The 72,089-nt window shown below is 42.2% G+C and overlaps 2 protein-coding genes across 4 annotated transcripts in view; both read left to right on the forward strand.

Moving 5' to 3' along the window:
• The first annotated feature begins 16,443 nt into the window (after window positions 1-16,443).
• On the forward strand, window positions 16,444-47,074 carry flvcr1 (FLVCR choline and heme transporter 1). Of its 3 annotated transcripts, XM_061746587.1 has the most exons (12): window positions 16,444-16,519; window positions 16,595-16,859; window positions 19,567-20,057; window positions 26,441-26,585; window positions 28,332-28,472; window positions 31,116-31,183; window positions 34,975-35,078; window positions 35,928-36,038; window positions 38,406-38,511; window positions 40,636-40,747; window positions 40,858-40,925; window positions 44,445-47,074. In XM_061746587.1, exons 2-12 carry the CDS (start codon window positions 16,664-16,666, stop codon window positions 44,541-44,543), a joined length of 1,641 nt encoding a protein of 546 aa, XP_061602571.1. In that variant the 5' UTR covers window positions 16,444-16,519; window positions 16,595-16,663; the 3' UTR covers window positions 44,544-47,074. The 3 variants fall into 3 exon arrangements, with proteins under 3 accessions (XP_061602571.1, XP_061602572.1, XP_061602573.1); XM_061746588.1 differs by having other exon boundaries at window positions 16,470-16,859; window positions 19,570-20,057; XM_061746589.1 differs by having other exon boundaries at window positions 16,470-16,859; window positions 19,576-20,057.
• Window positions 47,075-67,550: 20,476 nt separating this feature from the next.
• LOC133464689 (uncharacterized) overlaps window positions 67,551-72,089 on the forward strand; it is a 9,915-nt gene continuing 5,376 nt past the window's right edge. The window contains exons 1-6 of the mRNA XM_061746815.1: window positions 67,551-67,860; window positions 68,430-68,750; window positions 68,916-69,209; window positions 69,374-69,511; window positions 69,909-69,934; window positions 70,078-70,149. Of these exons, the coding sequence (XP_061602799.1) occupies window positions 67,812-67,860; window positions 68,430-68,750; window positions 68,916-69,209; window positions 69,374-69,511; window positions 69,909-69,934; window positions 70,078-70,149 (900 nt within the window). The 5' untranslated portion in view covers window positions 67,551-67,811. The remainder of the gene's footprint in view (window positions 67,861-68,429; window positions 68,751-68,915; window positions 69,210-69,373; window positions 69,512-69,908; window positions 69,935-70,077; window positions 70,150-72,089) is intronic.

Raw genomic sequence — 72,089 nt, forward strand, 5'->3', positions numbered from 1 at the left:
GTGATCAACTAAGGTTGCGTGCGCAATTGATAACAGGTGCAAACAGCAGTATTTAAATGAGGTGTTGCGCGTCTTACGGTTTGCGGCGCAAACTTTGCGCCATGGAGAGTCTGGATGGAAAGCAGGATATAGTCGCAAGCGCAAAATGAAATTTGACGAGTTGGAGTTATAGAGATATTAGTGGAAGAGGCAAATTGTTGTGCCGTATTCAGCACCCCTGCCGTGAAAAGCACCCCCTCGTATATTCAATGATAAGTAGACCAAGAAAAAAAACAATACACTGACACTTCAATATATTTATATATACACACTCACACAAACACATACTTAGGAGTTTATATTATATATATTTACAAATATTATGGAAGACAACACAGTAAGCAGGCTATTAATTAATGACATCAATAACCATTTACCAGATTTTTGTTATCTGTGACTGTGATTGTGGGAAAGTATGACTATTGTGGAATCCATGAGCGCATTTAAACATGAATCATTAACACAAAACCGGACGCTAAACAGAACATGAAACGGAATGAGAATATCATTTTTGTCAGACGAGGGGGTGCTTTTCACGGCAGGGGTGCTGAATACGGCACAACACCGGGGTATGACAACTGCAGAACAAGTATAGGCGCACAATAAGAAACACTTTTTTCTCCATGAAAACACGTGATTTATTTATTATCACAAATAAAAAAATGAATGTGCCTCCTGTGGCAACCTTTTGCTGAATAATACTCGATTTAATATTCAAATTAAATATTTCTCCTTTTGCATGTGGAGATTAGCACCTTCCTTTCGAACGTATTAAATACAGACGCAATCACAATCCCCGCAAAAACTTTCAGGCTTGGTAAATCTCATTGCACGTAGTAAATGGACATATTTGCATTTTCCCCTCCCAGTATTTAGCGATTTCTGGCGGGTACGCCCCATATTGATTATTCATCAGGGCAAAAGTACTAAATGAATAGCGTGTGCTATTTTGCTCATTTGAGAGACGCAGTCCTCTTTGCACGCTGTTAGTAGATCAGCTCGCACATTGGTTTGCGGGTGCTGTCAGGTTTGCACACGTTTTTACGCACACAAACCTTTAGTAAATCAGGCCCATAGTTGTATTGTGTTCATTATGTCTTCAGATAGATATACTAAGGTTTCTTTTTTCCAGACAAAGTTCCGACTTCTTACCTTCAATCTGACAGTTTCGGCGGATCTCCCGCCTTCCTCAAGGTGTCCTACCTAGACTGTACTCATAGATTTAGCGAGAAATCGGAGTTATCGTTTTACAGACTGCCAAAAAATAAGCCTAAAGCCTGAATTATGGTTCTGCGTCAAACCAACGCAGAGCACACGCCGTCACCGTGACGCCATCGTGAACCTTCGGACTTCTCCGTCTCTCCATTTCGTCGCACATACATGCAAAAAATCACACAAAAAATGTTCGAACACGGCCAATGAAGATGATTCTGATTTGATCTGATCTGTTTGTTATGCAAAAAATCACACATACATGAAGAAAAGAGCACTGAAAGTTCACGACTGCTTCAAACCGGAAACCGGAAATGCGTTGCTACCAAGCGAACCAATCACAGCCCTCTCGTCTGCGTTTGGTCTGCGTCGCCTCGACGCGTAGTTACAATTTTCGGGAGGTGACGTCAGTGACGGCGTGTGGTCTGCCTCAACGCGTACCACACGCCGTAGGCACGGCGCCGTTTTGACGCAGAACCATAACTCAAGCTTAAGGCTGCGTCCAAAATTCCATCCTTCCACCCTAATGAGTTGCAAAAACAGTATGTGAGATTTTCTAGTGCGTCTGAAACATTAGTACGTACTCAATACATAGTATGTACTATTCATAGTCATTCCGGAGAAATGCATTAGTGTGGATTGATGGACACTAGCTAAGCAGAAACTTCCCACAATGCAATGCAGCGGTGTTTGGTTAGTAAGTGCTGCGTAGATACGTATATGTCATAAGTACAATAATATTATTATATAATATTAATATTATAATATTCGTATATAATAGTATAATATAATGTCATCTTGTTTCGGCAGGTGTTGTTACCATGGTAACAACTCCCCCTCCCAACGGCAGGAAGTACCGTGTGCGGTCTGAGTAGTACGTCCGAATTAATGCACACTACTGATATTTACTCAAAAGTGTGCCGAACTTAAGTATACTTTTTTTTTTTTAACTTTGTTTTTATTAGGCAACTTCATATAGAATACAATATCCACGTATTACAACTGTATTACAACTGTTTCCTTTTTTTTTATACACATACTCAGCTGTTCCATACATAAAAAAATAAAAAAAATAAAAAAATACAGTATTTCCCTACACACATCTCCATACACATTAGTATCCACAGTAGCAGCATAAAGGCAGCGTCCGACAATACAAACAAAAACACGTACAACAAGACGTCGACAGAAACTACATTAAGGGACAAAGAAAACCCAAACCCGCCAGGAGGTCTGTTGGGAAGTGTAGGACAGCAAATCTAGAAATGACCAAATTATAATGATTTGAGTCTACTGGCTCATTAATAGGGGCATTGCAGGCCTCCATTTCTTACAAAATATATGTAATTGCAGTCTCAAAGAATAAGTAATTCGCTCCATTTGGTAGATGTCCCTTACTTTCTCCACCCACAAATTGTACGTGGCTGTTTTTTTTTTTGGTTTTATAGTAATTCATTTTATAGCCGCTGTAAGTAATATATGCAATAGATATGTTTTGGTTCTGCCAAAGATCCTCTATACATGAAGATAGTGCATTACCGTTACTGCCAATGGTATGAAACGGTATCTACTTCCTGTCTCCTAAGTGGGCGTGGCCGTCCCTCTCCCCACATCGTTTTGGAACATACAACACTAAATACAGTACAACTTTCTTCCAAAAAGACTTAAATAATAACAATAACAGTATCATTAAGCAAAGAAGCAAGTTTTATTTTAGTTTTAAACTTCGTTTTGGCAGTTCTGCAGTGACCGACGACTCTGAGCAGAGCTATGTATTATTATTATATTATATTATATTATTAGCTATGACAGCCAAATCTGGCGAGACTAGAGTGTGTTGCTCAGACAGAGACAGGTCTCAAACAAAGTTCATTTTCTCCTAATCTGTCGGTCTGAAAATTGCCATTTTGGTGTCAGAATGTTCAGAAGGTTTGTGGCTTTTGAAAAATGGGTCCCATATTTACTTAGGTTACTATGGGGAGAAGGAATTGGTAATAATCTGTGCTCACGTTCACTTTTCCCATAGGACTCAGTAGACTCAGGACCTGCTGCTAGTCTCCTAAAGGGGCGGGGCAGTCACGTGACACAGATACAGGAAACACAACCGGAGTGGGCTGTCTCGTTTATAGAACGTCTCTGGTTCTGCCCACCAAACCCTCCGGTATAGCTCCCAGCAGCATCACCACAGGGTCAACTGTGACAGGCTGATCGAAAACTCGTTTCAAAGCTTCAGATACGAAGGTTTTTAATTTGGTACAGGTCCAGAATCTATGAGAGTGGTTCCCGATGTGTGCCCCACATTCCCTCCAAAATACATTTGAATAATTTTGACCCATTTTGGCCACTATTTGAGGTGTCTTAAAGAATCTGGACATTACTTTCCACTTAAATTCCCTCCAGGTATTGGAGTTGGTTACCAGGTGTGCTTCACTACAAATATCCACCCACGAGTCCGGTGCTACTTCTATGCCTAACTCAGCCTCCCATTTTTCTTTTATATATATAGTGTTATTTTGGCTTAGATCCAAGAAGACTTTGTAAAATTCTTTGATTACCTTGCCCTCCCCATGGCTCTCTTCCAATCTCTATGTTTTGTTAGAAAATCTCTCAGCTGCAGATATCTGTAAAAATTTGTTTTTGGGAGCCCGTATTCTGTCTGCAGTTGCTCGAATGATTTAAAGTGGAAATGAAACGTGCATGTTTTGGCACTGGTAGTGGTCAAATATATTTAAAAAACGACTTTGTCTAAAATCTGATTTTTTTAAATTGTGAAACCCATAGAAATAACATTATTTTCGTAGTTTCTACCTAGTTCTCTGGCTAGCGAGCCGCTATCTTGAAGTGACGTCGGTGCTTACGTCACGGGGTTGGTTGGTGCTTTGAACGCTCTATTGGCAAGACAGGACAGCAAGTGGTTTTTGCGAAAGATCATGGATAAGGACGAGATTGAGAGGACTGTGGAGGTCAGCAACCCTATGGCTTATGCTTTTGAGCCTATTAGACGAGGGAACCGAGCGGTGGTGATGGTTAGGGAGGAAGAAGTCGTGGAGGAGCCGGGTGTTTTGGGTGAGGAGCGGGTCGGCAACACTACCTGCTGTAGGTGTGGTTTATGCACGGTGATGCCCACCGTGCCGGAGTGTATCTGCTGTCAATGATGTCAACGCATCAGAAACAGATGCAAACACAACTAAATATTAAAGGTGACGGCGCACCCAGAAACCGATGAAAACACAGCTAAACAGGTGGCGGCGCAACAGAAACCCAGATGAAAATGCAGCTAAAAACATTAAGGTGACGGCGCACCTACAAAAAAGTAAAAAAAAAAAAAAAAAAAAAAAATACAGCACCATAAAGCATGAACTATAAAAACACCATAAAACTCAGACAGACTAACAGACCACACGTTTCAACTAGCAGATAGCCGATGCTACAATAAAAACCCCAGCCAGATCTGGCGTCATTAAATTAAATAAAGATGTTCTTGCCTATTTGAGTCTGCGCCTCCCGTTTCGTCAAAGTCCCGGGCCAGTCCCCTCAGCCTCTGGTCTGTCATCAAACGGTGGACCCAGCACGTACCAAAAATAAATCCTTCAAAAAAAGGGAATGCACAGTGCGTACGGGATTCCGGCTGGCTGCACCGCTGCATTATATACAGTTTAATGCACTGGTAATATGCGCACGACTTTGATCTTTTTTTTTTTTTTTTTTTACTTTTTTGTAGGTGCGCCGTCACCTTAATGTTTTTAGCTGCATTTTCATCTGGGTTTCTGTTGCGCCGCCACCTGTTTAGCTGTGTTTTCATCTGTTTCTGATGCGTTGACACCTTAATGTTTATGTTTGCATCTGTGTGGAGGTGCGCATAATAATGTCACCATATCTGGAGTGCGCCGTGCGCACGTTATCCAATTTGTCACTGCAAAGTTTTGTTTGAGGAAAAAAGATTTTTGAAATACTTATTGGTAGTGGCAGTTTATGGAAATGGACTGCTTTGTCCCTGCCCTTAACCCGGTAAAATTCATTATTACACCCAGGAGCAATGCAATAATGACCTCCGACTTGTCTTCTTCTGTCCTGTCGTGGCTCTTCCTCAGTCTCCATCTTGTCTGTCTGTGAAAACTGTCTCCGTCTTTGACTGTCTGTCAAATTATCTAGGCTACCTCTTTTACTCTATTGATCACTAATATAGATCACTGTCTTTATATATAACCGTCTTTATATGTCACTATCTCTACCTCTACCTCTACCTCTGTCTGTGGACTCCCGTGAAGCTAACCAACCCCGTGATGTCACGGCCAAGATGGCGGCGTCCGTGCTATGAAAGCTATAACGGGAGTTCTTTTTATTTTTTATTGTATTACGTTTTTCATGTTTATTACATAATTGGTGAATAGAGTGGATATCCATTTAGCAAATAATGTATACTTGACTGACTGCTTCATTTCCACTTTAAGTCCATCTTTCCCAACCAATTGGTGTATACTGGTTAAACCGTAATCCGTCCATTTCCTAAACCCTGAATCCAAGCGAGATGGTATGAACTCTTTCATGTATGCTATGTGCGTCAATGATGAGATTTGTTTAGGTAACCCAAAAGTAGTTCTTATCTTTCTCCAAATTTTCAGACTCTAGTCCACTCACTCATTTGGACTTCTATCAGTGGAGTATCTAAAAAGGGCATAACATGTAGGGGTGGGCTAAGTATACTTTTCGAGTATATACTGTTTAGTATGGCATTTCGGACGCACTGATTGTGGTCATATCCCGGATCCCGTATAAATACCGATGTGTGATAGCTGCTCTGTGTTTGGCTTGTCCGGCATAGCCTAGTCAAAGTAACACGTCGGAAATCCTGGTTTTGCACCTTTTAACCCAGTGGTCGCCAACACCGGTCCTCAACATCTGCTGTCCCGCATGTTTTGGATGTTTCCCGGCCTCAGCACACCTGATTCTAATGAACGGTCCTCATTAGCCTGTTATCAAGGTCTGGACAGTTGTGTTGTTGACACAGCTCCTTGTATCGCGGTGTGCTGACGGTCTGGGGATCAAGTTTGTGTATTTAGGATTTTGATTAATCAAGTCATTTTAGGAAACACTGAAGGGGTCCCACGGGTTCCAGGGGTTCCGGGTTCCGGTGGTTTTGGGTTCCGGCTGTTCTGGGTTCCGGTGGTTCCAAGTTCCGAGTTCCCAGGGGTCCCGGGGGTCCATGTTCTGCATCTATTTGCAAGACATTAAAGAAGGTATAATTTGAATTTGAATTTAAATTTTATTTCGAACATGAAACAGTAGTGAAAACAAAACAAAACAATAATAATAAATAAATGTAAATAAGAAAAAAAAAGACAAATATAGATAAAAACTTGCATCCATCATAATTAACATGCTCGAAAAAGGAGTAGGAAGAAGTAAAAACGTATTAAATCCTACCGCCATTCACTAATCATTTATTAATTATTATTAAGTATTTATAACTAACTATACTATAATTATACTCACACACTTACCTATACATTATGGAGGATTTTTTGTGCCAAAATTAAATAAATAAATACATCATTAATTAATTAAAATGGGAATGAAATATATCATTAATTAATTAAATGTCTCATTAATTAATTAAAATTAGAATTAAATATGTCATTAATTAATTAAAATACAATTCATTTTAAGTAAAAAAATATATTTATTATTTCAGCATTTAATTAATTAATGACACATTTAATTAATGATTTCGTGTTGTGTGTGAATCATGATATGTAAAACTGCATTTAATTAATTAATGACACATTTAATTAATGATTTCGTGTTAATTAATTAATTAAATGCTGAAATAATAAATATATTTTTTTACTTAAAATGAATTGTATTTTAATTAATTAGTGACATATTTAATTTTAATTGTAATTAATTAATGACACATTTAATTAATTAATGATATATTTCATTCTCATTTTAATTAATTAATTATGTATTTATTTATTTAATTTTGGCACAAAAAATCCTCCATAATACATACATACACATAGTTGAATATTTCTATATATTTGTATACACATGCCCACATACATACATACATACATACATACATACATACATATACACAAACAAACACACAGTTTAAAAGTGGTTCAAACTTTAGCAGATGCAGGTATGTGTAGTTACATTGTAGGAGTGCGGTGGATGTAGGCAGAGAAACAACGGAGATTAATTCCTCTTTGGAGAGCACTCCATTTAATTCAATGCACCAAGTCAGTAACCAAAAACCACAAACAGCAAACTCTCGCGCAGGTAAAGACGTCAGCCCCTCCGAGGTGTGTCTCTACTCTTAAAGTAGCACGTATAATTAAAGGGAAGAATATCCCTTGTAAAAGGAACAACAAGGCATTGTAACATGGGCGAGGTCGCCGTGAATTATAACTCTGAGAATTAACAATTGTCCTGTGTGTGTATATCCACCACACACGTCCCCCCAGAATTCACAAGAACAGGCCCAGTGAAACGACCAGGGGCCCGTATGACCCTCCCAAAGCTATTCCGAAGCTCCTGAACAGGCGGAGGGGGTCGAGGCGGGGGGGTGGCAGCAGGCTGCTGACGGCGAGCAGGTGCTGGGTGGCAGTGTGGGGAGGCCAAAGGGGGCGGGACCAGCTCCAAGGGAGGCCTACCCGGGGGGCGGCCGCGCCGTGGTGCCTGAGCCACTTCCACCGGGTGGCCCAAATCCAGGTGGGCCGGTTTTAGACGGTCCACTGAGACGCGATCCATCCTGCCCCCGACGTCGATGACAAAAGTCTTATCACCAGCCTCCACAACCCGATAAGGTCCATCGTAAGGCAGTTGCAGGGGTCCCCGATGGGCATCGTGGCCGACAAAAACATACTCCGCAGCACGCAGGTCGGGGGGAATGTGCACCCGAGGCAGGCAGTGGGGTGAGGTTGGAACGGGCCGGAACGCCTGAGCAGAGTCCAGCAAAGTACGGCGTTGGTCAGATGCAGACCAGGGGACCGTGGTGTGGGGAACAAAATCACCTGGGACCCTGAGGGTTTGGCCATAAACCAACTCCGCCGAGGAAGAGAGGAGGTCCTCTTTAGGCGCGGTTCTAATCCCCAGCATCACCCATGGCAGTCTATCAACCCAGCCGTCGTCCGTGAGAGAAGCCTTGAGAGCGGCCTTCATGTCCCTGTGAAAGCGTTCACACATGCCGTTGGCCTGCGGGTGGTATGCCGTAGTGCGGTGGAGAATGACACCCAACTGACGAGCAACAGAAGTCCAGAGGTCGGAGGTGAACTGAGGGCCACGATCTGAAGAGAGGTCAGAGGGGACCCCGAACCGGACGACCCAGGAACCAACAAAGGCCCTGGCTACATAAGCTGAAGTCGTCGCCGACAGCGGGACAACTTCTGGCCAACGGGTGGTCCTGTCCACCATAGTTAGCAGGTGAGTAAATCCCCTGGAGGGAGGAAGGGGTCCCACCAAGTCAACATTGACATGATCAAACCGTCTTTCAGGAACCGCAAAATGCTCCACTGGGGCTTTAACATGGCGATGGACCTTAGCGCGCTGGCATGCCACACAGGTCCTGACCCAGTCGCGAATGTCCTTTTTCAGGCCGTGCCAGACAAACTTCGCAGCTACAAGACGTTGAGACGGCTTACTGCCTGGGTGCGAGAGGCCATGTATGGTGTCGAAAACTTGTCGTCTCCAAATATGTGGCACCACAGGACGGGGGAGGGCCAGAGAGATGTCACAGAGCAGCGTTGCATCCTCACCGAACGGGACGTCCGCCAGCCGGAGGCCAGTGACTGCTGTCCTATACGACTGAACGTTGGGGTCGGAAGCCTGGTCCACAGCCATGCGGGCATAGTCTATTCCCAGGTGGACAGCGCCAATGAGCACCCGGGAGAGGCAGTCGGCCACAACATTGTCCTTGCCTGACACGTGTTGGATGTCCGTGGTGAATTCTGAGATGAAAGCCAGGTGGCGCTGCTGCCTGGCAGACCATGGTTCCGACACCTTGGCCATGGCAAAAATCAAAGGCTTGTGGTCCACAAAGGCAGTGAACGGGCGAGCTTCCAGCAGGAAACGGAAATGCCTGATGGCCAGATAAAGCGCGAGGAGTTCTTTGTCAAAAGTGCTGTAATTCTGCTCGCTGGAACGCAGTTGGCGGCTGAAAAAAGCAAGTGGTTGCCAAACACTATGAACAAACTGCTGGAGAACCGCACCGACAGCATAATCCGAGGCGTCCGTGGTCAGGGCAACTGGAGCGCCAGGCACGGGGTGAGACAGCATGGTTGCACCAGCGAGGGCATCCTTTGTGGCAGAGAAAGCCTCCAACATTTCCGTTGACCAAGAAATGTCATGCTTTGGCGATTTTTTCCCTTTGAGAGCACCGTACAGGGGGCGCATGAGGTTGGCAGCCCGAGGCACGAAATGGTGGTAAAAATTGACCATGCCACAGAACTCTTGCAGAGCCTGGACAGTGGGAGGCCGCGGGAGCTTCAGGACTGCTTCCACCTTCGACGCCAGTGGAACCGCCCCAGCAATGGTGATGTGGTGGCCCAGGAAATCCAGTGATGGCAGTCCAAACTGGCATTTCGCTGGGTTGATGATCAAGTCGTGCTGCTGAAGGCAATTGAAGAGCAGACGCAGGTGTGACAAATGTTCGGCCTTGGACCTGCTGGCTACGAGGATGTCGTCCAGGTAGACAAAAACGAATGACAAGTCACGCAACACAGTGTCCATCAAACGCTGAAAGGTCTGAGCGGCATTTTTCAGGCCAAACGGCATCCTCAGAAACTCAAAAAGCCCGAATGGGGTGATCACGGCCGTCTAAGGAATGTCCTGAGGCTGGACGGGGACCTGGTGATAACCCCGGACAAGGTCCACCTTAGAAAAAAAGGACGCACCTGCCAGGTGGGCTGAGAAGTCGTGGATGTGAGGAATAGGGTAGCGGTCCGGCGTGGTGACTGCGTTAAGGCGCCGGTAGTCGCCACACGGGCGCCAACCACCATTGGACTTAGCCACCAAGTGCAGAGGAGAGGCCCAGGGGCTGTTGGACCGGCGGATGATGCCAAGCTGCTCCATGGAGTCAAACTCCGCCTTAGCTATAGCGAGCTTGTGTGCGTCCAGACGGCGGGACTTTGCGTGCACAGGCGGGCCATCAATGGAGATGTAATGCAGCACGCCGTGTTTCGTGGAGGCGGATGAGAAAGTAGGTGTGGTGATCTCCGGGAACTCCTCGAGGAGGTGCGAGAAGACATCAACCGGTGAGAGGGCACTGGACAGCCTTGTAGGGGCGGTGTCACTGTGTTCGCAGGGCAGGGAGCTGAAAGTCTCAGCGTGGACGAGGCGGCGGTTGCTCACATCTACCAAAAGTTTATTGGCCAAAAAGAAATCAGCACCCAAGAGGGGGGTGGACACCTTTGCTGACACAAAATCCCAGGTGAAACGCTGACCTGCCAAACACACCGTCACAGTGCGTGTGCCAAAGGTATGAATCGTTCTGCCGTTGGCGGGCACCAGGGGGGTACCGTGTGGCCCTGCGCTAATGTCCGTGGCAGATGCTGGCAGTGCACTAATGTGGGCGCCCGTGTCACAGAGAAAACGACGACCAGAGAGAGAGTCAGTGACAAACAGCAAGCCGCTGGTATGGCCGACACCCATGGCTGCTAAAAGGTGGCGGCCGGGGCGTTTCCCGATGCAGTGAAAGTAAAGGGGGCCAGGCACTTTCTGGCTTTGTTGCCAAACTTGGCATGGTAAAAACACAATCCATCACGTCGGGGTGCACATCGGGGCACAGCTGTAGTTGCAGAGATGGAGAAAGGCTGCTGCATATTGGCATCACTGGCGGCACCCGAGGTAGAAGGGGGCGTGGCCGCAAAACACTTTTTCCCAGCGGAGAAAAATGTATCAGTCTCCCTGGCCAACTGGCGAAAATCAGTAATAGAAGAGTTAGCCAGAGCCAAACGAACCTGGTCAGGCAGCTGCTGCAGGAATATCTCCTGGAAAATGAAACAGGGCTGGTGGTCTCCCAGCAGAGCCAGCATGTGATCCATCCGCTCAGAAGGCTTGCTGTCGCCGAGAGCGGGGAGAGAGAGGAGCTGGCGCGCACGCTCGGATTCGGAGAGTCCAAAAGTGTCCAGTAAATGTGCCTTCAGAGTGGTGTATTTGTTCCGCGTCGGAGGACGTTCTAGCAGACTCACCACTCTCCCTGCAGTCGCACTGGTGAGTGATGCCACGACATGATAAAACTTTATGTCATCCGCTGTAATGTCCTTAATGGCGAATTGAGCCTCAGCCTGCGCAAACCATGCGCTCGCGTTTTGTTCCCAAAAGTCGGGCAACTTCAGTGAAGCAGACATGTTCAGTAATCCCTGGAAACGTCCGAGAGAAAAACGGGGTCACCAATGTAGGAGTGCGGTGGATGTAGGCAGAGAAACGACGGAGATTAATTCCTCTTTGGAGAGCACTCCATTTAATTCAATTCACCAAGTCAGTAACCAAAAACCACAAACAGCAAACTCTCGCGCAGGTAAAGACGTCAGCCCCTCCGAGGTGTGTCTCTACTCTTAAAGTAGCACGTATAATTAAAGGGAAGAATATCCCTTGTAAAAGGAACAACAAGGCATTGTAACATGGGCGAGGTCGCCGTGAATTATAACTCTGAGAATTAACAATTGTCCTGTGTGTGTATATCCACCACAACATAAACATTAAAAGGCTCTTACGTTTCTCTGGGAAGTGGCGCCTCTCCCGGTGCTTGGCGGGCGGCGGCGGGGCGGGCCGGCCGGGGTGGGGCGGCGGTTTCCCGGCCAGAGCGACCAGCATCGCCGCGCTGGTCCGCAGGTGGCCCCGGTAGTGTCTCCGCTCCCAGTACTGCTGGGGCTGGACGCCCAGCTGAGCCGCCATGTCCTTCCGCTGGCCGGACATCCTCGCTTTTTATCTCTTTTTAGTCGGTGGTTTTCAGATAATACAATATTCCAATAATCTGATCGGGACGCGGCAGCGTTTCCATGGCAACGAAGAAGCGGGGGCCGGACACTCCATCATCCTTATTATTATTATTATGATTTTTTATTTATCATTATTATTATTATTTAAAAAAATCATATTATTGGGCCGCTCGGTGGCGCAGTGGGTTAAGAGGCGGCTCATATACTGAGGCTACAGTCCTCCTCCTGCAGCGGTCGCGGGTTCGAATCCAGCCCGCGCACCTTTGCTGCGTGTCTTCCCCGTTCTCTCTCTCTACCCCTTTCCAGTCTGCATCTCCAATAAAGGGCCACTAGAGCCCAAAAAAATCTTAAAAAAAAAAAAAAAAATCATATTATTATTTTTTATTTATTATTATTATTATTATTATTATTATTATTATTATTATTATTATTATTATTATTATTATTATTATTATTATTATTTTATTTTTATTTTTTTTTTAAATCGTATTTTTTTTAAATAGTTTTTATTATTATTATTATTATTATTATTATTATTATTATTATTATTATTATTATTATTATTATTATTATTATTATTATTATTATATTCTCAGGTTGTCATGACCTTTTGAACCAAAACCAATAAATAATTAAAATAGCCTACACAAGCAGACAATGCTTCATATCAGTTTACAGTTTGTTTTTGAGTAGATTGAATTTTGTTATAACTGAAGGATAAAAAGTGTCTCTGAATTTCATTTATTATTTTACAAGTATAAATTCGCAGACTCTTAGCAGATTAGCTTTGTTTTTCACCCTTTGATTAATTTCCAGAAATAGGATTTAGTTTGAACTAATGATTCCGTTTTACTCACTTGCCAGTTTCAGCCACGTGGGGGCAGCAAAGCGCCGTTTAACGTGTCCACAGTTAATAATAAACGCTCCATGAAGCCGTTAAATGTCCAACATGGCCATAATTAAATAATTAAATCCACAGAGTTTAAATTTGTCTGAAATTTGTGTGTAATAAATGCTGTCTCTCTTCAGGATCAGAGTCTATGCTGCTCCTGCTGCGGTTAAAGTCCCACCGGGTCACATGATGATTAGGATTAGAGCAGATAAAAGCCGAGCATATGGACAGGTGGGGGTTAGTCAGACCTTATATATGTCAAGTTAGGAGGTAAAACTATGACCCGACCCATTAAAGAGTAGTTTCATTAGTTATCTACTTTAATTTGACATGAGCCATAAAGATATATTTGTAAAAATAACATTTGTCTTGTTTCATGATTCAAATTTAGTTAGAATATTGTGATTTTCTGTAATGCAATTACAAAAACCAAAATGTCAAACATTCTGGATTCATTACAAATCAACTGAAATATTGCAAGCCTTTTATTATTTTAATATTGCTAATCATGGCTTACAGCTTAAGAAAAATCAAATATCCTATCTAAAAAAATTTGAATATTCTGGGAATCTTAATCTTAAACTGTAAGCCATGATCAGCAATATTAAAATAATAAAAGGCTTGCAATATTTCAGTTGATTTATGAATCCAGAATGTATGACATTTTTGTTTTTTTAATTGCATTACAGAAAATAAAGAACTTTATCACAATATTCTAATTTTCTGAGACAGTAGTGTATATAGATATAGAGCAGAGTTAATATAGAGATAGTATGGGGTAAATAAGTATATTTATATAAATATTTATATAGGCATGTGTGTAAATATATAGAAATACTCAACTATGTGTGTGTATGTATGTATAGGTAAGTGTGTGAGTATAATTATAGTATAGTTAGTTATTATAAAGACATGTTAATACATGATTAGTGAATGGGGGTAGGATTAAATAAGTTATACACTTCTTCCTGTTCCTTTTTGCACATGTAAATTAAGATATAAAAGAGCATCATACTACACTGATAGGACAGATTCACAGATGAAAGTGGAGAATATTCTTATTCTATCAGAGCAACTTTTCAGTTTCTGACAACAGAAAGACCCACAAAGCAGCAGTAACCGAAGGAGGCTCCGGTGAAGGCCTGGAAATCATGGTATGTAAAATAAAGGAAGGGATACCCTCAAAATGTAAAGTCAGAGCACAGAGTATGATAACAAAAACACAACAAACAAGGAAAAAAAAGAAAAGACAATACTAATAACAAGTAGGCACTGTCACACATGACGCATGGAGATCAGAACAAATGAAGCATGGTGGTTTTTTAAATTGGTAGGCAGGAGTCAATGATTATGGGACTGCAGACAATTGGATATTATCTTTAATGTGTTTCAGGAAAAGATTCCACAATTTAGAAAAAAGGTTTTAGCAGAGCCTTTCGTGGAATGCTTTATTTTCTCTAGTTTCAAAAAATAGAGTAAATATAGTAAAGGTTTATAATGAACCTTTGACACGAATAAAAGAAAAGAAAAAAAAAATCTGTCGGTGCTTTATTTTGAAAGGGTGAACCGGGGGGTGGCGGGACAATACTGTCTTTTTTTCTCCAAACTTTATTGAAAAACTGTAGGCATACAGACATTAATTTTGTATGTAAAATAAGATATTTCTCAGTGTAGATATTTACAATTGGATAACACAAATATAAAAACATAAGAAAACATATAAATTAAAATAAAATAAGGCACAGAATATCTCCTTATTCTGGAGTTACTGAAAGTAAGCTATTAAAGACTGCTCTTCCTGTATATTTTTTTAATTTTTTTTTATTGAAATATATGCACATGAAAATGTTACAACACTGTAGGACAAAATGTAGATACACAAATATAGAATATTTAACATTTCAAATTTACATATCCATGAAAAACAATAAAGTAAAAAAACAAAAAATTAAAATAAAGAAAATAAAGAAGCTCTAGATACAAGATTTATATTAAATTGTATTTTCACACATCACACAGTCTTCTAGTTTTGCTGGCTTTAGGATTCATACTTTCTTTCAAAGATTTTAAATAGGATGAAAAAAGTGCTTTAAATACTATAAGATTCGGGCGTTGGTGTGCAAATTTGGTAAAATGAATATGAAATTTAGAAAATAGTATTAGAAGGTTGATAACATATAATTTATCTGAACTTATTTCCTCATTTTGTGACAGACCAAATAAAACATGTTGGATGTTCAGTTTACAAGAATAGTCAATTTTGTTATTTATGAAATTATTTAGATCAATCCAAAAGACATGAGAGTAGGTAATCCCAAATTAAATGACATATGGTTTCCTCCATACTGCTACAAAAGGAACAGAGTATATCAATATTAATCTTGTATTTTACAAGAAGGGTCTTGACTGGATAACATCTGTGAAGTATTTTAAATGTAACTTCTCGTACCTTATTTGTGATACAAAACTTCCTTGATAACATCCAAGTGTTCTTCCAATCTATGTCATTATAAATACTGCTCTTCCTGTATTGAATTGTATCCTGTACTGAGTATTACGTATGAAACGCGGCATTAGGGCCAAGACAAAATAAAGTCATAATATAATGAGAATAAAGTCGTAAAATTACGAGAATAAAGTCATAATGTTGCCAGAATAAAGTCGTAATAGAATAAAGTCGTAATATTATGAGAATAAAGTCGTAATATGAGAATAAAGTCATATTACGAGAATAAAGTCGTAATATTATGAGAATAAAGTCGTAATATTATGAGAATAAAGTCGTAACATTACGAGAATAAAGTCGTAACATTACAAGAATAAAGTTGTAATATTACGAGAATTAAGTCGTAATTTAGGAGAATAAAGTCGTAATATTATGAGAATATAATTCATGAGAACTCTAACAGGAAGAGCATCTTCTCCCTGTTAAAATGAGGAATATTGAGCATTTTAAGAAGTTATACTTATATATTTATAATATATTTAATATTACGACTTTATTCTCGTAATATTACGACTTTATTCTCAAAATATTACGACTTTATTCTCATATTATTATGACTTTATTATCGTAATTTCTATTATTTTTTTTGTCTTAGTTTGGCCCTAATACTCCGTCATATAAAACAAAGGAAAAATAAAAATAAAAACTATTCCGTCGGTGCTTTATTTTGAATTGCTGGGTGGATGTTTCTGTTGCGTCATCGCCGCCTTTGAGGTTCCCACGTGCTCGTCCACTACGCTCACGTGCACGAGCTGATTGCCCATTGGCTGATCGGTATCGGAAGTGCGCGTGTCATCCTGATCCGCACAGACAGGAGGACGCGCGGAGCCGCGGGGGCGCGCAGACGCGCAGACGCGCAGCAGCGGATCCAGGAAGCCGGTGGAGACAGAGCGACGAGATGCTTCATTAGACCAGGGAAACCAAACTGTTGGTATTTATCTTTATTTATAAATCATTATAGGCTACTATTTATATTATACTTATAATATTATAATTATACAGTTTAATACCGGAGGAGGAGGCGGCTCAGTCTCAGCCTGGAGGAGCGCGGCGGCGGCGGCGGCGCGCGTCATGGTGGCCGGAGAGCTCGTGCAGGAACACCTGCGCGCAGGTCCCCGCGCACCTGGTGACGTCACGGTCTGCGGGGAGAAGAGCCCCGCACCGGAGAGAGGAGGGGAGGACGAGCAGGACACGCAGCAGGACGCGCCCACGGAGCCGGAGGCGGATGAGAGGGACGTGATGCTGCCGAGCGGAGGAGAGGATGGAGGTGAGGATGGAGGAGGAGAGGATGGAGGTGAGGATGGAGGAGGAGAGGATGGAGGAGGAGGAGAGGATGGAGGAGGAGAGGATGGAGGAGGAGGAGAGGATGGAGGTGAGGATGGAGGAGGAGAGGATGGAGGAGGAGGAGAGGATGGAGGTGAGGATGGAGGAGAGGATGGAGGAGGAGGATGGAGGAGGAGGAGAGGATGGAGGTGAGGGTGGAGGAGGAGAGGATGGAGGTGAGGATGGAGGAGGAGAGGATGGAGGTGAGGATGGAGGAGGAGAGGATGGAGGTGAGGATGGAAGAGAGGATGGAAGTGAAGGAGGAGGAGGTGGAGGAGAGGATGGAGGTGAGGATGGAGGAGGAGAGGATGGAGGTGAAGGAGGAGAGGTGGAGGTGGAGGAGGAGGTGGAGGTGAAGGATCACTAACATTCAGGACAAACAGAGCCATATCAAGCTTTGTGCCTCATCCATCAGACTCATGAATATCTGATTTACCTATTTATTCTTTGCACCCACTTTTAAACATATTTTTTTAAATCATTGTATTTATTATGCACTTAATAGGAGACTTATTTTTATCTCTTTGTTCTCTCTAATCTTATCTATGCTATGGTTTACAACATCTAAGTCTAAGCAGTACTTGTGATTGATGGATGTTGCTTTACATTGATTGTGTGTTTGTTTTTGTCTTGTCCTGTTACATATGTTACTGTACACGCACGGATGCTGATGCTTTTAGAGCCGGGATATACTTGCTGTTGGTGCTTGCGTTCACGTCCGTTCACGTCCGTTCTCCTGCACCACCAACCACAACGTCGCTCGCGTAGTACGCGAGGAAAGCGCGTTGTACCGGCAGTGACCATTAGGGGGCAGTAAGCAGAGCAACAGTTGGAAAAGTGATTAAATATTTTGTAGCAGCAGTAGCAGATTAGAACAACAAACAAGTTAACATGACAACATTGGATGAATTAAAACATTTTTTTTTTTTTTTTTTTTTTTTAGTTATCCTATCCAGATTCCAGACTGAATAAGCTGCTGAATCATTTCATTTTCAAGAATGCACATTTCTTATTGTTCACTTGAAATATGACAGATATGTTTAAACTAAATAAATTTGATGGAAGTATATCTTGTTTACTTGAATTAATGAACTCATTAAATCCAGGGCTTGACCGTTTTCAGTGTTTTCCGCCAATAGAGGGCGCTCTCATGCAAGTGCAGCTTTCCCTGGTCAAAGTTAAAGGGAAAGTTTCGTTTTTTACAACCTGGACCTTATTTCTGGCATTTTTTATGGTCGTATACTCACCCAGAAAAGTTTGGTGTCATTTGGAGTCCTTCGGAAGATATTAGGAGTTTTGTGCGAGCCGCTTCTCCATATAACGGTAGTGAACGGGGCACCGCGGGACACAGACGATGCAGCGTCTAAATAACACATGATTGCAGCGAAACTCGTTCATTTCTTTTATGAATCACTAGATCTGCTTCTGCGCGTCTTCCAGGACCTGTTGTCTACATCCGGGGCTGTGTGTGTAACAAATAAATCAGTTTGTAAACAAGACCTCTGACCTGCATGACGTCATCTCTGTGCGCTTTCCCTTTAAGTAAGTCAAAGAGCAAATGTTTACATAGTCATAAAATAAATTATTTGGTGTCTTTGAAAAATACATGTCAAATGTTCAAAAAACCTTGTTATTTACTTAATGAGTGTTGTTAGAGGAACTGAGTTCATTGATTGGCTATTTATTTAAAAATGTAGCCACAGATGAAGACAAAATCAATCTTGTATGGAAAAAAGCATTAAAAATCACAATAATCAATGAATCGTGGCACCAATAATCGAATCGAATCGACAATCGTTATAATCGAAGAATCGAAGCTCCAATAATCGAAATCGAATCGAATCGTGTGGTACCCTTGTTTGCACACCCCTAGTTTACATGCAGTCAAAATTTGGATTATTGCTAATATTCCGGTTACTGAAACATTCAGAATATTCCGTTTACATGGTAATTAATCATTCAGGATATCTGGATCAAACCAGCAACGCACGGAGAACGTGATGACGCAATTCCCGTCATTTCCGCTTCTTCTTCCTGTATCCAAATTCAAAACAAATGCTGCTTCGTGCAACTTTTCGTTCACCTTCTTGTAAATCTTCTATCCCGGTACTTTCTACCGTCTACAAATGCAGAAATGTTCATATCCTTCATTACATTTATGAAGTGATTAGTCTCCTCCTGGTCTTGGTTTCTCCGTGTTTATAAGAACTTCCTGGACTCAAAAGACCAGGATTTCTTGTGAACAGAGCATGTGCAGAAAACAAATTCATGTTCCGTTTATGGGGATATTCCGTTTGGCGTTTACATGACCAAATATTTGGGTTTTAAAAGGAGTAACCCAGGGGTCATATTGGGGTTTTTAAAAACCCGAATATGAGCAAATTCGGGTTATTCAAAGGGGTTATTGGTGTTTACATGGCCGTGCAAATTCGGGTTATTGCCAATATTCGGGTTTTAAAAGGGTTATTGATGCATGGAAACGTAGTCAGTGTCTTTTTGAGAATGTGCACGTTGACGCGTCAAATGAACGCATGATACGCGTGGCGGCCATGATGCGTGCGCGTTCTGAACTGCAAGTATATCTCGGCTCTTACACAAACGAAGTTCCTAACGGATAAATAAAGTTATTTATCATTATTATTATTATTAAGGAGGAGGAGGAGGTGGAGGTTCTCCCCCCCCGGAGGACCGGGGCCGGCCCCAGACGCGCCTGTACCGGCGGCGGTTCGCGGTGCTGGCCGTGTTCAGCCTGTACTCCATGGTGAACGCCTTCCAGTGGATCCACTACAGCATCATCACCAACGTGTTCACGGGCTTCTACGGCGTGTCCAGCGACCGCGTGGACTGGCTGTCCATCGTGTACATGGCGGCCTACGTGCCGCTCATCCTGCCGGCCACCTGGCTGCTGGACCGGCGGGGGCTGCGGCTCACGGCCCTGCTGGGCGCCGGCCTCAACTGCGCGGGCGCGTGGCTCAAGTGCGCCAGCGCGCGGCCCGAGCGCTTCGGCGTGACCGTGGCGGCGCAGGTCGTGTGCTCCGTGGCGCAGGTCTTCATCCTCGGCCTGCCGTCGCGCGTGGCGTCCGTGTGGTTCGGCCCGCGGGAGGTTTCCACGGCGTGTGCCACGGCGGTGCTGGGGAACCAGGTGAGGTGGGGGGTGGTCTTGTATATATGTATATATTAATGTATATATTGTCCATATTTTGTAATTATATATATCTTTTACTTTCTTACCTTTTTACCCCCTTCCCCGCATGCGTGTGTGTGTGTGTGTGTTAAGTGTACTGCTGCTAACACGTGAGTTTCCCCATTGAGGGAGTAATAAAGGACTATCTTATCTTATCTTAATAATAACACAAAGGAAATAACACCCTCAGATACTCAGGCCACGTTTCCACAGAGCCGGATATTTACAAAAACGGATATTTCCCCCTCTACGTTTTGAAAAATACCCTCGTTTACACAAACCCGCATGAATACGGTGTTAAGGTGCTATGAGCATCCAAACCTACAGGGGGCAGTGTAACGAGAAGATAAAGTCATGCTAGCCAATCGGAATCCTGCAAAAAAACATCACCAAATGACACGTGTGAAGCCTGAATAATATGGTTCCGCGTTAAATCGACGGCGTAGCCTACGTACGGTGTGCGTCGCCGCGTACCCTACGCCGTAGGCTCTGCGTTGGTGTAACGCGGAACCATAAATCAGCCTTGACTGCCAGTTACTTCCAAGATGAACGAGAGTCTTTCGTTTGGAGTGACAGAGAAGTGGAGTTACTTTTAAGTGTGACTTTAGAATATAAAACCGGTAAAATACAAGAAAATATTGACAGTGGCCAAACAAATTGTAAAAACAGGTCGTACAAATGACGCTGGTGACGTTTCTGTTGCATAATGTGACGTTCTGAAGCCTAAATGTCCATTTCTCTCCGTTTACAAGCAAACGTGAAAACTGAGTGTAGGAGCCACATATTGATGTTTAATTTGTTTGATCTGGTTGTCACGGTGATGAAGGAAGTTTGGGTCACGTGGGTCATCACCGTAGCTTATATAAGGAATCAAATCACCTGCACTGGGGAGGAGAGAGGCGAGTTGGGTAGCCGTAATTTTTGTTGACCGCATCTTACTGATCACCCCGATTACACTTTGCAGTGTACACATTTAAAACCTATTAAGTGGATGTAATCGGGAGGCCGTTGTGGCTGAAGTTGTCATTAAACGCCATAAAAACGTATCTCGGACTCAGCGTGCTTCTATGTCAGCAGCAGCGCGTCATAAATATACAGGACCCAACAAAAACTCTCAAGCGGCTCTTTTAAGTACAGGAAAGCCGCAATATTTGTCAACAAAAAAGGCATCAAATTTGAAAGCGATCGCTTGCAGCGCAAAGGAATCAGCTGACTCAGTCAGACAGCGGTGACAAACAATCACAGTAAGACAAACGCCACATCATCTGTCATGGAGGCCAGGTAAGATTACCTGTGGATGTGTGTGTGTGGAGAAGGAACCTGGATTGCATCACGTCAAAGTGTCTCCTTAAGGAACAGTTGAATGAATGAATGCTGGTCGGATATGCGCTGTCTGGGCGTTACGTTCGCTCCGTGCGCTGAATGAAGTCTGCACTTTGCTGCAATACGTGAAGCTTTGATGTTTTCAAGGAAGAACGCTGATGCTGCCTTGTTGAAATAATCTATGATATGCTGTGTATTGTGGATGGATTCAAACTATATGGTTCAAGGAAAACTGAATGAAAAGTGATCAAAATGAGTCAAACAAATGATGCTGCCTCCTCGTGCTCTGATATGGCGTCTGTTAGACAACGGGATAGGAGACTCACTGAAAAGGGTTTGATGCATAAAATTGAAATGCTGCAAAAAGAACGCAAACGTGATGTTGATAAAATAAAAGGTTTAATACCACAGATGAAAGAGTTAATGAAACAAGAGAAAAATGTGTCGGAAGTGAAACAATGTATGGAGAACTTAAACACACTGTGTGAAAATGCTACAACTACACACAGTAGACTGTTGCCTTTACTTCCTGAAGATGAACTCATTAAACAAAAAGAATGGTTTTCAACTATCATGAATTACAGCAATGCATTTCAAAAGGGCACTCAAAGCTGGATTGTTGAAATTGAACAAAACCCCTGTCAGGAGCACCAGGATTCATCAGAAATTAATGAAGAAATACAAATTGAGGATGACATTAAACCAAGTGACAGTGTTTCAAACGTCGGAAGCCATAAAACGCTTAAGTCAGAGAGCTCTTCAACTTCTTCCATACGTCTAAAGGCAGAAGCTGAGCTAGCAGCCTTAAACATGAGGCAAAGACTATTAAAAGAAAAGCATGCTTTGGAAGAAGAGGAACAACTCCTGCGCAAAAGGAGAGAAGAACTCAAACTCAACACTGAAATTGCAGAAAAAATGGCAACGCTGGAAATTCTCAAGATTGGAAGCACAACAAATGGAAAAGTGGCATCAAAGGTTTCTGATGGGATGAAATCATACTTTGAAAAGACACAATCTAAGCAGTTATTTAATGTTGACGCAGATGAATTCGTTCCAAAACAAATCAAAGCAAATACAAACACGAACCTAAATATAACTCCACATGAACAAGACCAAGTGCAACACCTTGTGAACCCCTCATTCAACACACAGGATTCACATGAACAACCAGGATTAAATGCAATGGATCTGGAACCCAGAAATGACATTATTGGCGTAATGATGAAGCAGAACGAAATAACAACGTTGCTAGTACAACAGCAAAGCCTCTCAGCTCTACCTAAAAGAGAAATCCCAATCTATGATGGCGATCCATTGGAATATCACACGTTCATTAAAGCTTTTGAGAATGGAGTTGAGAGAAACACAACTAACAGCAGTGATCGTTTATATTTTTTGGAACAACACACAAAAGGTCATGCTAAAGAACTTGTGAGAAGCTGTCAACACATGAACTCAGAACGGGGATACATAAAAGCAAAAGCTTTATTAAAGGAGCAGTTCGGTAACGAACAAAAGGTGGCCTCTGCTTACATGGATAAAGCCCTCTCGTGGCCTCCAATCAGAGGAGAGGACGTGAAGGCTCTGCAGGACTACAGCCTCTTCCTGAGAGGCTGCTGTAACTCCATGGAGGATGTGCAGTATCTTTCAGATATGGATATGCCTTCCAACATGTTGTGTGTCATTAAAAAGCTTCCTTACAAACTGAGAGACAGATGGAGGAACCATGCCTATGAGCTGCAGGAACAACACAAGCGGAGAGCTAAGCTCACAGACATTGCTAACTTCATTGAAAAGCAAGTGAAAATTCTGACTGATCCGGTGTTTGGCAACATACAAGACTCTGAATCAATAACCATAAATCGAGGATCAAACAAACCCAAGCTGCAACTTCGTCCTGGAAACAAGGAGAGTAGCTTTGCTACCACTGTAGGACCTGTGGAGAACAATTATCAGTCTGCAACGAAAGAAAGAGAAATTAGACAAACGGGAAGGAAAGTATGCATCTGCTGTGGAGGAGGACACACATTAGATGTATGTGTACAGATGGGAATAATGCCACATCAACGGAAGATAGGCTTCTTAAAGGAAAATGGCATCTGTTTTGGCTGCTTGTGCGCAGGGCACATCAGTAAAGATTGCAGGAAAAGGATTTCCTGCTCAAAGTGCAGCTTTAAACATCCCACCATACTTCACAAGGAACCCGTCAATGATTCCGAGCAGACAGAGAGGAGCCCAGAGCACGTTGACGGTACACTCGTGTCAAGTGGTCTTACAGGGGCTGGAGACCAGGACTGCAAACTGCCCATTGTGCCGGTCCAGGTCAAATCCAACAAAGGAACCAAAACTGTCATCACTTACGCTTTCCTGGACCAGGGGAGTACCGCTGTTTTCTGCACTGAAAGCTTAATGCACAAGCTCCACCTCACAGGGAGGAAGGGACGCATTCTCCTTCGAACCATGGGCCAGGAGAAAGTCGTAAGCAGTAACATAGTGTCAGGACTGGAGGTCACAGCACTGGAGGGGGGCAGATTTTTCGAGCTACCAAGAGCTTACACACAAGAGTCCATGCCTGTACACAGAGAAAATATTCCAACTGAAAAGGATATTGAGCAATGGCCACATCTGAAACATATTCACTTACCTCAGATTGATGCAGGAATAGAGCTACTGATTGGAACCAATGTTCCTAAAGCGCTGGAACCACTGGAAGTGGTGTGTAGTGTGGATGATGGACCATATGCCATCCGAACCTTGCTGGGCTGGACTGTTAATGGTCCACTGACAGGAAACAGTGGAGAAACTGTTAGCTGGGACCATCCACAAGTAACTGTCAACAGAGTTTCGGTTGTGAACCTGGATGACCTCTGGCAGCAACAGTTTAAGAATGACTTCCCTGAAAGTAGCATTGAAGAGCAACCGGGGATGTCAAAGGAAGACGAAAGGTTCCTGGAGTTAGGCACCAACTCAGCAAAACAGGTGGAGGGGCATTATCAGATTGCTTTACCTTTAAGGAACATTGATATCAGCATGCCAAACAACAAGAGAGTGGTTGAGCAACGTTTGTGCCATTTGAAAAGAAGGTTTCAGAAGGACTCAACGTTCCACACTGAATATAACACCTTTATAAACAACCGTCTGGCTAAAGGCTATGCTGAGAAGGTGCCAGAAGAGGAGCTGGACCGTGGTGATGGAAAAGTATGGTACATACCACACCACAGAGTTTACCATCCCACCAAAAGAAAGGTCAGAGTTGTGTTTGATTGTGGAGCAAGATATGAAGGAATATCTACCTCAGCTACAGGAGCGGCAAAGATGGACAGGAGTGAAGAGGAATCTGGTTGTGGGAGACCTTATCATTATCATGGACAGCACGGCACCTCGTGGCCTGTGGGACGAGTGATACAGACCTTCCCAGACCGAAGAGGATTCGTCCGTCAGGTGCGGATTAAAACCCGGAGCAGCTGCCTGGATCGGCCAATCACAAAGGTTTGCCTGCTGCAGGAGGCTGAAGCCATCTGAGGATGCACCGGCTTCAGTTGTGACTTTTTTTGGGATTTTTTCTTCTTTCCTTTGGACTGTTTGACTTTGACCATTGAGACTGTGGACTTTGAGTCATATGATTCAAGAAGAAAGAAGATTCGTGTGTGGATTATGGGTTGGACATTTGAGCTTTAATGTTAAAATTGATGTCTAATTATGTCAGTAATTATTGAGATTAGTTCAATAATTAGGGGCTGGTGTGTAGGAGCCACATATTGATGTTTAATTTGTTTGATCTGGTTGTCACGGTGATGAAGGAAGTTTGGGTCACGTGGGTCATCACCGTAGCTTATATAAGGAATCAAATCACCTGCACTGGGGAGGAGAGAGGCGAGTTGGGTAGCCGTAATTTTTGTTGACCGCATCTTACTGATCACCCCGATTACACTTTGCAGTGTACACATTTAAAACCTATTAAGTGGATGTAATCGGGAGGCCGTTGTGGCTGAAGTTGTCATTAAACGCCATAAAAACGTATCTCGGACTCAGCGTGCTTCTATGTCAGCAGCAGCGCGTCATAAATATACAGGACCCAACAAAAACTCTCAAGCGGCTCTTTTAAGTACAGGAAAGCCGCAATACTGAGTTTTTGAAAATCTCCACTTTGCCCGGAGTTTTCAGAAATTATCGTTTTTGGTGACTTTGAGCTCCGTTTTCGTGTAAACGAACGGCCAAAACGCATGAAAACGCCACAGTTTTTGCTCCGTGTAAACGGGGCCTCAGACTCTTACGGTGCCCTTTGGTGACATTGGAAAAAAATAAAATAATGCGTGGCCACGAGTTAATATCTCGTGGCCACGAGATAATCAATGCGTGGCCACGAAATATTAACTCGTGGCCATGCATTATTTTATTTTTTTCAAATGTCATCAAAGGAGCTCCATATACAGGACTGTCTCAGAAAATTTGAATATTGTGATAAAGTTCTTTATTTTCTGTAATGCAATTAAAAAAATGAAAATGTCATACATTCTGGATTCATTACAAATCAACTGAAATATTGCAAGCCTTTTATTATTTTAATATTGCTGATTATGGTTTACAGTTTAAGATTAAGATTCCCAGAATATTCAAATTTTTTTTATATTTGAGTTTTCTTAAGCTGTAAGCCATAATCAGCAATATTAAAATAATAAAAGGCTTGCAATATTTCAGTTGATTTGTAATGAATCCAGAATGTATGACATTTTTGTTTTTGTAATTGCATTACAGAAAATCACAATATTCTAATTTTCTGAAACAGTCCTGCATTTACTTATTTCCAGCAAATAAAATAAAGTTAGATTTTAGAGTATAAAAGAAATCAGCTAAATAAAACTGGACTATTTAAAGTGATGAGATCTGAAAATCTAAAAACTCTTGATGTGTGACATCACCCCGTACCGTCTCTTGTCTCCTGTCTCTTATCTCTTATCTCTTGTCTCTTGTCTCCTGTCTCTTATCTCTTATCTCTTATCTCTTGTCTCTCGTCTCAGTTGGGGACGGCCATCGGCTTCCTGCTTCCTCCAGTTCTGGTTCCCAACACGCCGGACGACCTCGAGCTGATGGGCCACAACATCAGCGTCATGTTCTACGGCACGGCGGCCGTGTCCACGCTGCTCTTCGTCCTCGCCGTCATAGGTGCGCTCACTCAGACGCCCGATGTGGTTTCAATCAGCAAATCAAAAGAAAAAAGCACTATTTCAGTTCCTTCATCTAAGTTATTACCATGTTATTGTCACACCGCGGTGAGGTTGTCTTGGGTTTGTTTTGTGCTGTCATTTCCACAGCCATAGTAATCGCCATAGTAACCTGTATGTTCGTCGTTAAAGAGTGATTTTTGTTTGTTAACTTATATCCTGCTTAGATTCATAGTTCTTGGTTTATCTAATATCTCTGCATCTGAGTCCTGCTTTGAGTCTCGGCCTGACAGAACACTCTGGCCTACTGTCAGGCCCAGACTCAAAGCAGGACTCAGATACAGAGATATTAGATAACAAAAAGCTTTTATTGAATTCACCCGAAACCTCGACCAAGTGACAAAAAACAAATGGCTATAAACAAAACTAGACACTATACTCTTGACTATAGAGGGAATGTGCAGGATGTCACAGATGCGACTTCACAGCGGGTTTCGCCACTGAGTGTCAGAAAGACTGAGTGGCAGCGGTGAAGCGGGGTGATTGAAGTAATTGAATGAATGGGCATTTATTCACCTGTTCACCGCGGCGGCTGCATGGAGAGGGGGTGAGTAGGGAGAGTGTCATTTTCTGTTGACCGCTTGAAATATCTACAAACTGAGAGTGAATATCTTGCCTTGCTTTTGACTGTTTGTTCGGCGTTGGAGGAAAATAAATACGGACACAGTTGGATAACACGGAAATGGCTTGTTGTTTGTGCAGCGAGTCAGCAGTAACATGCTCCCTCACTTAGCCTCTCAGTGATTTGGTCAAATACCCCTTTTACACCAAACCAGTTCCAGTGCTGGTTCTGGTTCACAACTCGTTCAACTTGGGAACCAGCTGAGAACCGGTTTGTGTTTCCACAGCTCGGGTGCTAAGAGGAGCCACGTCATTATGTCGCTGTGTTTCCGTTTGCGTGAAAGTTGCAGCAACAACCGCTGGTCCCTGTAGCTCCTCCGTGGACACATCTCTAAAAGACAGGTCGTCTCCTCCTCAGACCCATGATGCTTTGCTGCATCCAGATTCATTCTTATTTGAAAATGTCTCCGTCTCTCAGTCTTGCTATTGCCGTTGGTCTTAATAACTCCACCCCCTCCGTTTACGTAAGCCGTTCTTTCTTCTAGCCCAGCAAAGAGTTGGTGCTACTTTGGAACCGGTTCTTCTGGCCCGGAGCTGGTTCTTGGTCAGTGGAAACAGAAAGCCCAGTTCCAAACTCAGCACTGGCCAAGAACCAGAGCCAGACCTGTAACCGGTTTGGTGGAAAAGGGGTTATAAAGATCCTGCAGAAGAACATTCTTCAGTTCTTCTGATCAGAATAGCTGTAAGATTTATCGAAGACGTTGGGCCGCTCGGTAGCGCAGTGGGTTAAGCAGTGGCTCATATACTGAGGCTACAGTCCTCCTCCTGCAGCGGTCGCAGGTTCGAATCCCGGCCTGCGCACCTTTGCTGCGTGTCATCCCCGTTCTCTCTCTCTACCCGTTTCCAGTCTGCATCTTTAATAAAGGGCAACTAGAGCCCAAAAAATCTTAAAAAAAAAAAAAAAAAAGATTTATCGAAGACGCCTTTCCAACTTCTTACATACATCTGTGGTCAGATGTAACGACATCGTCTGATATGTATGTTAATATTCGTTGCAGATTAGTGCAAACTAAACCTTTTAATTGAATCGAAGGTCTAACGTCCTGCCCTCCTGTCTCTTCTGCAGTGATCAGGGATCAACCCCCTCTACCCCCCAGCCAGGCCCAGGCGGTCCTACCGGGCTCCTCGTTGGAGGACTGCTCCTACAAACAGTCCATCATCAACCTGGTGAAGAACAAGGCCTTCATCCTGCTGCTCGTCAGCTACGGCAAGTTTGACCCGTCTCTCCCCGCTTCACTCGCATTCCTTTGGGTTTTATTTAACTTGGGCGGTTAGAGGTCGAGCTTTAGTGATCACGACGGTATGACCAGTGTGGTGGAAATCTGAAAATAAAAACTGACAAAATAATCAAGTCTTATATCATTTAATGAAAACCTTGCAAGTGTCTAGACTACACACACACATTTTAACAGTATACTGCAGTTAAATTCAAACCATTGTCCTTCAATCAGCTCCTTGAGTCGAGCCTTGCACTAGCCCACACTTGATGGTAGCCTGATTATATGTGCTACATAAATTTGGCGAGCCAGCCAGGAGCTGTGTGAAGGTGAATGAACATTGTTATTGATATACTGTTATGGGATTGCAAACATGGAAATTGTGATGCAAGAGTCCATCAAAGTCCCAGATGCAGTTGTGACATCTGGGTTGACTTGCACTGAAATTGATGAAGAATTAGAGGAACATCAAGCCTCTTTTGGGTCTATACACCGTACATTCACTATTGACAACCCTGAATACCCTCACCATGCCATTGTTGAGTTTAGTCATGGCCCATGCAGGCCCTTGCACCTTTACTTCAGTTCTCAGCCACAGTCAAAGTCAGCCAAGTCAGGAAAGTCCAAGGCAGGCTTGAGGCTAATTGAGCTCTTGAACAAGGGCTCAAATCCTTTCTGCAAGTATTCCAGGTTCAGGGTTGGCTTGCCATCCGGTTAGATCAGTTCAAAGAAATTCAAAGCTTCCAATAAAGCATGACCTGTTAAATAAAACAGGCAGAAGGCAGATGTAAGATTCTGATACATTATTTGATTCAACATATCCATTTGGCTTAGATCAGAATGCTCACCAATGCAGAATGAAGCACCATACACCACAGCAATAATCTTCAATGACTACGTTTACATGCAGTCAAAATTCGGGTTATTCCTAATATTCCAGTTACTAAAACATTCGGAATATTCCGTTTCCATGTGTGAGCAAACAGGGTTATCCCCGTTTACATGGTAATTAATCATTTGATATGTCTGGATCAAACCAGCGACGCACGGAGAACGTGATGATGCAATTCCCGTCATTTCCGCTTCTTCTTCCTGTATCCAAATTCAAAACAAATGCTGCTTCATGCAACTTTTCGCTTTTACCTTCTTGTAAATCTCGCTATCCTGGTACTTTCTACCGTCTAAAATGTTCATATCCTTCATTACATTTATGAAGTGATTAGTCTCCTCCTCACTCCAAAAGTGTGCCGTGGTTTGATTTGATTTGATTTTATTAGGGATCCCCATTAGCTGGCGCCGTAGCGACCAGCTAGTCTTCCTGGGGTCCACATAAAAGACATACAAAATAGATTTACAAATACAACATTAATTAATATCAGTATTCAGTACTAAAAAACCTTACAATTTAAAAACAAGTTACATGATGGGAGTTGTTAAAAAAGCATGGTAAACAAAAAAACAAAAACAAAATACTAAAAAAAAAACCTTACAGTGACAAATACAATTTTAACTTCTTTTTAAAAGTAAGTTTACTGAAAAGGGTATTGCAGAGGTTTTGGGGCAGGTTATTCCAAAGAGCCAATGATCGATATATGAAAGTTCTCTTTAAAGCATTTGTCTTTGGACCTGGTAGTACAAGATGTCCATTACTGGAACCTCTAGTGTTGTGATCATGCACAGTATTGCTAACTATTTGACTATAAATAAAAACAGGACTTTTACAGATTATGACTGACCTGAACAGTACAAGCTTATTAAAATACAACCTTTTATCTACTGTAAGCCAAGAAAGGCTGGCATGCATGTGGCTCACATTAGACCTAGGTGAGCAGCCGAGAACTAACCGTGCTGCCGTGGTCTTGCGTATATGACCAAATTCGGGTTATTCAAAGGGGTTATTGGTGTTTACATGGCCGTGCAAAACCGGGTTATTGCTAATATTCTGGTTTTACAAGGGTTATTGACTGCATGTAAACGCAGTCAATGATTCAGCACCTCGTCTGTGGGAACTAGTCCAGGTGGTTTGCAGATTTCCTTCAATGCCAAATGTCATCAAGTCTGTAAACAGTCAAGAAAGAAATTACAATGGACAGGTGATCAGTGGTTCCTTCCTGGATTCAGATAAAGTTAAACAACAAACAAAGAGCATAAAATAAGATGATTGCCTTTCCAAGACTCAGACAATGAGTTCATTCAAAATACACGTCTGGAATCAAAGTGCATCATATAAAGTATTACCATGTGTCCGAAATGTACAATACATTGTTATTTTTCCATTACAACCAGTCCAGTAGAGGAACATCTACAGATGTAGAGGACGTCACGCTGGTTAACTTTTCTCTGGAGTATCGGTTCCCAGAAGAGAAAAACTGCAGACTGGTTTCCAGACTTGAGCTTAAGCTTTTAACTTTGTCACACTTTTTCAAAAAGAGTGCATGTTTAGTGTTTCGTGAGTTTGGAGAGCGGCCGTGACCGTAAACATCAAACCCCCGAAGGCCGTCTGAGCGGCTGCTCACTGAAAACTGTCCTTATCCAGCTCGGCCGGCCGTGTGCGGCGTTTTGATCGGGGAACGTCTGACCCGGGACCTTTGACCCAGAAACCAGCTGAACTTGTCCCTGATTGTGTCCCTCAGGAATCCTGACCGGATCCTTCTACTCCGTCTCCACGCTCCTCAACCAGATGATCATGGCCTGCTACGAGGTAAACATGGGGGTTCATGAGGGCGGACTAGACTTGTAGGTCTCTTTTTTAATTCTCTCCTCAGCCACCAGGTCTATGAACATCTGCACCTAGGAGTTGGATCACCAAACAGACGTTTTGCGCTTTATAATAAAATCGCCGCGAGCCGCCAGTCACCAGTCACTCTCACGCTGACTCCCGCTTCCTGATTCAAACGTCTGATCACCCGACCAATCAGTGGGGTGGAGGGTGGTGACGTCAGATATAGTGCCGGCTCAGCCCGGTTAGAACCTCGGCAGAAAAGATAAAGAAAAAGTATCTACTTGGCACGGCTCGGCCCGCCTTGGCCCGTAGTGGAAAAGCACAAGACGGGGGCGTGGCGGGTAGAACCGAGCTGAGGTGGTACTAGTGGAAAAGGGCCATTAGTCTAGTGTGTATTTCTTTCTGGTCGCGGTTTTGAGATGAACTGGTCTTGGTCTTGATACTCTCTGGTCCTGGTCTCGGTTTAGGTGGTCTGGACTACTAATCTACCACAGGTGTCCATGACAACCTCAGTTATCCTCACCAAAGAAGTGTGCGGCACAAACCAGCATCTTTACAGTACGGGGGTCGGGATGAGAAAACTGATGACGGAGAGCTTTTCGTGGGTCATTTGCTCCTGAAATCACATGAATCATCCGAGAATCTGGACACAAAGGGACCCTCAAAGGCGTCATGAGTGACCGGAGGGGTCACTCTTTAATGTCTCAAGAGGTCCCACTGAGATGCTTTTAAAGAGGGTTGTTCACATTCTGAGATGCCCCCCAGTGTTCCCTTGTTCCCTTGTTCCCTTGTTCCCTTGTTCCCTTCAGCCGGGTCTTGCACCATCGGTCAGTGAGTTTCAAAGAAGTGAAAGGAACGGAGATAGAGGTGGAGAGAAGCTCGACAGATGGAGAAAACGAGGGAGGGAGGGAGGGAGGGAGGGAGGCGCCGGCAGAGAGAGACACTTGTGATGAGACGCTGGACTTGTTGTCGCCTGCGGTTCATTAGCCTTCACGCATTCCAGCTGCCCAGCGGCAGCCGAGGACACACACTCCTCTACACACTCTACACACTCTACACACTCCTCTACACACTCCTCTACACACTCCTCTACACACTCCTCTACACACTCCTCTACACACTCTACACACTCCTCTACACACTCTACACACTCCTCTACACAATGTTGTACACAATCCTCTACACACTCTACACACTCCTCTACACTCTCATCTACACACTCCTCTACACACTCTACACACTCCTCTACACACTCTACACACTCCTCTACACTCTCATCTACACACTCCTCTACACACTCTACACACTCCTCTACACACTCCTCTACACAATCCTCTACACACTCCTCTACACACTGGTGTACACACTCCTCTACACACTCCTCTACACAATCCTCTACACACTCCTCTACACACTGGTGTACACACTCCTCTACACACTGGTGTACACACTCCTCTACACACTCCTCTACACACTCTACACACTCCTCTACACACTCCTCTACACACTGGTCTACACACTCCTCTACACACTGTTGTACACACTCCTGTACACACTCCTCTACACTCCTCTACACACTCCTCTACACACTCCTCTACACACTACTCTACACACTCCTCTACACACTACTCTACACACTCCTTTACACACTCCTCTACACACTCTACACACTGGTGTACACACTCCTCTACACACTACTCTACACACTCCTCTACACACTCTACACACTCCTTTACACACTGGTGTACACACTCCTCTACACTCTCCTCTACACACTCCTCGATCAGCTTCTGCTCGTCACACAGAATCAGTGAAAACTCTCACCTCCGTGTGAACTTATAAAACTCCGGATCGTCAGGTGACCCGACCGTCTCTACAGCCGTGTGACCGATCGTAATCCGCCTGCAGTCAGATCCCATTTTTCAGAAAATACAACATCCCCTTCCTCTGTTACGCTGACGACACCCAGCTCTACCTCTCCTCTAAACCCTGGACCGGTTCATGTCCAACCTCTCTGGCCGTACTGGGTTCATCCAGCTGAAGACATTCACATCCCAACTCTCCCCCGTCTCCTCTGGTGTCCCCCAAGGCTCTGTCCTCGGCCCCTTCCTATTTATCATCTATCTCCTTCCTCTTGGTCGTATTTTTTTCCGAAAATACAACATCCACTTCAATCGTTACGCGGATGACATCCATCTCTACCTCTCCTCTAGACCAGGGGTTGGCAACCCGCGACTCTAGAGCCGCATGCGGCTCTTTAGTGCCGCCCTAGTGGCTCCCTGGAGCTTTTTCAAAAATGTTTGACCTTTTTTTCCCTTTTTTTCTTCTTTTTTTCTCTTTTTTCTTACTTTTTCCTTTTTAATCTCGATATTTCAATATTTTTCTCGAAATGTTGGGTTGCCGACTTTTTTCTCGAAATTTTGACTTTTTTCTCAAGATTGTACTTCAACATTAATCTTGACATTTCGACTTTTTTCTCAACATTTCGACTTTTTTCGAAGGGGGCATAATGATGGTCTCTCAGCACAATTGACCAAATTTTTGCAACCAGAAGACAGGGGGTAAGGGAGCCCTCTTGCCCCGATGGGACATTTTTTTCTGGATATACAATGGATTCCTACAAATACTGGAAGCCTTTGTGTCTCAAAATTCTGTCTGTTGAGTATGTTGAAGACGCCTTCATAATTGGAATTATGATAGCAGGATTTCTCCTGATCGGAGGGGGGGGATTCCTGGTGTATCAACAAACGCGTAAGTCGTCTACAGCTGTTTTGGCTATTTCAGAGCTGCCGGACGTGGCTGAAGGGTCAAGCAAGGCAACCAATGCTCAGACTCTGATGTTGGGGGAGCAAAGCCGTAAGTTGGATGCGATTCTCGAACAGAATCGCAGGCTGGCGGAGGTGTTCAAGCTCATTGGCAAGATTGATAACACCCTGGAGAAGTTAGAAGCTCGGCTTGGCGGGAAGTGATCACAAATTCGTCTGATTGGAGTCGCCATTGATGAATCAGAGATTTGAAGGCAGACGGAAAATTACTGGGCTGCCTGTTTTTCAATATAATTGTTGATTCTATAATCTGCCCGTGACAGGGCGGTCTCAGGCCGATCGCTCATGGTCACAATCTTCCTGGTGGAATGTAAACAAGATGACTCTGCCCCCACTAACCCTCCCCTCTCCAGGAACATCTGCGGAACCTGTCTCAGAACTGTACGAGCCGCCTGATAACATCAAGGACATTTGGGCTGAGCGCAGCTCTGGGCGAAGGTTCACGGACTTATCGCGTCACAGACACTTACTGAAAAACACACACACTTCCCTCAACTTCAACGCCTTCCTGGCTCCTCCCTCTTATCAGCCCCCCCCAACAGTCTCCGGGTTTCGAGCGCCACGACGGCGATCACTTGGATGTACTGTGTGGGGACCGTCTGTCCCTCACTTCCAGCAGTGCTGCTATCCTGGTCCATGCTCTGGTCACATCCACCTGGACCTCTGCAAATCCCCCCGAACCGGTCCAGAACTCAGCCGCTCGTATCGTCTCCAGAACTTCTCCAACAACAACTTTGCATTGACTTCAAAACCCTGATCCACACTCCCTCCCACCCCAATCCCCATCTAAAAACATACTCACTTTAATCCCCCCCTCTAGGTTACTGCTGATTCCGGATTGTATTTCTGATTTTATTGAATTTATATTGTTGTGTATAAAGGTATTATTGTTATTATTGACCCGGGTTTCTACTGGGACTAACCCGTCTCCTCTCCTCTCCTCAGAACCAGGAGCTGAACGCCGGGAGGATCGGTTTGACCCTCGTCGTGGCGGGGATGGTCGGCTCCATCCTGTGTGGTCTGTGGCTGGACCGGACCAAGACGTACAAGTACGACCCGCTTCCTTTCAGAATCACACCTGGGACTCGTACTGTTAAAGACACCCTTTGTAATAATTTAACTCCCTGCTTTCGGTCCCCCTGACAAAAGCCTCCTCCATGTAAATATTATCAATCTGGTGCATCTGTATGGAGGGAGATTTGTGTCTTCATTATTCAATCAAAAAAAGGTTGCTTCAATCAAAAAATATATTTTCAATAAAAAAAAAAAAATCACTTCAATCAAAGAAAATGATTTCAATCAAAGAAAAAAAGTGTTTGAATTCAAACAAATATTTGAGACTCAAAAAAATGCATTTGAACACTGTTTTTCTTTGATTTGAAAGTGATGTTTTTTTGTTTGAAGCAACTGTTTTGATTGAAGTAGTGTTGTTTTGTGTTTGGGCCAAATTATGGGTAGGACATTTGTGTCTTTATCATTTAATCAAAAAAGAAGTTGCTTCAAAAAGAAAAAACATATTTTCAATTAAAGAAAATCACTTCAATTAAAAAAAACGTTTTTAATCAAAGAAAAAAGTGTTTGAACGCAAAAAAAAATATTTGAGACCCAAAAAATTGCATTTGAACCCTTTTTATTTGGATTTAAAATATTTTTTTTTTTATTTGAAGTGAAAAAAGTTTTGAAATCTTTTTTTTTTGTTTTGATTGAATCATTTTGACACAAACATCCCGCAGTGGGCGGATGCTTCCCCATTGGTCAGACATGTTTGAGTGACAATAAAGTACCAGATGGACCAGAATCATCAGAAAAATAAGTTAATCGCCGAGTGCGACGGCCGAGCGACTTCTGACAGCAACGATCAGAGAACCAGGTCACTGATGGCGCTTCTCCCCCCGCAGGATGACGACGCTGATCGTCTACGGTTTGTCCTTCCTGGGCATGGTGGTCTTCACCTTCACCTTGAACCTCCACAACATCTACCTGGTGTTCGTCACGGCGGGAGTCCTGGGGTAGGTCGGGTCTGGTGTGGCTCGTGTTTGTGAGCTCAGGGGTTTCCCGTGGTGTGAGGGGGTCTAACGCTCATCTGCAGTTGCGTAGTCGACCTCTCTCTATCAGGTCTCTATCAGATCACATGGTTTCAGGCAGTACTGGAGTTGAGGGGGGATGAGGGGGGATGGCATGAAATCCCTGAAATAAAAACGGTCCAAATCATCCCCCCTGTAAAACTGCCATCCCTCCTTTCCATCCCTTATGTCATTTAATCAATGAATGTGGTTTTACTGCTATTTCAACATTTAGAGTCATTACCAGAAAAATAACACCAGAAAAATAACTTATTTGACAATTTTCACCTGTTTCAAGTAAATTTTCACTTGAAATAAGTAGGAAAATCTGCCAGTGGAACAAGATTTATCTTCTCATTACAAGCAAAAAAATCTTGTTCCACTGGCAGATTTTTCCTACTTATTTTAAATGAAAATCTACTTGAAACAGGTGAAAATTGTTGTTTTTTCCAGTGATGAGTCTTGTTTTAAGTGTAATGAGATTTTTTTTTACTAAAATGAGACATTTTAACTAGAAATAAAACAAATATTCTTGTTAAGATTGTGAGTTTTTGCAGTGATCCATTTTACTAAATCCTGTGAAGGACAGAGTCATATTGATAAGTTCAGAAAACTGTTTTTTATTGTTGTGTTTTGATGTATTTGATGTAAGCCCAGTGGATATTTAAAGCTTACAGAAGGCTGCATTTAACTGCTGCTATGTCATTCCTGCAGTATTTCTGCAGCTGTTTTGGTCACTGCTATTATTTGTAATATATTATATTATTTGTAATCAGCAGAAATTATCTGTCCCCATATGATCAAATCCACCAAACCCCCTGACTTTTTTTTTTACAACTCGAGTACTGGTTTCAGGTGATTTGCCGTCATGGAGTTTGAACTGTGGAAAAGTCGGAGAGATCGAAGGTGGAAGTTGATCAGCAGGTGTGAAGTTATTGCTCGTAAACAGCCTGTAAAGCATTTTCAAATAACCGACGTGTGTTTTTCTGGCGGCTACCGGATCACATCATGTGTGATATTCTGTCTGCAATCAGTCACATAATGTGAACAGTAAAACAACCTCAAGACTCATTATTACAAATCAGAGTCGTGTAATCTGAACAGTCCTGCAACCGGCTGATTGCCTGATTTGAAAGTGGAGCTTCGAAGGTTTGAAAGTCTGAAACCAAAATGATGTAAAAAACTTCATGTAACGTGGACGACGTGTATCTTGATTGTACCGCAGTTTTTCACAGTTTATGACAACGTGGCCTTTAACTATCGGCTCTTATCTGCTTTTATGTGACGTTCCTGGTAGAAAAATGTGCAAATGTACAAACTGGCCAGAGACGTGATACAATCAAGGCAGATGGCTGAAACTACCTGATCTGTATAATCTGTATGTAAAGATAAAAGGACAGTTAGTGGTTAGCGCTGTGCAAAGGAAATGCTCTCCCTTCTTTGAAGAAATGCTGATATATGATCCATCTTTAAAGTCCTGATTCACCACGGTGCGGTTGTTTGGTTTGGTTTAAGATTAAGATTCCCTGAATATTCAAATTTTTTGAGATAGGATATTTGAGTTTTCTTAAGCTGTAAGCCATGATCAGCAATATTAAAATAATAAAAGGCTTGCAATATTTCAGTTGATTTGTAATGAATCCAGAATGTATGACATTTTTGTTTTTATAATTGCATTACAGAAAATCACAATGTTCTAATTTTCTGGGACAGTCCTGTAAATATTTTTTTCCTTTCCCCCTTTCTCTCTCTTTTTCTTTTTCCTTTTCTTTTTTCTCCTTTCTTTTTCTTTTTTATTGAGTGGCGACTGATGGAGATGGTTCTATTGCTGAGTGTTGAGTGTGATAATCCATGGAGATGTGGTCAACTGATCAATAATCTCAGACACATTAATGCCGGTCTTGTACCGTGATGAGAGTTATAATTGGGGTCCAGGCCAGACTTCCTCCCAGGATGAAAGCAGGAGCTGGGCTGGTTGTTCAGACGAGACAAGACATCTCAGAAGCACCTGCTATTCCGCCTCTTTCACCCTGTTAAAATCTGCTTCACATACACATAAAACTTCACATAAAACTCCGTCCTTGTTGTACGTTGACACTCACCAGGCAGAAAACAGCCGTTCTGTTTCAGCTCCAAACAAACCTGCTGACGACGAGGGCCATGCGGGTGTTTACGTGTAAATAAAACATCAGAACAAAGGTCAAAGTTGCCTCACACTCTCTGAAGGAGTTTAGCAACAAGGAACTTCAGAAAAGTTTAATAAAAGATTGTATTAAGGCTCTAAGCTCTGTTCCTGCGACGGCTGTGTTTCAGGTTCTTCATGACCGGCTACCTGCCTCTGGGCTTCGAGTTCGGAGTAGAGATCACCTACCCAGAGCCCGAGGGAACGTCGTCAGGACTCCTCAACGCCTTCGCTCAGGTACAGCAATCACTCTACAGAAATAATAATAATTGAAGCTGCAAGCAGCGATGAACGGGCCCTCCACCCTTGTGCACGTTCAGGCTGCAGTGGAAGCTTGTATGACTTGATGTAGATTCTTCAGACCTGGACATTTAGCAGATGAAACCAGCCACGACTCTCTATATCAAACCATTCAAAAGATATGGCAGAAAATAGGAACTGTCAAATATGGACCAATCAGAAGAAGGGGCGGGGATAATTTGCACCAATTTTGTTCAAGGACTCAAAACCGAGTCCGATGACACCACCCACGACTATTTATATCAAACCATTCAAAAGTTATGGCAGAAAGTAGGAACTATCAAATATGGACCAATCGGATGCAGGGGAGGTGCGCTTTTTGGCGTCTATCGTCGCCACGGTAACGCTTTTGACTGAGAAAAGTAATGCGCGTCGTCGCAGGATCGAGAAGCACATTTTGATGTATTACACACCTGGGTGCATGTTACGGTTCGGGCCGTATTAATTGCCGAAAGAATGGCATAAATTGCGCCAAAATTAAACAATTGATTCAAAATGGCCGACTTCCTGTTGGGTTTCGGCCATGGCGCCAAGAGACTTTTCTTTAAGTTATGACATGATACATGATACAGGTGTGTACCAATTTTCGTGCATGTACGTCTAACCGTATTGTGGGGCTTGAGACACAAAGTTTTCTAGGGGGCGCTGTTGAGCCATTTGGCCACGCCCATTAATGGAAACCATTAAATATCAAATTTTTTGGGCACGTTTAGGGGGAAAAAAAAGGCCCTCCTTTCGTCGGAAGAAAAAAGAATAAAGAAAAAAAAAAACTCCTACAGATGCAATAGGGCCTTCGCACTGTAAGTGCTCGGGCCTTAATAACCACTTTATTCATCAGGGGTTTTTAACACTACAGCCCGGCTAAGGCATAAACACGGCTTTTAAAACTTCCATATCGGTCGGATTAAGACAACAATTCGAATATCTGGCAGTGCTTGTAAACGTACTGAGCGAGTGCTCCCTGATTGTATGAGAGGGTCATAAATCCTGGACAGCTCCCTGAGCCAGGAGAAGGCTTGGATGGATTCACTAAACGCTAATACTGTATTTGACCCGGTCTTTGTACGTTTTGACCCGTATAGAAACGTAATTCTCGTCAGTTGGGTGAAATAAGACCTGTTACAGATTACTTTTGCATTTATCTCAGTGTTTTAGTCGTTTCCAATGACTCTGCAATAACCGACATGTTATCGTCATACTTGTTCACTTCAAACGAGAATAATCTTTACAGTTCTGTGAAATATTAGCAGAGTTATTTAATGAATTGCAAAATCTCAAAATCTTAACATGAATATTGGTCTTATTTCTAGTTAAAATGTCTAATTTTTAGTAAAAAAATCTCATTAAACTTAAAACAAGACTCATCACCAGAAAAATAACTTATTTGACAATTTTCACCTGATTCAAGTAAATTTTCACTTAAAATAAGTAGAAAAATCTGCCAGTGGGACAGGATTTTTTTGCTTGTAATTAGAAGATAAATCTTGTTCCACTGGCAGATTTTTCGACTTATTTGAAGTGAAAATGTACTTGAAGCTGGTGAAAATGGTGGTTAGGGTTAGGGTGGTGATGAGTCTTGTTTTAAGTGTAAGGAGATTTTTTGACTAAAAATGAGACATTTTAACTAGAAATAAGACAAATATTCTTGGTAAGATTTTGAGTTTTTGCAGTGTGTAACTTTAAGTGATCTTTATCACTTAAAGTGGTGGTGGGGGTGGTGGCCGTGAGTGCGAGGGCCCGTTCATCGCTGCTTGCAGCTTTAATTTTATTTGTTATTTACTGTTTAATTGTGTCTTGCCGCTTTTAATGTTGATGTAAAGCACTTTGAATTACCTTGTGTTGAATTGTACTGTACAAATAAACTTGCCTTGCTTAACTGGACGACCGGCGGTTCATCCGGGTACGTCTGAAACTGTTATCGGCCAAAGACAGGAAGTTAGGACCCCTTATCCTCAACATCTGCGACTACGTCAACATGACATGATAACGGCGGCTGTAGTTGAATGTGACAGCAGGAAGTTCGCTGGCGTTTCCTCACCTCCTGGTCTGGTGTGTTTGCAGATCTTCGGGATCATCTTCACCCTCATCCAAGGGAGACTGACCACCGACTTTGAACCACTGGCTGGAAATCTGTTCCTGTGCGCCTGGATCCTCCTGGGAGTCCTCCTCACTGGTACGCTGCTAGGATACTAGGCTGCTAGAGGCTTCACGTGTTGGTGCTCAGCTTAACTCAAAATATCAAAACTGTAATGTTTTCTTCTTTTTTTGTTGTTTTTTTTACAGCCTTAATTAAGTCAGAACTGAAAAGACACAATGTCAACAAGGAAGCAGACGGAAACAACCTGCAAGCGGTAAGTCTGAACCACCTGCTCTAGCTATTGAAAGATCCTCGTGTTCGTTTGTCTGGTGTACCATAAAAAAACAGGGAAAAGAATCAAAGTTAATACAAGCTTTTATTATATCATGCACAATGTTATCCAGCCGGAGGTTTATACTTCTCTCAAACCACATAGGTAGGAGAGAAATGCACACCGTCGTAGGCCTGTGTTGAAAAAATCGATTTTCTAATTCTAAATCGATTCTCATATTAATTCCTAAAAATCGATTTGTATGTCTAAAGATCAATTTTTTTAATAATTTCTTTTTGATAAAATTTTTTTTTTTTTTTTTTCATCATTACATTTTTGCCTGGTGAACTTTAATCCCAGTAGTTTTGAAAACTCCTGAACTAAATGAACTTTTCTTTAGAGAAAATGCTGGACATTTCAGCTTAAATTTCTAAATGTTATATTAGTTCAATGAAGTTCATATCATCTATATTTACTATAGGTTGTTTGGTTTCTCTGTTATCGGATACAGTTTGTCATGAAATACCTGAAAAATGCTGGGTGCTTCATGTCCAGCTGTGTGTCTGGTGACAGAATGAATCAGACAAGCTAAAATAATGTGTTTACTGCTTGAGCTGTTGCAATTTCTTTCTTTTTTTGCACTTTAAATGGATATTGAAATGCCTATTTGAGTTATTTATTTCTTAGTTATTTCACAATAATTATTGTGAAATTATTATTTCAATAGTTATTTTACAGTCATATAATCCAGGCAACACTAACCCAAATCAATATCGAATCGGATCGGATCGAATCAAATGGTGAGAATCTATTCTGAATCTTAAAGGTATTGTGACATCATTTTTAACATGCTTTTAACACTATTAAAAGTCTTGGCCAACATCCCTCAAATGTGTCTAAAAGAGTGTAACAAGAAAAACTTCACTCTAGAACTCTTTTCCTGGCTTTTTATTACAGTGTTTTTTTGCGCCGTGAAAAATGCTTCCTTTCCCCCCTTTCCTGTCAATCATTGCTCCGCTCCTCCTCCAAACCTCCTCCTCCTCCAGCCATACGCACACAGCGGCGTCGGAGAGAGCCGGGAGCGACAGGCGAAGCATGCACGGAAAAGCAGCACGGCGAACCACAGCAAACAATCATAAAAATAAAGGCATGCAAGCAGCACTGTCCCCTTATCTTAAGTCCAGTCAGTGGCCGCGGGTCTTCTTAGCAGTTTTCCTCCGGTGATGAGAACAAAACAGGCTCTAAACAGCTCCGTGTTAAGCCTGATTTATGGTTCCGCGTTAAATCGACGCAGAGTCCAGCGTATGGTGCGCGTCGCCGCGTAACCCTACGCCGTAGGCTCTGCGTCGGTGTAACGCGGAACCATAAATCAGCCTTTATGGTGCGCTGGAGAGGAGAGGAGGCAGGGAGCTGGGTGGAGGGGGCGGTGATTTAGCGGGCCGTTACGTAACGGCCCGCCAGCAAACCACATGCGCCGTTTTTGCATAGTTATGCGGAAAATCCCAGAAAGCACACAATACACTGAATGTTAAAAGTTTGTTGTTTTTTGGGTGTAATTGATGTCAAGACACCCAACAAAACACAAAAAATCAAGAAAAATTTGTTTTTCATGTCACAATCCCTTTAAGAATCGGAATCGAATCGATTCTTGACATTTGAATCCATCCCCAGCTCTACACCGTCGTCATCAATCCAATCATATTTATACTGAAAAAGGGAGGCGTTTTGTACGTAGTAGGAGCCGATGTTGAACCTTATCTGTTGAACCTTATCTGGGAGTCCAACTGCAGTGAAAGAAACTTAAACATGTCACACTTTCAGCCATATATTTTCTGTTGTCTATCTCTAATCCGACATGACAACCCAGTAAAGATCTACGACAATAAAACCCAGAGAAAAACCGGAGGGACAGATCAATCTTCAGATAATCAGTTATAAGGTCATAAAACCAGGAGCTGGTTCTGCACTGAGAGCAAACATCAGTGCACAATCTTATAGAAAAAACCCTCATACTTTTAACAATTTAATAAAATCCTCACACTATCAGGACTTGTGTGATGGATCATGATGTCCAACATATGTGTTTTAAGTGAAACCCTGAAAGCTCCAGTCAGATTATATCTTTGCTCTGTGCGTTTCATCCTGCTGGTTTCCCACAAAGTGACTTTATGACCAGAAAGATCCCAGAAACAGTCCTTTGTTTGGGCCTTACATCTCTTTTTATGTCTATAATCCCTAAACAGAGAAACCTGTTAGATACTTTTTCCTTTTGAATACCATCTTGTCTTGGATTGTCTGAAACTGGCTTTAGTGTAAAAAGAGTCTTTGAGACAAACCAAACCGTTAAAGACTGATGGGGTTTGTTTTAATACCACGTTCCCACCGTCCTGCTGATCCAGCGCTGGCCTCCCCTCGGTGAGGGCAGTTTATCCAGGATCGTGTTTGTTTTCAGTCGCTGTGAGATCCATCCAGTCCAGGGTGTTTTTTATAGGTGGATTCCTCATAACCTGCCTTTTATGTGGCTTTTGCTGTTAAATGAAATTGAATACGATCAGCAGGAGCTGACTAAAGTTACAGGTCAGCTGTTCCATTTGTAGGATATTGATTTGGCGCCATCTGGTGGCCGTGGAGAGAATTACATCACATAATTTAGTACAAGAACAACCAGTTTTCATTAAAATTCATAGACTTTTTGTCCAGAATATTTAAAAATAGTCCATAAACCATTAATCTGTACATGTACGGAAGAGTATTAAGGCCATGTAGGAGAAAAAATATTTGAGAGGGGAAGATTTTTTTTTATTGTGCAACTTGATATTAATGTTGAAATACAATTTCGAGAAAAAAGTCGAAATTTCGAGAATAAAGTTGAAATACAATTTTCAACTTTATTGAAATGATGTTATAGTCTCAGAAGGTTCACTTTATTCTCGACATTTCAACTTTTTTCTCAAAATTTCAACTTTATTCCTTGAAATTGTACTTCAACATTAATCTCGACATTTCGAACTTTATTCTTGACATTTCAACTTTTTTCTCGACATTTCGACTTTTTTCTCGACATTTCGACTTTTTTTCAACATTTTAACTTTTTTCTCGACATTTCATCTTTTTTCTCGAAATTTCGACTTTTTTCTCAACATTTTAACTTTGTTCTTGAAATTGTACTTCAACATTAATCTCGACATTTCAACTTTTTTCTCGACATTTCGACTTTTTTCTCAAAATTTCAACTTTATTCCTTGAAATTGTACTTGAACATTAATCTCGACATTTCGACTTTTTTCTCGACATTTCAACTTTTTTCTCGACATTTCGACTTTTTTCTCAACATTTCAACTTTATTCTCGAAGTGCATAACGAAAAAAAAATATTCCTCCTCTAAAATATTTTATTTTTCTCCTGCCTGGCCCTAACACTCTTCCGCACTACATGTCTACAGGTATTTACAACACGTATTGTATCTGTTCTGCTTGAGTTGTATCTTTGCTCACTGCATTCATCCGTCCTTCTCTCACACAGCTTTCCTCTGAGTGTCCCGAAGACTTCCTTTCGGAAAATAAAAGTAACGGCGTCAAGCTGGAGCCGTCGCTCAGCTTCTCCCACGAGACCTCGCTGTGATCCGCCAAAAACCACCGAACCCAACAGACAACCGAGGAGCTGCCCTGTTAAAAAACAGCTGAGCGGAGCGCCTGACGGTGCACATGATCTCTGCTGCCAAGTGCAATCTCCTCGACAACCGGGAAGCCCGGGACTCTGGGAACGAGCCAGGCCTAATCAAGCACAGCCACATATCACAGAGGATTTACGTCAGGTGACTTTCTGTCTGCCATCGTCTCTTTGGGGCCCCTAATTCCTGCGTGGTGGAAGAGTTCCCTGTTGTCCTCAGAACTCTGGATTTCCACCAGGAAACACCACTGTGGACTGCTTTGTTCACTTTATTTTTTATGTATGTGAATGCATCTTTAAAGCAAAAAAAAAAACATCAACTGGTAAAACAAGCATGTGGAGCCGGGATGGTTTCCAGTAAGTGTGGCGCTGATCGCAGGAGTTTTTATCGGGCGTTTACTTGAATTCTTCTCAGAAGCCGTCAACTGCAGCAGAGAAAACTGTAAATGTTTCAACGAGCAGTTTCGGTTCATTTTGCACAGTTTAACCGAGGGGGACGTTTCAGACTCGAAGACAACAGTATACAGGACAGGAAATCCATGTAATTTTCATTTCCCATGTGGTTATTTTGTGCTTGTTTTCGACACAGGTTTACAAATGAAATACTTTAAAGCCACGTTATGTAAGAAAACAGCTTCACAGGTCCTGTAGTACCACGTAGTTCCACTAGAGGTGCACTTCACCGCGTCTCAGAGGCTGACATGTGAACTTTCCTCGGGTACACTGCCCCCATGTGGTCAGAGGTGGTATTGCCACTTCAAGTAATTTCCGAAGAAAGAATCTGCCATCAATCGTAGGGCTGGGCGATATGGACCAAAAGTCATATCTCGATATTTTCTAGCTGAATGTTGATACTCGATATATATCGATATTTTTTCTGTGACATAATTGGGGTTTCCCCCAAAGCATTATAGCATAGCATCTCTGTTAGCTTCATTTTTTTCTGAGGCAAACCCTTAAAAAACAGTTTTAATACAAAACCTTGTGCCAAATGTCACACAGGTTCCTTTATTAACAGAGGTCTGCACAATATCAAAATGTATAAAACAAATGAAATAAAAATAAACTGCCTGCATATATAGAATAAAAATGCTTCTTGAATAAAATAAAACAAATATCCCTTTCCTGCATAACAATTAAATTAAAATACACTGTGCAATTAATACAATGTAGACAGTAACAGGCAGACTTTTCCACTGAGGTTGACAGTTGTGCAAATAACAAAACATTTGTGCAAATCTCAAATAAAACATTCAAGTCAATTTGTCACAAAATAAGCTACATCAAAATCATATTTTTTTTTTTTTTTTTTTTAATAATCGATATAAACGTCTCATGCCATATCGCGTTTGAAAATATATCGATATATATTAAATATATATATATATCGCCCAGCCCTTATCAATCGTCTTCCAGAGATGTACTTTTTCAAGAATTTTTGAATCTCCCCCTCTGTTTTTTTAAAGCGCCACAGAGAGGACAGGATATAGAGGAATGTTGAGGCTTTTTTAAAGCCGTTTGTTTCCCAGTTAGGTCTGAAACACTACAATCAGTTAGTCAGAGTTCACAAGGTGATACAATTTCTGGAGGTCCTAATGACACGTTTGTCACGTGTTTTTCAGATGTATTACGACAGCTTTTTTCTCCATCATAAATTTATATCTCTGCTCATGAAAGTCCGTTTCGGAGCGTGGAGTCAGCCGTTAAACTCCCCTCCACCCTTCTCCTCTGCAGAGCGTTGCCATGTTTGAAATAAGTCCTAAAGGACAACAACAGGGCTGCAGGTTTTGATTGGGCAGTCGCCTCAGACTTGGGAGAAACTATCCGGTTTTCAGCGCTGACGATGGTGCAGAAGTACTGTAGGTATAAGTGCAGTATACTGAACTACCACTAGGGGCGACCTCAAAAAGTGTGGTAAATCCAGAATGTTTTATTCATTTTTGTCTTAATTATTTTATTTTTTTGAGGCACAGCTGCCTTCCAGGCGTGAGCTGTCACTTTAGCTGACTAGCACTTAGCTCGTCTGAGCTAAGCTTCTGACTTAAAGAAGGACTTTTATTTTAGCGGTACTCGGTTGTGCTGTTAATTACGAGTATTAGGGCCATGCAGGAGAACAAATATTTGAGAGGGGAAGATTTTTTTTTATTGTGCATTTCGAGAAAAAAGTTGAAATGTCGAGAAAAAAGTCAAAATGTCGAGATTAATGTTGAAATACAATTTCAAGAATTTCCATTTATTTCCATTTAATTATTTATTCAAACAGGTTAAAACAAAAACAAAATAATCAGAATACATAAAATGTATATACCGAAAAAAAAACAAAGAAAACCATAAGCAAAACAAAGCAAATTAAAGAGACAAATCTATATGTAAATAAATATTTCCTGTTTGAAAGGGTGCAGGATGAAGTTTCAAAAAACCTTTCTAGTCCTACCCCTTCTAATGTTCTGTTTTTACAATGTATTCATTTCACAGAATGAAGTCGAAATTTCGTGAATAAAGTCAAAATTTCAACTTTATTCACAAAATTTTGACTTTTTTCTCGACATTTCGACTTTTTTCTCGAAATTATACTTCAACATTAATCTCAACATTTCAACTTTATTCACCAAATTTGGATTTTTTTCTCAACATTTCGACTTTTTTTTCCTCAAAATTGTACTTCAATATTAAACTCAACATTTCAACTTTTTTCTCGACATTTCTACTTATTTCTCGACATTTCAACTTTTTTTCTCGAAGTGCATAATGAAAAAAAAATCTTCCTCCTCTAAAATATTATTTTTATTTTTCTCCTGCCAGGCCCTAATACTCTTCCGTAGTTCATTGTACTGAGAGACAACCGTGACCGTCTCTGGCTGGAAATCCTCCACCTTAACCTTCCAGGCTGATTAAAACTCAGCGGACACTTTTGCTCGACCTCCGCTGGGACTTGAACCCCCATGGGGTCCCGAACTCTTAGATCTAAGTGCTGGCAGTTTGAGTTACAGAGTACGTTCTGGTAGAAACATCTTAGAATAGAATGGATGGACACATTCGATGAATGAAAGGAAACGCTGGTTAGCATCATCGGTAGCTAAGATAAGCTAAAAGATTGAGTTGATAGAACCCAGAACCCTGAAAATCCAGAAAATCAAGAGGGCTTGCCACTTCTTTTTATACAGCCTGTGTTATAAACATATTTATGCTCTGAATCATACAAAATTAGATTAGTTTTTGTTTTAAATATGTCTTTTGTGTTTTGGTTTAACACAGGGGTCGGCAACCCGCGGCTCTTTAGTCCCGCCCTAGTGGCTCCTGGAGCTTTTTCAAAAATGTTTGACCTTTTTTTTTCTTTTTTTTCTTTCTTTCACGAAATTCTGACTATTTCCTCGACATTTCGACTTTTTTCTCAGCATTTTCGACTTTTTTCTCGACATTTCAACTTTTTTCTCGACATTTCGACTTTTTTCTCAACATTTCGACTTTTTTCTCAAGATTGTACTTCAAAACTAATCTTGACATTTCGACTTTTTTCTCGAAATTTCAACTTTTTTTTGACATTTACACTTTTCTCGACATTTCGACTTTTTTCTCGACATTTCAACTTTTTTCTCGAAATGCATAATGAAAAAAAAAATATTCCCCCAGTTCTAACTAATATAGAAACATGCAGCATGTGTTGCTTTCATTCTAAGGCTTTTTTCCTTTTTTTTCTTTTTTCCCTCTTTTTTTTCTTTTTTTTCTCTTTTTTTTCTTCTTTTTTTCTTTCTTTCTCGAAATTTTGACTTTTTTCACGAAATTCTGACTATTTTCTCGACATTTCGACTTTTTTCTCTAAATTTTGACTTTTTTTCTCGAAATTTTGACTTTTTTCTCGAAGTGCATAATGAAAAAAAAAAATCTTCCCCCAGTTGTAACTAATATAGAACATGCAGCATGTGTTCCTTCATTCTAAGGCTGATACAAGACTTTTCATTTTTTGCGGCTCCAGACATATTCGTTTTTTGTGTTTTTGGTCCAATACGGCTCTAAAACATGTTGGCTTGCCGACCCCTGGTTTAACCTGATGACGTCTCTTTCATCATTCGTAGTATTTCAATCTGAAAAAGTGGCCGTCAATAAAAGCAGATGGACTCATTTTGAGGAAACCTTAAACAATTTGATGAAGTAAAACTGAATGTGTTGTGTGTAAGATGGCTACAAACGCACAAATGTGTCAGAGTTTTCTGAAAAGCAAATAAAAAAACAACAACTACAAATACTATGGACCAAACAGAATGTGAACATTTACCGAGTTCAGCGCACAATGAGAAACACATGCACAAGATGTCATATGTTGTTTTTTTGTCCTGTGCGGTCCGTTATGACGGTAAGATCGTGTTTTGGTAATTAGACGAGGCATCGTTTCTACTGTGAACTCATGTGATCGAAGGAGGACAAGAAGCACAAGAGGAATAAGTGAAAATCTACTTCTGATAAAGGAATTTAGCCTCGAAAAGCTTTTCTTTACGACCGAGAAGTTAAGGTTTTATTTGCTTTTCTGGAAATGCTGCCGGATCTTGAGCTATTCTGCTCGCACACTTCTGTCCAAAATATAAACCGTCTCTTTCACTCATCGTCAAAAAGTTATTTAAGGAAAACAGCTTCGTTCACATGTGGTCAGTCACAAGTTTACTGGTAAATATTTTGTCACTACTGATAAAATAAGTCTAATACATTTCACAGTAATGTTATTTTTTTAGGTGTTTATATTGTCACAGTTTTCTGTCTTATTTTCCTGTAATTCAATCAACTTTAATCACTATACAAGTAACATAATGATGTTATTCTCCAAAAAAACATGTCTTGTTTAAACTTTTCTTGGCTGAAAATATTAGTTTTTCTTTTTTCTGGCTCTGTAAATCTTCTCTAGTTTTTGTTATGAGAACTTTTGTACGACACTAAACTCTAGACATCTTGGTCTTTACTTTTCCTGTTGGTTTAGGTTATTTAATTAATGTGAAAAAAATGCAGTAAGTAGCATCATGTAAAGTTATTAAAGTATTAACAGTTTTTGGTTCAAAAACAGATAATTGTTGTGGTAAAAAAGGATCTGGAAGAATCTGTCCTCGTCTCGGTTTTAGTCGGCCCGGCTTTATCCCAAACGGATGTCAGGGTTTGAACGTTTCTCTGTGTGTCGTAAATAAATAAGTAAATAAGATGCGTTCTTGGACTGTCAGTCATTCAGAAACCCCGTCTCCCGACTCATCTCAGACTGATTCCAGATCAGGAGTCTTTCAGCACCGTTTTTAATCTGCATCTTGTTTAATGGCCCTTTTCCACTAGTACCTACTCAGCCCGACTCGCCTCGCCTTTGCGCTTTCCCACTAGGGGTCTAACGTACCGAGTAGATAATTTTGCTGTAACTACTCTGCCGAGGTTCTAAGCTGCTGAGTCGGCTGTATCTGACATCATCACACTACAGGCCACCGATTGGTCAGGGGTTGGAGTCAGACGTCTGAGTCAGGATGTGACATCAGAGAAAGAGAGACTGGCGGCGGCTTCTTGTTCATTTTATTCAACAGGAAATGGCGGCGCAAAAGTCTGTTTTATGATCCAACTCTGAGGTGCAGATGTTCAGAGGTGTCAAGTAACAAAGTACAAATACTTTGTTACCTTACTTAAGTAGAAATTTTGGTTATCTATACTTCACTGGAGTAATTATTTTTCAGACAACTTTTTACTTTTACTCCTTACATTTTCACGCAATTATTTGTACTTTTTACTCCTTACATTTTAAAAACAGCCTCGTTACTCTATTTCATTTCTGCCTTTAATAAAAACTATCAGTTAAATTGCTCCATCCGGATAGAGTGAATTTGGTTGTGGTTGTTTCAGATGTTCTTGTCCAGTTTTGTTCTTACATCCGTTCCCTCAGATTCCTGCAACTAAACTTGGATGTACATTCCAATAAAGGTTAGGATAAATGATAACATGCCTCTGAAGTTTGACTTTTTGCACCATTACAATACTTATAGGCAACTAGTCATCATATCTCCTGCTCTCTGAAACACATGTTAATGCTCAATAGTACACATATATGCTTCTTTAATATATTTACATTATACTAAGATGCATTCATTTTCAATGGCTTTTGTCCTTAATGGCTTTTTTCCCCCTTACATTACTTTTACTTTTATATTTTAAGTAGTTTTGAAACCAGTACTTTTATACTTTTATTCGAATAAAAAACTTGAGTTGATACTTCAACTTCTACAGGAGTATTTTTAAACTCTAGTATCTATACTTCTACCGTAGTAATGAATGTGAATACTGAAGACACCTCTGCAGATGTTCATAAACCTGGTGCTGAGGAGAGAATTAAAAAGATCTAGACGGGAGATAAGGAACGACCAGATCCATCAGGAGCTCTGTCACTTCATAGCTGCTCAGCTACCAACGGACTTTTCAGCAGCACCGAGACAAACTAACAAAATTAAAAATCCTCGCCGCTTGAAGCTTCTCTCACTCTCATTTTTTAACTTGATATCAAACACAAGCCACAGATCCAGCAGCACATCTATCATCTCTTCCAGGTTCTACATCTTTAGTGTTGTCTTCTTCGTTTAGATCACACAATCAAATACGTCACAGCAGCTTCTCCAACCTCCTACTTCTGATCTGGGTGTTGAAAAGAAACGAGGGCAAGGTGAGTCGGGCTGAGTAGGTGCTAGTGTAAAAGTGCCATAAATGTTCAATAAAAATAAAGATTGATTGACTGATGAGTCCTTGAAGGGGGCCTGGGTGCTGGCTCTGGCCAGAGCTGGCGTTGGGGCTCGTCCGGGACCACCTCTGGAACGGGGATTGCTGGCGCCAATTAGGGCTGTGCGATTTTGGACAAAAATAAAATCCCGATTTTTTCTCTCTGAAAACCCGATTTTCGATTTCGATTTCGATTTTTTTGGTAAAACTACAAAAGACAATGGAATAAATTGTTTCAAATATTTTATCTTTATTTTTAAAGAAAAATAGCAAACAAATGTCCCTATTGGGAATGAAGTGCAATTGAAAGATACTGTAAATCCTCCTTGAGTTTAGTAAAGTGACAACATGTACAATTTTCTTGACCAAACAAAGATGACTAGACGAGTTCTGTCTGTAATGCAGCCAACTGAAAAAAAGGAAAATCCATTTTACGATTTTCCTTTTTTTAACATCGTCTTGATTAATAAATCCGATTTAGATTTAAAATCGATTAATCGCACAGCCCTAGCGCCAATCAAGTCTCAATTTTAGCCTATACCAGGTCTAAATGCTCTTGGGTCCCCTGAGAGCCCGGCATGTTTAGCAGAAGGCCGATTCCTCATCTGCCCAAAGTCTTCACCACCTCCCGGCGGAAGCGCCTGAACAGAATAATTGTCTCTCCTGCTGGGCGATGCGTTCTGTCGGGGTTTGGATGAGTAGGACCTGTCACACCGTGGTGAGGTTGTCTTGTCTTGGGTTTGTTTTGTCCTGTTTTATTTTGAAAAGTAATTCTCTCGTTTCAGGTCCCTTGCCCTTCCTCATGCGTCTCAGTCTGATTGCTAAGTGTTTCCACCTGTCCCCTATTTCCCTCCATGTGAAATAGTTTAATTCCTCATTAAAGAGTGATTTTTTGCTTGTTAACTTATATCCTAGCTTAGATTCATAGTTCTTGGTTTTTTCCTCTTTAAGAGTGATGTGTTTGTAGCCAAATTATTTTATATAGGCAGGTTTTTCCTCCATATGGAGCATTTTCGTTTCTTTTTATTTATTTTTCCCTCCTCTTGGAGTGTTTATTGTTCTCTCTATAGTCAGATTATAGGGTTTAGTTTTGTTTATAGCCATTTGTTTGTCATTCGGTCCGAGGTCTCCGGTGAATTCAATAATAGCCTTTTGTTATCTAATATCTCTGCATCTGAGTCCTGCTTTGAGTCTCGGCCTGACAGGACCCAGATGCAGGAGCCGGCAGGATTACCAAAAACGTGATTTATTTAACAAAAAGCGCTGCTGAGCAGGAATTGCACAAAAAGCAAGAGCATAAACTTGATAAAAACCCCAAAACATGGCATGAGACGTCTTGGAGACAACAGAGCGGATCGGTAGGAAGCAAGGGAAAGACAAGACAAGACAAGATATACACAGAGAGCTTGACGTGACACAAGTGCACAATCAGGGCAGATGGGAATCAAGGGAAGACAAGACCAAACCTAAACACAAGGACATGGGCTTTCAAAATAAAACAGAAACCTAAGTACCAAAACTGGAGAAAAAAAAACGTGACAGATATTCAAAATACGACGTGTTGAAAACAACAAATGAATCAGTTTAGCACAGACTAAAATATAAAGAGAACTGGACAAATCCCCTGAGACCTCACTAGCTGGTTTTCTGTAGAGTAGTCCAGCCCTGGTCCTAGAGCACCACAGTCCTGCACGTTTAGATGTTTCCCGCTTCATCAGACCCTGATACAAAGAACTGTGTCATCAACAAACTTGTGACGAGCTAATGATGATAATTAATTACGATGCAGGGAAACATCTAAAACAGTGATTCTTAACCATAGCATAACACTTGGGCTGCGAGCGCCACCTAGTGGGCCGCAAAATAAATTCAGTTTTGTACGTGTGGGCCGCGGGGGCGGCGGGACTGCATAGCAACTCCCAACCAAATGAGGACAAGACACTCAGCTAGCTGTACGTGTAATAGTAAGATAAATTGTGTGTATTTACAGAGTAAATCCTAAATTTTGCACAGAGTAGGTTTAGATCCGCCAGGATCAGGGATCTATTACTTGGGTCTGCGCCCAGAGCGAGCGAGCGCGGCGTGATCATTTATCCTGATGCGGCCGGCGCGGCTCGGGCTTGCGGGCTCCGTCGTTTACTGCTGAAGGATTGTACATGTAGATGCAGGGCTGACGTGTCTGCTGGACTGGACTGTTGGTCGGGCTTTCGCAGAAGCATCGGAAAGACTCGGCTGCTCCACAGCCAGAGAGCTGCGGGCTCCTGCCCGTCTCAGCTGATCAGGCTCGGATGAAACCTGACGCGCTGAGTCCTCTGACAACTGATTCATGTAATATCTTAAAAAAAGTAGACCTACAATCAAACTAAGTTTTGTTCCCGCTCTATTTTTAAATATGCACACTTGTATGCTTGTGTGTGTGTTGTTGTAAGGCAGCGCTCCGTGTGTTTAGACGGCACCTTTCCACACGGTGCGGTGTGTGTGTGTTTTAAATACAGAAATGACACACACAAAACTGAGCGTGCGTCTTTCCACACGGCGCACGAATGGTCGTCAAAATACGGTAATTAGCTTGGCTCTATATACAGAGATGAGAAGCGTAACAGGTGGAAAGGAAAGTTCAACCCAGAATGGACAGATTCATCCTGGTTCAGTCTTCACACTGGGACAAAACCAGTGTCTCATACGTTCAGAGACTGTGGCTTTCAAAGTGCGAAAGTGAAACGCCACTGAAACAAAACAAAGTTTTTCATCAAACATATTCACTCAAGTCTGAACTGAAGTCACAGAAAATAAGCTGACCATCTTAAAACATGTTTGGGTCCACATACAGCTGTGAGGCAGCTTTCTCCACAGTGAACATAATTAAAACTAAATATTGTTCCAGGCTCATCAATGTTTATATTCATTTATTATAAAAATGTGTTGAGACATTAACAAAGAAAATGGGAAATTCAAACTGCTGGTAGAGAAATAAAATAAGATAGCATTTGAAAAATAAAATAAAATGTAAGTGGCAAATATGTACGTTTTTTTAAATATAACAGTCAGATGCAGATGTTGATACAACTATGAGGCTACTTGAAAAAAAAAAAAAAAAAAAAAAAAATATATCTATATATCTAATTTATCTTTTATCTAATATATATATATATATATATATATATATATATATATATATATATATATATATATATATATATATATATATATAATGATGTTCTGGACCTTCACTTGAGTACATTTTCTCTAAATGGACCTCTTGAAGTTTTAGTTGAATACCCCTGCTATAAAGTGTTAATATTTAATGGGCCCCGGGCCACTCTGTACTGAAAAAATTGGGCCCCAAGGTCAGAAAGGTTAAGAACCCCTGATCTAAAACATGCAGGACAGTGAGGACCAGGGTTGGGAAACCCTGCCCTAATAAAAGCTAATCTGGATCTTCCAGGTCTTTCAGTCCACCTGTACATCTAATAAAAGGTAATGCAGATCTTCCAGGGCTCCGGGGTCCCCTTTAACATATCATTACACATTTAAATCTCATAAAAGGTAAAGTTTTTTTTCCAGGGCTTACAGATAGGACTCCAACCAGAAAGTCCCACCCAGTTTTTAAACCGCTCTATCAAGATATTCCCGGTCAACCGTGTCGAATGCAGCACTGAGATCCAGTAGGACCAAGACTGAAAAGTTACCACTCTCTGTATTGGAGTGGATGTCATTAAGGCCCTATTTACATGTAGTAAAAACGGCCGTTCGTTTACACGAAAACTAAGCTCAAAGTAACCTCTGGCCAACTGTGGCCAAAGTGCAGATTTGCAAAAACTACATCTTCACGTTTGCTTGTAAATGGAGGGAAACGGACATTTAGGCGTCAGAACGTCACATTATGAGACAGAAACGTCACCAGCGTCATGTGTGCTTTATTAAGTTATTCGTGTCATTTGTTGATGTTTTATTCCAGGATTCTGATTGGCTAGCATGACTTCTCGTTACACTGCCCCCTACAGGTTTGGATGCTCATAGCACCTTAACAGTGTATTTATGCGGGTTCGTGTACATAAGTGCTTCTCAATCCTGGTCCTCGTGGGCCCCTGTCCTGCATATTTTAGATGTTTCCCTGCACCAACACACCTGATTCTAATTAAAGGTTCTCATTAGCTTGTCACCAAGGTCTGAACAGCTCTGTTGATGACACAGGTACTTTTATCACGGTGTGCTGAAGCAGGGTAGCATCTAAAACATGCAGGACAGGGGCCCACGAGGACCAGGATTGAGAAACACTGGTGTACATGAAGAGATTTTGAAAACAATCTGATGTAAATTATGGTATTTTTCAAAACGTAGATGGGGAAATATCCGTTTTTGTAAACACCCGGCTATGTGTAAACGTGGCCTAAGGACCTTTACCAGAGCCGTCTCAGTGCTGTGATGTGAACAGGAACCTGACTTGAAGACATCAAAACAGTCATTTAGTGTCAGGATGTTATACAGCTGTTGAAAAGCAGCTTTTTCTATGATTTTACTAAGAAAGGGGAGGTTTGACACCTAAAACTGTTCTGAGTGACCTGTTTAGTTCTTTTTTTAAAGTGGTTTAATGATGGCTGAGGAAAGATACCTGAAAGCAGAGACGTACAGTCCTATTCACCATTATTGGCACCTTTGAAATTTAAGTATATATTGTGGAATATCTCCTGAAGGAAATATATCAAGTGCAACAACATTTTACTGCAGATAGCTTGTGTTTGATACAAAACAGCAAATGATAAAGAACATTTAAAATGATAAACATGAGGAAAACATAATGCATGCTGTGTCAATGGTATTGGCACCCTTTGGTCCAAATCAGTATGGAAACCCAATTTAGCTCACCTGTTGTGAATCACAAATGAGGATCACCTGTGATGAATTTCCTCCACCCATGTGACATTAATCAGCCAATGAATAATCATTTTGGTGTTTTTAAAAAGCCACCTGTTATTCCCTCTTCATGTGTGACAATGGTAAAGACAAAAGAGCTGTCTGAGGACACCAAAAATGCTATTATTTGCAAGCACAAGCCATCCAAGGTTTATAAGGCCAAGACTTTGGTATCAGTGTTTCAACGCTGCATATGTGGGGGGGAAGAGAAAAATTGATGACAGAAGTCTTCGAAAATTGGTGCGACTGGTGGAAAAAAAACACCACGTCAAACATCTAAAGACCTGCAGACCAACCTGGAGCAGTCTGGTGTAATTGTTTCAACAAGTACCATACGCCACACACTAAACAAAGCAGGGTTTTTCTGAGCGGAGGCCAAGGAAGACCCCATTGCTCATGAAAAGACAAAAAAAGGAACAATTGATCTATGCGAAAGAGAACACGTACAAACTGTTGGGCCACAGCCCCGTGTTGAAAATGGGAAGACAATTCTGAGGCCCAACTCTCAGCCCAGCCTCAATTTCTTAACGTTAACCGCATGGGTTGAAACAAAGGAACCTCCATAATGACTCAAAGCCCGAGCAGGCTTTGCATTTACGGCCCTTCGGTGATAAGGAATAGCCTCCTCATTGGGCATGAACCCCAAATAGCAGGAGGGGTCGCTGCCGATTTATGGCGGCGCAGGCCTGGCTATAAAGAGCAAGAGCTCCCCCTTTCTCTCTCTTCTCCGTCAGCCCTGTCCATCAGAAGAATCAGGGAAACATCAGAAGAGCTTGGTTTTCTGGTGGGGAGAAGTTATTCTAGTGTCTTGGGTTTCTTCTTTAATCTCTCATCCTCTCCTGCTACACCCCCCCTCCCCCCCCCACACACACACACACACACTCTTATCTTCGCCATAAAGCCCCCGAGTTTGTTTTTCACTGAATAAGACGAAATTTCGTCCGCCTTTTTGAGTCACTCAAGACTCGTGACACGTGACTTCGTCAGCCATCTTTCTTTTCATGTGTATGAACAGCCATCGTGACACACACACACGCGCACACACACACACACACACACACACACACACACACACACACACACACACACACACACACACACACACACACACACACACTTATAATCTGAAGTTTGTGTTTAATGTTTAGTTAGCTGTTGCTAATCTATAGTTTAGGCATTGGAATTTATTGCAAGTGTTGTTTCACTATCTTTTAACATTTATGTAAATAAATTCTGACTCATTTGAATGAGAGAAGTTGTTTGTGTTTATTTTACACATATTTGTCACAGCTGCTGTTTGCAAAGGTCTGTGCTCGGACTCCTTCCTTCACTGTTATTCTGTAACGTCACCCCTGGCAACACGCTGGCAGGTATGGAATAACAGCTACTTTGAGACTCATTTTGCTGTTCAGTTATTATTTTCCTGATAAGTCAGGTGGTGCCCCGTTTTGATTGATTCATTTTGATAAGTCATCTTCTTTATTAATGATTAATAACTATCGTAAGACAATTATTAATAACTGAAGCAGCAACCTCTTTGTGGCACAACAAAACCTCCAGCCTTCTGGGACAATGTTTTATGGACAGATGAAACAAAAGTGGAGCTTTTTGGTAATGCACACAAACAGTATGTTTACAGGTGGCGTAATGAAGCCCTGAAGGAAAAGAACAACATACAGTCAAGAATGGTGGAGGAACCATCATGATGTGGGGATGCATCTGGTACCGGAGGCCTTGACCGTATCACAGGCATCATGAAATCAGAAGATTATCAAGCAATTCCAGAGCCAACTGTGTTGCCAAGTGTAAGGAAACCTGATTTGAGGCGACAATCATGGCTCCTCCAGCAAGATAAAGACCCAAAGCACACCTCCTAAAGCACGCAGGAATGGTTGAAAGGGGAAAAATGGACTGTTTTGAAATGGCCCGCGATGAGTCCTGATCTCAATCCAATTGGAAATCTTTGGTGGGAGCCGAGATCTGCCATTGGAGAAAGAAACCCTGCAAATGTTCCAGAGTTTGAACATATTGCAAAGGAAGTGTGGGAGAAAAATACCACCCAAGAACCGCAAGAAGCTTATAGATGGATATAAGAAACATTTGGATGCCGTTATCGCGACCAAATATTAAGGAGGGGTGCCAATATTATTGCACATCCTGGTTTTCTTTTTTTTTGATGACCAAATGACCAAAATGATAAATAAAATCCTGTTCCTTAAGCAGGGAAATGATAACTTTTAACAGCAGGGATCAGTCTCAGAGTAATTACTTTACCCAGTTATAATTGAAGGGGTGAGATCTGAACGCACACTCCGTCACCCAACCTTGGCAGCAGACATGCACAGAATAAACAGGGACGACTTCTTTCGATCAGAAATTTATTCACACTAGTGTCAAACAGTTGGTAAATAACACTTCGAATAAATTCTGATGGTTCAATTACACAAACAGAGACAAGAAATCATATGGAAAAAGGGGGGGGGGCTCTTCTGATCCTCCGGGTGACTGGTGTGTGTGTGGGTGTGTGTGCGTATGTGTGTGTGTGTGTGTGTGTGTGTGTGTGTGTGTGTGTGTGTGTGTGTGTGTGTGTGTGTGTGTGTGTGTGTGTGTGTGTGTGTGTGTGTGTGTGTGTGGGTGGGTGGGTGGGTGTGTGGGTGGGTGGGTGTGTGCGTGTATGCGTCAGAGCAGCGTACGCTGCGCGTCACGCAGTCTGGGGGCTGGTCACGCTGCGGTACGTGAGCACGTAGCCAGAAGGGGCGTGCTACATCGCGCTACGTGAACATGCCTCCCGGAAGGCGGACCACGGCTGTACTGCTGGGGGAGAAATGTGACGGAAAACGCAACAGACCACGGATAAAACAGCGGTGGAACACCACGTGGAACTGACGCGGAACCGGCGAACCTCTTTACCAGCGCTTGACGATCTCCATTGGCCCTTTTGTGGCGGTCGGTGCCGGGCCCCGGTGGCGGGTGCTCCGGGAGAACCTTTTTACCGCGGTGGGCCCACGGGGTCGGCTGGCAGGATGTCCGGGGCAGATGCTGCGCTGGTTGGATGCGGGAGTCGGGCTAGGAATGATGCGCCCTCTGCCAGCAGGCAAAAAAGGCCGGGCAGACGAAAAAGTGAAAAGAGAAAAAATAAAAATAAAAAGAAAACCTGGAGCTAAACTCCAAGTTTGGCCTGATGCCAAAAAGATGAGAAGTGGCAAAGGGAAAAAAAAGCAGAGAGAGCAGTCTTTTTGGGGTTGCTCGTATTCATAGGTTTTGGGGCGGGTCTGCTCAAAGGGGCAGTACCCCCCTTTCAGGCCTGGCAGGAACCTGGTTTCCTGGGGCTCCACTGTGTCCGACCCCCCCAGGTGTCATAAACCTCAGGGAGTCTGTTCTCTGGTCTTTGGACTGGCAGGAACCCCTCTGGTTTTATGGGGTTCCACTGTGTCTGACCTCCCCAGGTGTCATAAATCTTAGTCCTGGCTCCGGGGGCTTTTGCTGTCCTCCTTTGATCTGAAGCCATGCAGCGGGGGTCATAAACTGACCAAGAGGTCCGTCGCAGGGGTCATAAAACTTTGGCTTCAGGACGAAGCCAAAGTCTGGCTTTCACTGGAATTCATAATCCTGAAATGTTCATCCAATCACACATGTCATGAATTCATAATCACTCCGAGTCCATAATCACACCCAAATTCATCATCACAGGGTCACATGAGCGGTGGCCCAACACAACAATCCCAGTTTCCTCCACCATTCATATCCGCAAAAAGTATATGTATCCACTAGGGAATGAACAAAGAGTACATATAATGTATATATAATGCATATACAAAGCATTTTAAACATACAAGCAAATTAAAAAAACACCTAGAACCATAGGTAAAATATATAATAATACAATGATTCACATCCTGGTTTTCTGTTTTTCCCTTTGGAATTACAATAGCTATGTTGAAATAACAATCTTGTTATATTACTTTGGACCTCCAATAAAGATTTGGTACATTTTCATTTATTTCTGAAGAGATTCACTCAGTTATGCAAAACACGAAAGGCTGCTAATAATGTTGAGCACAGCTCTATTTACAATGTCTAGAAGCTCTGAGGCCATAAAATGTGCAACACTTAAAAAAATGTTCCCTTTTCCTTTTGGCAGAGTATCAAGGCAGCAAGTGGTGGAATTCAGTGGATGTCTGATTTGTGTGGGAGTGGGTGAGTGTTAAGACAGATATCTGGTGCTCTGTAAGAGTTCATCAGGGTGATTTCAGGAAGGAACCCGTTCTGGTTCTTCTTGTGCAGAGAGCTCAGCGGTGTGTACCAGAAGGGGAAGAGTTTACACAGCCTGTGTCATACATCGAGGCACGTTGTTTTGTTGATTACCCACCAGGAAGACATTTGATTGGTTGTTTATTGAAAAAGACGTCAGCAAGCCAAAGCCCGAGCAACACAAACCACAATGGGCTGCTGCCACGCTGCAGAGTGAGAGGGCTGATACGGAGGAAAAAAGGGTAAATGTTGGGTGAATTAGATACAACTACAATACTTATTCAGAAGTTGCTGATTTGTACTGTTAAGGAATAATACAAAGTCCAGTTCAGGAGTCCGCTGTGGGGTGACAGATTTTATTCAGCCGGCGGTCAGCAGACCTACACAGACGCAGTGTCTTGGTCGGTGTGCTGACCTCGAGTGATGTTGTAACCAGGTTTTTATACAAGAAGTTTAACAGGAATACACAAATCAGGCGAGAGACAAAAGTAATTTACAGTCGGATGTAATATGTGGCTAAATGTCATTATCAGACATTTGATATGACTGTCACAGACTTCTAAATTACCCCATAGGGTGTTCTCGTGATTCAAGTCTGTTTGAACCAACTTCCAGGTGTCGGGATCTGCACGGGGGGTAGGAAGCTGGGTAGGAAGTTGGAGCTACCTCAAAGGCGTTGAGTCCAGTTGTCTGTTTGAACCAACTTCCGAGGTGTCGGGATCTGCACGGGGGGTAGGAAGTTGGGTAGGAAGTTGGAGCTACCTCAAAGGTCTTGAGTCCAGTTCAAAGCCCTGTAGGGGGTAGGGGCTGGAGCTTCCCATGACAATGTGGCTCGACAATTCACAATTTATTTTTTTTCTTAAGTACAGTCAATCCCAATTTTGAACAGAAAGTCTGAATTTTCCCCCTCCGCTGATGGTGCAGGTGGAGTTACAGTGGAGTACATAATTTTAGTAGTAGTTTGAGTCATATATATTTTGCAAGTGAACCGTAGACATGTAATCAGAAGCCAAATAACAATTAGGAGTACAAGCCCCAATAAAGCAAATTCAAATATCAAGTAACCAACGTGTCCTAACTGTTCTCTAAACCAATCAAACAAACTAGTTATGACAGGTGTATGTAACATTTTAGCAATATCTTTCAAGTGATCCGTTATTTCTTGGATGGTGGCATTGTGGTTAGGTATAAAGGTACAACATTCAGTTTTAATCACAGCACAAGTTCCCCCTTGAGAAGCTAATAAATAGTCCAATGCAGCACGATTTTGTAAGGTCATCATCCTCACAGCAGTCATCTCTTGTGAGAGCATAGACATGCCTTTTGCTGTGGTGTTTGCTAAATCTTGCATGGGGTAAATCCCTTATCTGTTCCAAAGCTGCCATGACTCCGTAATTTGGAACGAGGGCACCAAAAAATCTTGTCCATGGTGTTTGTGTGTGTGTGTACAATTCTCTTTTAACAATGCAAACTTTCGGTGGTACAGTAACGATTCTCATGGCTGGTACCACATGGCCCAGACCACATATTCCAGACCAACCGTTTGGAAGATATTCATAAGCCTTCATGCCACAAATCCAGTAAACACCTTTTGGTAGAGGTATGGAACAGCGATTAACCATTGTAGCAAGGTAGTTATAATCCTTAATGGAATCGGGCAGTGGATTTTGGCTTGTATTAGGCTTAACAAGCGGTTCTTCAGAAGGAGAGTATGTGGAGTCACAGTTTGATGTTCCTAGGTGGATAGTTCCTTTGCCTTCAACACACCACTTTAATGTCTTTGGGATCATGGTGAGGGTGAGAGGAATCGGTGTGTTGCATGAATAACAGCTGGTGTGAAGTTTATCACAATACAATTGTCTCATTTGGGGGGGTTTGTGACAGTTGCAGTGTCCATAAGAGGAATTGAAGTTCAAAATGTAACAGGTGTCACATGAAGTAATGGGCAGAGTCATTAATGGGAGTCCTTCTTTTGTGCTGTGTGGAATGAACCCACACACATAGCAGTTATTAGGGTGTGGGCTATTATCAGCAACAATTTTTGCCAGTTGGAGGTATGTGTTTGTTGAGGGTTGTGTTTCATATATTTTAGGAGTTATTTTCTCCTGGTAAACGGATAGGTCTCGTTTGTGGTGTTTGCAAGGGTGTCTGTTTTGTTCCTGCGACAGATGTGAGTGTTTTGGCGTGTACAATGCATCTGCTTCTGGGCCTCTGTGGCCTGCGCTGCTCCCCTGCTCCTCTGCCAGTCGTGGAAGTCTGGGGTGTTGAAGTCCATCTACTTCTGGGCTGTCCGAGCCTGCGTTGTTTCTTTCACTGGCTCCGACGGTGGTGAAGACGAGGACCCCCAGGAAGAAGAGGGAACCAGCTGGTTTCCGGTGCATGGTGGAGGTGTTGTTTTCTTGCAGTGGGATGCGTGGATCCAGATTAGACGCCCCTCACACTTGACGACAGTGTTGGTGGTGAGCAGGACATGTTGAGGCTTGGACCAGCGAGGTTTCAGGGCGTTTTTCCGTCGGAACTCCCTGACACAGACCCAGTCGCCGGGTTGGAGGTTATGGCACGGTTTGTCACTAGGAGGAGACTGGACAGCTTTTACTTGTCTGTGGATTGACTGAACAGCAGAAGTTAGAACAGAACAGAATGATATCGTGGATTCATCCATGGCATGGAGGTCCTTCTTCTTCATACATAGAACTGAATTACTTGGTATAGTCATAGGTCTACCCGTAATCCTTTTCATGAGGCGTGAGTTTGTGCTTCCTAATGGGTGTTGACGGGTGTCAACATTGTCTATTTAAGTCCAGTTTAAAATTCTCTACACATACAAGAACATTTTCATACAAGAACATTTTCATACAAGAACAATTTCATATCCCTCACATAATGTCTATTTGCAGAGCTTCAAAAAAAGTCACGGTGGGGGGAAGTGTTGATAATGTTTGCAATATTTTTATAGGATGCAAATCTTGGAGCTTATCAGTCTTTCAACACTATCTGACACATTCCCCCTTTGCTCATCTGTGATTGCTAACTGTGATCAGCTATGCGACATGCATGCCATTCACGGGTACAAGGATGTGGGTTTCACAACGGGGCCGTCGTTGCTGACCCACAAATTATTTACATTTTTACAACCATGGGAATGCTACAATGCGTGTTTCTTCACCTCAGTAGTCTCTTGTAGGAGGGCTACATCATTAGGAGAAACCAGGTCGTTAGCGGGTATAGAAGGGCAAAGTTTTACATAGACAGGTAAGCCAAATTTGGCAGTTTCTTTTGCTGCATGGTCAGCTGAAGCATTGCCTAGTGAAACAGGGTCCATGGACTGGGTGTTTGGCTTCACATTTAACAAAGCAATAGATGAAGGTAGTTGACAGGCTTGTAACAGTTAACCAATCAATTTACCACGTTTAACGGGTGTCTCCGAGGATGTGATAAATCCTTGGTTCGCCCACAATATATAAAATTGTGTACACAACCAAAAGCATATCTGGAATCTGTATAGATTGTAACAGTTTTACCTTTTTGATCAGTGTATATAGTTTCATCTACTTGGATGGAGCTGGAGGAGGGCAAGGCGGCACTTTCAACAATTAAGAATTATCACAAATTGTCTAACCTGCGTATGGTATTCCATTTTTATAAGCAGAGCCGTCAGTGAAGAAAACAGGAAAGGTCAGGACGAGTGTTAAAGACAGAGGTGTCAAAAGTATTCACATTCATTACTCAGGTAGAAGTATAGATATTAGAGTTCAAAAATACTCCTGTAGAAGTTGAAGTATCAACTCAAATTTTTTTTCAAGTAAAAGTATAAGAGTACTGGTTTCAAAACTACTTAAAGTATAAAAGTAAAAGTAATATAAGGGGGGAAAAACCATTAAGGCTAAAAGCCATTGAAAATAAATGCCTCTTAGTATAATGCAAATATATTAAAGAACCATATATGTGCACTATTGAGCATTAACATGTGTTTCAGAGAGCAGACGCGTACAAACCAATAGGGTGTCGGAGTGGTATTATGTTTATACTTCTCATCCAACCACAACCAAATTCACTCTATCTGGATGGCACAATTTAACTGGATAGTTTTTTTTAAAGGCCGAAATGAAATAGAGTAAGGCTGTTTTTAAAATGTAAGGAGTAAAAAGTACAGATAATTGCGTGAAGATGTAAGGAGTAAAAGTAAAAAAAACGTCTGAAAAATATTTACTCCAGTGAAGTATAAATAACCAAAATTTCTACTTAAGTAAGGTAATGAGGTATTTGTACTTTGTTACTCTACACCTCTAGTTAAAGATTAGTTATACATGCATTCAGAGACACTATAGTTGGCTCACAGACAGATTTCCATGCAATTAAATGATGAAGTTACCATAGGCAGGAGAGAGATTATGTGGGCTCACCAGCAGTTCTCATTTTCTTTTGTTTGAGAGGTGTGACGTGGGGCCCTTTTGTTGATGGTGTGAATTAATTAATTGGCTGGTTCCGCTGCGCCTCCCCTGCTGCAAACACTTTTGACAAACATTAGTATTTTCATACATTTCAGATTCTTTTTTGCGTTATCCAGCCCTACCCTTTGTTGAGGGCAATTAGCAAATATATATTTTGCATGTACCCTGGAGGAAATCCATCAATCTGATCTCGTGACAGACCACAATTCTCTTTTGCTGTCAACATTATTTTAGCATAAAGTTCCCTAGGATTATCATCTACTTCCTTTTGAACTGTTAAGGCAATAAATATTATAAAAAGGTCTAGCTTGCTCTGGTGTGATTTTGGCAACAGCTGTGGGATAAAGAGAATTCTTCAAGCATCAAGTACTTTACTTTTCAAATCATGTGGCAAAGTTAGTTTAACAGCTGTTTCCTCTAGCCATTTTTGTTTATTTATTTAAAATCTCTTACTATTATTTGGCTCCAAATTTTGTAAGCAACAGATCTTGGATTTTTGTAAAATCTAGTCGTCATCAGAAGTGTCACTTGATTCTTTAATCTGTTTCACCGGATAAAGGTTTTGATTTTATCGTTTAACTGGTTCTCTAATTTCATTTTTGTCTGCGTTGTGTTTTTAAATTGTTCTGTTGAGCTTTTTATTTTGATCAGTAAGCGAAGCTATTTGGGATTCTGCATTACGGCGTCTACTTTCATCCCTCCAAAGATCTGAGGGAGTTTGAAGTGCTTTTAGTTATTTTAACCATATTTAATACTAACTAAGTAACAAATAAAACTAACAAATAAAACTATCGGTACCGTGATTACCATACATGTATTTAAAAGGACCAGTCAACTCTTTCTCTGACTCTCTTACTGAAAAACTTCCCAAAAACTTTCCATTTTCTTACTGTAAGATCCCTCCAAAAAAACTTTCAATTACACTTACTTTTACCCACAAATCACTTGCTATTTCTTCCAACCATCAGTCTACTTCAGAGCATACAAATCATTCTTGTTGATGCAAGAAGAGCGAGTCGATTCTTACTGAAATGAAATATACCTCATTTGGGAGAGCGCGTCATCCCCACTTATAAAATAAAAACAGTTCCTCTACATACAGTATATGTCTATTTCTTACAAATATCTCAGTGTTCCAACACTTACGGACCCCAAGTCCTGCATATGCAAGTCCCACTGGACTATTCTTTTTGGTACTCAGACCAACCATGGCGTTCTGGCCATTTCTGTCTTTAATGTTACCCGAGATATTAAACCTTTTTTAGAAGAGCGAGTCAAATTCTAAGGCAGGAGAAGCAGAGCATTCTCAGAACACAATCAAATTTAAGTGTTATGAAATTGCCAGCATTCCTAAAAACATCTCTACAATAACCTTCCCAATAACACAAAATAATAAAAAAATAACCCTCACAACCACACAGCGGACTTACCTATCATTTCAGGATGACGTCAACCTTCTCTGGCACTCCAGTTCACAGACTTTCGACAACAGCCCAGCAACAATAATTTGGGATTTTGTAAATGGATCCCTTACCTTTGAAAATTTAGATAGAGTCGCTGGTTGTGCCTTTGATCTCGAAAAGGAGTTTCCGTCGAAGGTCTGTTGTCAATCCGGGTCACAGCACCAAATTGTTGAGGAATAATAGAAAGTCCAGTTCAGGAGTCCGCTGTGGGGTGAGAGATTTTATTCAGCCGGCGGTCAGCAGACCTACACAGACGCAGTGTCTTGGTCGGTGTGCTGACCTCGAGTGATGTTGTAACCAGGTTTTTATACAAGAAGTTTAACAGGAATACACAAATCAGGCGAGAGACAAAAGTAATTTACAGTCGGATGTAATATGTGGCTAAATGTCATTATCAGACATTTGATATGACTGTCACAGACTTCTAAATTACCCCATAGGGTGTTCTCGTGATTCAAGTCTGTTTGAACCAACTTCCAGGTGTCGGGATCTGCACGGGGGGTAGGAAGCTGGGTAGGAAGTTGGAGCTACCTCAAAGGCGTTGAGTCCAGTTGTCTGTTTGAACCAACTTCCGAGGTGTCGGGATCTGCACGGGGGGTAGGAAGTTGGGTAGGAAGTTGGAGCTACCTCAAAGGTCTTGAGTCCAGTTCAAAGCCCTGTAGGGGGTAGGGGCTGGAGCTTCCCATGACAATGTGGCTCGACAGTACCTTCATCAGCGGATTTGTTGTCTGAAAGAAAACCTAAGAAAATGCTGCTTCTCCTTTTAAACCAGGCAGCACAGTGACCCTGAACACGGAACAGTTGCTCTTCACCACAAAGCAGAAGTTTGTCCACTATGACATCTTTGCTTTAATTAGGGAAAAGATCAAGGAGATCAAGAATAGCTTAAAAACCCAAACTATATTCCTGAGACTGCCCCTAACTGGCAACAGGCGCTGAAACATTTGTGGAAGTGAATCTTTGAATTTCCCACACAGAGAAGTTCAGCAGCACAAGCTCGTTCAAAGCTTCAAGTCCGCTGGTTCTTACGTTACCAAATAAGTTCCTCTTGATTTGACTAGAGGACGAATGTTACAGAAGAACTTTAAAAAAAGGAAAGAAACTTCCTTTTTTTTTATTTCATCAGACCAAAGACATAATTCAGGACAAACCACACCACCTTTGGAGCTGGACGAAGTCACACAGGGAACGAGTCAAAGGACCTTCGGTCTTTACTTTTATTATGACTTAATTGAAGCTTGTTTCTTTGAACTTGAACTCTTCCTGGTTGTGTGTTCAGAGGATTCGCAGCAGTGTGAGGACATTGGGAGTTGGTGTGAAGATGATTTTAGCCAGCAAGTTAACCAGAAACAGGAACTAACATGTTCATATTCAGATGAAAAGGAGAGAAAAGTGTCATTTCATTCTGCAGAGTCAGAATGACACCACGACTGCAGCTCTTCACCATTTTACTGCTTCGCTTTGAAGGTAAATATCAACTTTATATTATATGTTATTGGATTCAATTGATTTAAAAGTTAAATATACTCTAAACATCACTTTAGGGACACCAACTGTTTCACTTAAATATAAAGGTTTTCAGTGGTTTGAAACAGAAATAACATGTCAGTTATGTAAAGATGGAGACTCACTAATGGAAACATTTAAAAACCCACGATTTACGGCTGAAGATGAATTTTATGTCCTGTTGGACAAACAAACTTTGGATTCAATAGCAAATAAAAAGGTTTAATCCTGTGTATGTTTTATGAGAGAGCAGGTCAACAAAAACGGTAAAGAAAATGATGGAGGTTGTGTGAGGTTATGGAATGTTGCTTCTGTGTTGACAAAGCTAAATTCAATTCAATTCAATTCAATTTTATTTATATAGCGTCTAATACAACAGATGTTGTCTCTAGACGCTTTCCAGAGATCCAGAACATGAACATAAACATAAACCTCCGAGCAAAATATGTAAATATGTAGGTTAATTATGTTTCTTGGGTCAGGTTGATGTGTGAAGTGTAAAACTTTTCTCAGAGTGTTTTTCTCTGCAGCAGGAATCAGTGATGGACGAATCATTCTCCATCACAGAGCTGGAGATGACGTCGTTTTACCGTCTGACGTTGGTTCTTCGTATACCCCATGTTCTCATGTTGGCTGGATTTACAACAAGATTCTAAATGACAACTCACTAAATGAGATTATTAATGGAAATATTGTGAAGACGTCACCTCGAGCTGACAGGATGAGTTTGAGCAGCAACTGCTCTCTGATCATCAACAACATCACTGCTGAAGATGCTGGTCGTTACACATGTAGGATTAGACATGATGAAGGTTTCTCTGACACATTTGTGCATCTGAGTGTTTTAACAGGTGAGTGTTTTGACTTAATAACATCCAGACTGTCAGTTTGAATCCTCCTCATGAAACAATCAGTTAAACCAAGATAGTAAATTAAAGACATTCTCACATTTTAATACATTTAATCAGCTTGTTGGATATCTTTTATCCTGTAACAAGTTATTTGTCTCCTTCCAGTCTCTCCATCTCCACCAGATGTGGATCCAGGAAGGGATGGAGATGTGACATTAAACTGTTCTCTGATGAGATACAGTGGTTTGGGTCCCTGTGAGCAGAACAGCATCGTCTGGGTGGATGATACAGGAACTGTGCTGCTTGGTGAAGGTTATGGGTTTGTGTCTGGAGGACAGACGAACTGTGTGTCTTATCTGATTGTGAAACATCAGAAAGGCTCCAAGAGAAGATTCACCTGCCAGGTTTTTGAAGGAGACAGAGTGAAGATAGATGCTGAATACACACTGGACTTTACAGGTAAGACACCCTGAAATCATGAAGACAAGGAAATAAAGGAAAGAAGAGCAAAACATCATCTAAACTGTTTATTATAATCACAATTAACCTCATACATGTATAATTAATTCAGACAATTGTTCATATTTCCTTTGCAATCATTTAGTTGAATCCTTTGATTCCAGATTCCTCTATGATCGACACCAGCGTGATCATCGGATCAGCAGTCGGGGGGGTGATGGTGGTTCTGGCTGTTGTTGTTGCTTTTCTCATCGTTTGCATGAGGAAAACCAAAGAAAAAGAAGATCAGCAGAATGAATCAAGTATGAAAGTCATCAGAAAACATCACATGTGCAGAACTGTACCAGCTGATGACTGAAGTCAGTCTCAGATTCCACTCCAATAACTGCAGAAGTCAAATCCTCTGAGATGAAACACAACTCTGAGGTCTTGATCCTCCAGAGATTTGTTCCCGGGGTATTTATATGTGAAGAAAATTACATTTATTCTCCTTTTGAAGAAGTAGAAAACTATAAAATGCTCAAGTTGAATCTGAATGATTATATAAAATCTTGCTGGAGTGTTTTTTTGTTGAGACGCCTTGATAATAACTTTAATGCAGAGCAGAAGTTTAGTAGTAGAAAGGTTATTTACTGAATTAACTTGATGGACATGTGATAATGTTGTAGACTAACTCTTGAAATGTGACCTTTGTTTCAGATGTTCAGCAGCTGATGCACCACAATGTGAGTATCAGAGCGCTGTTTCTTCCCTTGTTGTCAAACATGGAACTGCAACAACGTTGATGTTCAGAGGTTGATTCCTCTCTGGAACAAATGTTCATGTAACAGAGTTTAAGAGACATTTCTGCATTTGTGTTTGTCTCCAGGATGATCCAGAGAACAATGTTACCTATGCTGCTGTTGGGGGTTTTGATCCAAATACTTCCACTAAAATAAAGGTAAGACTCTAAAACCTGCAGGACAGTGACCCTTGAAGACTGGAGGTGCCCATCATTGTCCTAACTGATCACTGCAGTGGTCATCTCTTATCTTAAAAACCACATTTGAGACGAGAGCTCTGGTTGTAAATGTTCACCAGCAGCTCTGCTGCTCCTCCAGTTTGGATCAACTGAAGAAGTCGGGATGTCCAGCAGGTTATTTCTGGATCCTCCAAAGCTGAAGGCTACTGCCAGACGAGGATGTTGGTACAGATCTAGGAGGATGTTAGAACAGGTCTAACCCCGGTAGCGTCAGTCCGAGTGACTGCAGACCCCAGTGGAGCTCTGCTAGTCCTATTTTCAGTTCTCTGCCAACACTTGTTCCTGGTGTTGATTTGGTGGAGTCGTGGAGACGTCAATAACGAGGATGTTTGGACAGATTTGATCAGACCATCCATCCATCCATCCATCCATCCATCCATCCATCCATCCATCCATCCATCCATCCATCCATCCATCCATCCATCCATCCATCCATCCATCCATCCATCCATCCAGCAGTCTGAGCAGGGATGCCCAGACTTCCTTCACCCCAGACACTTCCTCCAGTTCTTCCTCCAGCTCTTCCGGGGGGAGTCCGAGACGTTCCCAGGCCTGCCGAGAGACATAGTCTCTCCAGCGTGTCCTGGGTCTTCCCCGGGGTCTCCTCCCGGAGGGACATGCCTGGAACACCTCCCTAGGGAGGAGGGACATGCCTGGAACACCTCCCCAGGGAGCAGGGACATACCTGGAACACCTCCCTAGGGAGGCGTCCAGGACGATCCGGTACAGATGCCCAAACCAACTCAGCTGATCCTCTCCATGTGAAGGAGCAGCGACTCCGAGCTCATCCCGGGTGACTGAGCTTCTCATCTCTAAGGGAGCGTCCAGCCACCCTGTGGAGGAAACTCATCTCAGCCGCTTGTATCTGCGATCTTGTCCTTTCGGTCATTACCTAGAGTTCATGACCATATGTGAGGGTGGGAGCGTAGACTGACCAACTTTCCAACTTTCTCCTCCCGCCAGCTCATCCAACTCACCACCAGGTGGTGATCAGTTGACATCTCAGCCCCTCTCTTCACCTGAGTGTCCAAGACATGCGGCCGAAGATCAGATGAAATGACAACAAAGTCGATCATTGACCTCCGGCCGAGGGTGTCCTGGTGCCACGTGCACTGATGGACACCCTTATGCTCGAACATGTTTGTTATGGACAAACATGTCCAATAACAGAGCACCGCTCTGTAGATAGGGGAGCCCGTTCCTCCCAATCACGCCTCTCCAGGTATCACTGCCATTGCCCATGTGGGCGTTGAAGTCCCCCAGTAGAACAATGGAGTCCCCAGTATGAGCACCATCAAGTACCCCTCCCAGGGACCCCAAGAAGGTCGGGTACTGCTGTTCGGCCCGTAGGCACAAACAACATTAAGAGACGTGAAAGCACAAGGAAGCGACCCTCTTGTTCACCGGGGTGAACTCCAACACATGGCGACTGAGCTGGGGGGCTATAACCAAGCCCACACCAGCCCGCCGCCTCTCACCCTGGGCAACTCCAGAGTAGTGGAGGGTCCAGCCCCTTTCAAGGATCTGGTTCCAGAGCCCAAGCTATGTGTGGAGGTGAGCCCGACTATCTCTAGCCGGTATCTGTCAACCTCACGCACAAGCTCTGGTTCCTTCCCCCCCAGCGAGCTGACATTCCATGTCCCTACTGAGAGGGTTTTAGTCCAGGGATTGGGTCATTGAGGCACCCTGCCATGACTGCTAGCCAGACCACATTGCACTAGCCTGTCATGGTTCTTCCTGCGGAGGATATGAACCCACGTGGCCGTTTTAGGCTGAGTCCAGCCAGGTCCCATGGGCAAAGACCCGGCCACCTGACTCCAGGGAGGGGCCCCGGTGACGCCAATCCAGGCGATGTAACG

This window comes from Cololabis saira, chromosome 18 (assembly GCF_033807715.1).
Source record: "Cololabis saira isolate AMF1-May2022 chromosome 18, fColSai1.1, whole genome shotgun sequence".
Taxonomy (NCBI): Eukaryota; Metazoa; Chordata; class Actinopteri; order Beloniformes; family Belonidae; genus Cololabis; species Cololabis saira.

Coding starts and splice junctions, on each gene's coding strand:
- flvcr1 (XM_061746587.1), top strand. CDS start 16,664: ATGGTGGCCGGAGAGCTCGTGCAGGAACACCTGCGCGCAGGTCCCCGC. Junction 16,860..19,566: donor GAGCGGAGGAGAGGATGGAG/GTGAGGATGGAG, acceptor ATTATTATTAAG/GAGGAGGAGGAGGTGGAGGT. Junction 38,512..40,635: donor TCCTCAACGCCTTCGCTCAG/GTACAGCAATCA, acceptor GTGTGTTTGCAG/ATCTTCGGGATCATCTTCAC.